This window comes from Cuculus canorus, chromosome Z (genome assembly GCF_017976375.1).
Source record: "Cuculus canorus isolate bCucCan1 chromosome Z, bCucCan1.pri, whole genome shotgun sequence".
Taxonomy (NCBI): domain Eukaryota; kingdom Metazoa; phylum Chordata; class Aves; order Cuculiformes; family Cuculidae; genus Cuculus; species Cuculus canorus.
Window position 1 is genome coordinate 48,822,254 of NC_071441.1, and position 72,089 is coordinate 48,894,342.

Here is a 72,089-nt window from a genome sequence, read left to right on the forward strand (position 1 = left end):
CTTTCTGTTCATGGAGGTTACATAATCAAAGTTTCACATACACCATTAGCCATTGGCCAAACATGTGTAGTATCATTATTGAAGGAGACTTAAATAATAGATTGATAGACTTCTAGAAATGTACTGAGATGAAACACTGGTGTTGATTGTATCACAAGAGAAGACTAGATTTTAATTTTTTCATCTTTTTTTCCTATTTTTAAAATATCTTTCTATGTTGATATCTGTAGCCTCTGTCATGTACAATAATGCATGTAAGTGTACTTTCTGTTCTCTCAGGTACAATGTCAGGCCCTCCCACACCCATGTGGCTAACAAGCTGCCATGATTACTTTATAACCAATAGAGTTAGTGTGAGTCTAGCAAGTTTCTAAGGGTCGATCACACTGGAGTGTCATACTCAAATTACTTTTGTCAGTAGGTGTGCTACAGTGTCCCAAGTGGTCACAATGAATGTAGCAGCTTATGACTGAAAAAATTATCTGTCTGTAGATTAACTACCAGAAGCTGAGAACATTTTCTTCTTGTAAAAAGTCTTTTAAAGATATATTTCTTTATTTCTTTCAACCTTATTCCTCCCGTCAGTTTTCTTCTGTAATTAGAACCTCATCCGCAGATGTGTTTATAAAAGGTACTTGCAGAACAAACCTAAAGATATTATTTGATTCATGTTCATTTTGACAGGCCTTATTTAATTCCTTTTCACTCAAGCACTCTGTTCATTTCAGAAATCTGAGTGGAGGCTACAGGTTTTTGGCTACATTTTAAAAAGGTAGTCCATTTCTTCTCTAGGATATAATTATTCTTTAAAATATAGGAAAAAGACCTGAGTAATGAAATGTTTCCCAAAACTGATGACTTGCTGGAAAAGAAAGTGCCCAATGCAGCAGTAAGTAATCCTTGAATTTAGTATATCAAACTTGCTAAATGAAGAATGGGGAACAGAGTTCTTCCAGCACTGTAGGCAATAACGAATACTTAGGTGGCTTAAAAGGGACTTAATTCTACTGCCGTGGATGACACTGATGAGATTTAAAATAGTGTGCTGATGTGCCCATCCCTGTTTTCACAGAAAAATCTTAAAAATCAAAGACAGAGAAGCTTTGCATGGCTCAGTGCAGCTAGTTATCTAACTTTCTGTGTTTTACTAGGACACTTAAAGAGAGCCAGAGCCAGGAGGTCACATTTTCTTTTGGTTTGAAGAGGAAATAACTGATATTTGCACCCTCCTAACACTTGTAGGTATTTGATGTTAGAAATGAAAGCCTGACTTCACTTCAAAACTTTATTACCAAATCCTAAAGTTACATTGATGAGACCTGGACAAGCTGGAGAAGTGAGCCTGTGTGAACCTCATGAAGTTTGACAAGGCCAAGTGCAAGATCCTGCAGTGGGGCTGGGGCAATCCGTGGTTTCAATACAGGATGGAGGATGACATTATTGAGACCAACCCTGCGAAGAAGGACTTGGGGGTGCTGATTGATGAGCAGCTCGACATGAGCTGTCAATGTGTGCTTGTAGCCCAGAAAGCCAGCCATATTCTGGGCTGCATTAAAAGAAGCATGATCAGCAGGTCGAAGGAGGTGCTTTTCCCTCTCTACTTCACTCTTGTGAGAACCCACCTGGAGTATTGTGTCCAGTTCTGGAATCCCCAACATAAGAAGAATATGAATCTGTTCAACAGTTCCAGAGAAGAGCCATGAAGATGATCAGAGGGTTGGAGCATCTCTGCTATGAGGAAAGGCTGAGAGAGTTGGGCTTGTTCAGCTTGAAGAAAAAGCTCTGAGGAGACTTTATATTGACCTTCCAGTACCTGAAAGGGGTGTACAAGAAAGCTGGGGAGGGCAGCTTTCTTTTTTTACAGGGGCATGTAGTGATAGGATGAGGAGGAATGGCTATATATTGAAAGGGGGAAGATTTATACTGGACACTCAGAACAAATTCTTCATGATAAGGATGGTGAGGCACTGGTGCAGGATGCTCAGTGAAGTTGTGGTTGTCCCATCCCTGGAAGGGTTCAAGGCCAGGCTGTATGGAGCCTTCGAGCCTGTTCTAGTGGGAGCCGTCCCTGACCATGGCAGGACAGTTGGAACTAGATGATCTTTAAGGTCCCTTCCAATCAAAATCATTCTATGATTCTATTTGCTATGATTGTCATGGCCAGGCCTAAATTTTCTGCTCTTTTACCCAGTATGAAGACTACTACTAAATAGTCTTAAGAAAAAGATGTGAATTAAGGGGATTTTGTGAGATCCTGTTGAGTAGTGAAAATCAGCTGTGAGTTAAAAGTATCCTGCTTTCAAAAGAGACTTTCAATAACTGCCACTCCTCTTCTGTGAATGCTTTATTTATGCATTCATTTTGCAAAGTATTCAACAACTAAGTTTAATTTCATTTTTGTCAACAGAATGTAATTTCACTCAGATCATTCTGTCAACAAAAAGGCAACAGCATATAATCTTTTCATCCACTGAACTAAATTGTAGATTCATTTTGTGTCTGTGGATCAAATACTGGATGTTTACTAACTGAAAGCGTGATATCTCCTCCACTCTGAATAAACTATGGTTAAATGCTGGGAATTTTAAATGCAACTAGGTTCTATAAAGCACCTTTGCCTTACCACTTCAGCCAAAATCAGGTCACTGCTGACACACCTCTAGCTTTGGCTCTCTGTAACTGTCTGTGGGATTTGGGCAACTTCAATACAGCAAATTTGCTTTTTTCCTATAAACATTTCCTGCAAACAAGAGAGTAGATGTGCTCATAATCTTTTCATATATAACCTTATTTTTTACTGCTCTGTACATTCCTTCCTGAATATATGAGGAGTTAACTAAAGACAACAAACCCCTGGGTTTTCATTTCTCATGTTGCCTGTTTTGGCAGAAGTACCTGTCACAGTGTCTATTTTTAGGTGTGATTTTAAAACTGAACACATATTTTGAGTGTCTGTTACCAATTTAATTCTTTCATTATTGCTCTGTTATAACATTACATTTCTTGTTCAGGATGTGTACTGGAGTGACCATAAGAAGAAAATCCATGCAAAATTGTTACTACTCAGTTTTATGTCAGGTTATAATACTGTTCTGTTGAAGAGATGGCCATGTTGAGTTACTTGTGAGGGTGTTTCCATCTCCTTCACACTGATTCAATGGTAGAGGCAAAACAAATTCACGGCTATTTGTGAAAAAGACTGAAACTGAAGATGCAGGATGACCTTGAACTTGGAGTGTTTTACTGGAGATCAGGAGATGCAAGTTTTCTTTCTGAATTTTCCATAGCAAGCCTTATGACCTCAAGCAGCTCTTTTTAGTGTGCCTCCAGTTTGCAATATTCTGTGAAACACCTGGAGATCTATGCAGTAACTGCTACTTCTCATCACATGAATGCAGCGGAATGCTTTCTTGCAGCCTAGAAAAAATGCTTTTAACAAAATAGCAGTGTGACATTAAAGGGACTGCAGAGGTTCTGACAGAGATGATGAGGATGCCCAGATATGGTAAAGACAAAATGCTCTATGAAATGACACATTTTTTGGTGAGAAATATATGTATATTTGTGATATTATGTTGGCTTTTATTTTTCTCACCTGTTGTTATTATACAACAGAACTAGGATTTTGGTTAACATGGTGTTTGAGTTACAATGCTACAATAAGTTGCAAGCTAAAGAATAAGTGATAAAATATGTTTGGGTTTTTTTTTTTGCACCCTATGCAAAACAGTACCTGTTAATCATTTTGAACCTTTTTTTAAACAAGTAGGAAGAACCAGTGCCATGAAATATCATTTTACTGAGAGAATTAATGGTTTAATGGAAAGTGAATGATTGCAGTGGTAATTAATTATTTGTATCCGATGGCAGATACTGCACCATTAAGAAAAAATAACATTACAAAAAAGTGTTTCTTCCTTTAAAGTAGATAATTTGTTTTTACTATAGGCTGTTCTCATTTTTGTTAACTTTCGTGGTAGGTAATAGTTCTGTCTTTGGCCCTACATATTTTTTTAAAACTCTATTTTCCCACTCTGGGTGTATGCTTGATATGTAAAATTTCCTTTCATACTGCATTAATAAAAAGTGCTTTCTGCTACCCAATATCAGTTAATTTACTTCCTCCAATAAAGGATTAATCATGAAAAGTGGCATGAAGTTGCATTGTGCCAAAAAGTACCCCTGACATTCTAACCACTACAGGAAAAAAAGAAACTCACATACTCTTCATCAGACAGCTGTTGTTCACATATAGTGAAGACATCTGCACTGTCAGTACTGTTACCCCAGCATTCAGGCAGCTACAATAATCATGTTGCTCCATAGTGTACAAGGTACTATGTTTTCTAGTATAGATAACAGCTAGAAGTATTTGCAAGACTGCAAAGCATATTTTGCCTCCATGAATTCTTGACATTTATGGTGTAGAATAGAAATTGGCAGAACCCTAGGCTGCAGAAAGTGACTTTATATTTTGTCTGTTTAAATTACTGTTTTCTAACTTATAGCTATTATGTATGTTTTTATATGCATATTTATATATGTACAAATATACATATGCTAATTGCAGAGAAAAGATTTTGCTGAGTGCAACTGCTCCTGGTTTCCACTGACTTATGCTAACATCTCAAGATATATGAGGTCCAACACACAAAAAATCCCAAGACTGTACCCGTAACTCTTTTCATATGACTAATCAAGAAAATCAGCTATAATCACCTTCAAAATAATTCACTTCTGAGCTGACACAAGGTTGGAATGTTCAAAGCAATTCTGCAGTTCATTTTCTGAAAGGCTGTTAAGGATCTCCATCATTTTTGCTTTCATGTCTTCTACTGACAAAAAGTGGATTCCTCTGAGCACTGACTTGATCTTTGGGAAAAGGGAGCCACGTCTGGTAAATAGGGTGGGTGGTCAAGCACAGTGATGTTCTTATTAGCTAAAACCTGGTTCACAGACAAAGCATTGCATTGTGGGCTGGTGTGCACACTGACGTTTTGCTACTGAGGGTAAGAAAATGTCTATATTTGAACACGCATCCACTCATATTGCACAAAGCTATCGAGTTGAGCCTTGTCTTACTATGACAAGTTAGAATATGTTCTATAACCATTGTGCTAAAGACACTTCACAAGTCTCAAGCACTAATTTCTTCCTCTTTTGCTCCTTTTTTTTTTCCTTCTCTGTTTGTGCAGCGTATAACAAGCAGGCTGTTTGTTTTTCTGCAAGCAGCTTTGACTTGGGTATCTGTGAAAGCAGTGGTTTTATTCCACAGTGTGACTCTATAGGGCCATAATTTTTCATAAGTATATAGGCATATGTTTCTGTTCTCATATCTGTTGTAGGAGGTGCCCTCTATTGAAATGACATCCATCTCTAAAAGCCTAAGCTGTAGATTAGACATTCAGGGCATCTGTCCAAATCAAAGACTACCATTTTGATAAAGCTGTACAAATAGTAAATAGTCCTCATGACGTAAAATTTATAAAAATATTATGACAGCTTTGAAAACATTTTGACAAGTAAGAAAGCTATTTAAAATAGAAGAGACAGCCTGATTTAATTAAAAATAGGACAGCCATCTATGGGAAGGGCTGTAGTCTTGTTGCTTTGCTTTGGTTTATAATAAAGAGATTTAATTTAGTTCAACCACGTTTCCTGTACTGGAATATTGGTCCAGTAGTGAAAGGACCAGAAATTAAGTTTGAAATTAAAAGAAGTGAAAATAGAAGTATTTTGTCTTGAAGTTCTGAGTGGGAAGAGGGTATTAACTGGAGTGTCTGACTCCCATCAACCAGTCCATCTCTCAGATTCATTCAGTGATTCAATATTATTGTTCCATGTAATTGGCATCTTTATATTTAATATCTATGAACATTGTCAAGCATCTTAGAAAAAGATAGTTATGAATTTTAGGTATAATCTGAGGACATACTTTGGTATTTCTGATTTCTCTCTTGTAATCCTACTTCCAGTTGCGTAACTATAGATTTAGTTGTCCTCTTGGCTACAAAAAGCTGTCAATATTTTTACCTTTTAAGCTTGTCTGATGTTAAGTGTGAATTCAGGTGAAAATGACAACACCGGACGTATTCTGTATGTATTTGTTATCTTCAAAGGAAAAAGTCTATGCGCAGACAACCCCTTCATGGGGAATACTGGGAGGTCCTAAACTTAAGATGCACTTTGGAAGTTGGAATATTTTCTGTATAAGAGTTACTTTGAATGGTTTCTCTGATCTTTTCCCTCTGTCTCCTCACTATAGCAGTAGATGTAGACATTAATTCATGTCAATCTGTGCAGTGTAGCATCCAAAGCAAAACTGACACTTTACAGATGCATCAGAAATATTATTTCAATGGTTATATAAGCATGAATTGTAATTTAAGATGTTTGTGCACAAATGCGTATTAAAATTATTTCAATCTAAGAATACATGAACCTGCTGAAGTGAAAACTCCAGTACAACCTCAAATATAGTGTTGCTACCTTGCCATAGACTGTAATGTGCATATATACAGATGTCTAATGATACAGTTGAAGCTGACAGTTATTATTACCTCAACCTTTTTTTTGGCAATTGAGTGAACTGCTTTATATATTTGACTCTGTCCTGACTAAGTCTGTTTTATGCTGCTCTTAAAACCGTAAGATGCATTTGACAGGGCACCAGGTATTGCTTTTTCCCTTTCCACCTTCAGTTTTACTCAAAGAGTGTCTCATTTCCATTTCTAATTTAACATTGTATTTTAGCTCATTGTGATGGTATCTGCACTTGACAGATTTGTCAAAGTATTTGTCCTATTTCTGTCAACTATCAGATTCCGTTTCATTTTCTTGTTCTCCATATTACGTTTGTCTCACTGCCTGCTAGTCACCATATCTGTCTTACCAGAATGTAGTGACTTGAACTAAGATTTGTCTCATTCACTGGCACTGGTTTATTTGGAGTACATTTATGTTTCGGAGTGGTTTCACAACATAAGTTTTATATATATTTATCAGAATATTAATCCTTATCTTACTATTTCGCCTCTTAGTTTAGTTGGGATTTTGAGTTGTTTAGGGCTACCTTTACAATGGAATGGTAGAAAAATGAATATAAAAACCCCACAATAAAATAAATACCATAAAACAGCTGTTTACTAAGTAGTTTCCAGTAAACGGCCCCAGTGTACCGTTTTGGCATATGAAGCACTAGATAGCCAGAAATAGACTTATTGTATAGCAGTGGCACTTCTCTCTTCTTCTGAAACTAGCAATGCCATGTTGGCTATTTATTATCTCCCTGTTTGGTTTCTATTCTATGTCTTTAATTTTTATCTCTCTTTGACCTTTTCCTCCTCTAGTGACCCAGAAGTACAATTCACATTTCCACACTGGCTCCGGCAATGGCTGAGTTGCACATGCATCTCTAAGACAGGATGTTGTGCAAGGCCAGAGCAGCAGGGCAGCATAAGTGAATGTAAATGTAGAAGTTCTTGCTCTGGACTTTGTAAGTCCAATGAATGAGCTGTGCAGTAATGTGATCTGTTACTTGTGGGAAGCCAGTATGGTTTTTTCATTATTGCTTAGATTTAGAGGAAGCTTCCCTTCAGATATAAAACTAAAATAGGTTGGCAGATGTATTGCTTATTTTTTAAAGGACGTTTTAAAACATACTACCTGGAAGTAATTTTGCAAGGAAGAAATCTCAATTTTCCACACCCAATTAGAAGATATTTTATTATAGGGGATCTAACAAAAAGCATCAGTGAAAGTCAAATGTACGTAGACTACTATCTAGAAAAAGGAAGTGAGTACCTTCTTTTAGTGTGATGGCATAAGACATCCAGTAGGCAGAAGAGTCAGAACAAAACATGTTAATGGGAAATAGGTAATTTCTAATTATTTCTGTCATGGATAGAAGTTTGAGTGTGAACAGGATGTGGGGGTGAAATGCAAAATGAGGACATGAACTATATATTGCATTAGTGGTGCAAATAGGGGCTGGTGCTCTCTTCAGACAGACTGATTTTTTCCTCACTCAGAGGGAAATTCACACCTCAAAGAAATATTCCAAACACTTGTTAGGAGGCTGTTTCTTAGACTTCTGTATTTTAAAACATATCGTAATCTTGACCATGTTTTGTAAAATCAGGCGTTCTGTAAAATCTTGTAGAAACATTTTGTACTAACGAAGGTCACAATGCCCTTGAAGGACCATGAATGGTGTAGTAAGAGGAAACAATGGATAGCAACAGTGAGATATGGCTGTATGCCCAGAAGCTGAGAGGGAAATGTGAGCTAGAAAAGTAGAAATCATGATAACTTAGGGGAAAAGCTTGTAAAATATGCAAAACTAATTAACCAAGTAAGCATTTGATCTAGTCGTGTGGACAGTAACAACTAACCAATAGTAATATAAACTTATACAAGCGAACAGTTGTTTGTAACCAATCAAATGATGCCAAGTTATAGATGCAACATAACATTGTGTATATAAGAAGCTCGCTAAGAGCAATAAAGGTCTTCAATCCAAGATATCGGAGTCCGTGTCATTAATCTCCTCAAAATCTAGATTCCATTGTTTTCATTTTTGTTCTTAACACCTCTGTGCTTTTAATTGAATACTATCAGTTAAATTGCTCAGAGATAAATGAGAAGTATAATGGATCAGGACTTAAAATGAGGTAATTTCAAGGTATCAGATAAAGCTAGTAGTTAGAATTCAACTAATTACCAATTGTAGTTTGCTTCTGACTGATAAATAATCATTGTTCTACCATAAAAATTGTAATATAAGTGCCTAGCTATCTATACATGTTTCTTTCTCTTAATGATCGCATTAACAGGACTGTCTTGATCCAGAAAGGAGGCCTGGGTGAAAAGCAAATTGGATCTACTCCTCTGTTCCTTAAAAATATACCTGTAGACTGTGGTTCTTAGTTTCTGACAGACTTTGTAGAACTGCATTTGATACATGCTAGTGTGTGAGCATGCCCTTCAGCACATGAAATTACTGTTGCCGTCAAATGTAGCTCACTCTGTTTTATGTGCATGTGCTTCTACACCTCATTCCTTGCCTGAGAGAAAAGGTATTTTTGAAATTCAGTTAGCTAAGAAGATATGAAAGAAACCTTAATACTCACTATTAAATAGGAATTAACCTTTACAATCACAGTAAGTGCTTATGTGTGGCTTAGATTTAAAGAATAACCAGCTAACGTGGTTTTAAAGATGTTAGCCTCTTTAGTGTCAGAAACATCACCTCCATGAATTCTGTGAGTTATGTCTCAGGAGTTATGAGCCTTTGAATATGTACTCAATCAGAAGCCAAATAAAAATTTTAGTATTATTATTTTTAGCCCTCATGCTTGAGAAATATAATATTGCACATTAAACAGAATAAAACTGAAATACAAATACTTCTGCAGTCTGAGTATGAAGAAAATATGATTATTTGTGGTCTTTTGGATCAAACTGAAGGAGCTGGCAGCACAAGCTAGATGTTAAGAGGTACATTGTATTATGTTGAACATGTTTCATTCCTCAGTTTCTATAGGCACCGATTTTCCTTGTCACGTTCTAATTTTGGCAGATCCTTAAGGAGATACAAGCTACACAAGTTCTCGACCTTGCTCAGAACAATTTTCCAAGCCACAGGAACTTCCCTGATAAAAGGAGTATATTTTGAAAGTTAGTTGTGCTTGGTTTGAATCAACATTTCAACTTTAAAAATGTGCCTGATGGCACATAAGATTTATGAGAAGTATTTTTTAATCTCTACCCTGTAAGATACCCATGGTTATTTTAGTTTGGTATTATTCAGTCTTAGCTGACAAATTACCTAATAGAATATCTGCTGAAAATGAAAATAAAAGGACTCTGAATAGATTAAGCTTTGTTTGCTTTTGCCTGGGTAAATAAAGTTTTTGTGTAACCACTAACATTAAATCTTTTGACATGTTTCTGTTCATCAAAAGGAAATTATTTGAAAAATATATTTAGCCACAGCATCACAGAATGTATCTATTGTATTTCATTGGTTATATTTGGTTTTCTTTGCTGCTGTTCCATATGAAAATTTATTAAACAGAGAAAGGTTGTTTCAATAAACTCATACACAAATTACGGGTTACATTTTTAAGATATGTGCATATATACATTCAAGAAACAATAAAGCTGAACCTGAAGAGAGATGTAGGATGGAATAAACTTTAGATATTACAAGTAAATAGCAGCAATTACTAAAGGGATATAGCCCTTCACATGTGGATCAGTTTTCCACAACACCATTGTCTTGGTGGCAAAATGGATATATGTGTTTTTTTGGCTGGTGTCCTGTGGACAACCATTATTATCCTGTCATTTAGAATAGCAAAGATTACAAACAATGTCTGAAAATACCAGCAGAGTCTCTCTGATTTTTACCCATGATTTCTCCAAAGGTTTCCTGCCATCTACTTAAATATGCAAACAGCTGGCCTCTGAACATGATCTGTCACTTGCAGCATTATGCAGGCTTTCCATCTAAACTAAATATCATTTGGGACCTGAGCACTAGTCAACAAGGAGAAGAATGTGTAAGCAGGCATAATGCCAATGGAAGATAAAGGCATGAGTGGAGCGTGCCAAAAGACCATTACATGGTCAGTGACCATCAAGCATTACTAGTGAAAATCAAAGTCCAAACTGGAAACATCCAGTTTGATGTCCAGATTCAGATTTAGTTGCTACACAGACAGTCCAACACATGTAAGCCTGCATGTAACAGGATATGTAAAAATATGGAGAGGGACACAAATTAATTTACAACATTTTGATAATACTCTATTCTCCATGGCACTGATATGACCTCAACTACCAGTGAATTTGCTTAGGAATAGAATATAATAATAATAATAATAATAATAATAATAATAATACATTATTATTTATTATTATCATTTTGTTTCTTTTAAGGTAAATTGATTTCAGGAAACAGAAAGAAAGAAATCCATAGATTTGCCTGTTTGCCACAGCATGGCAACAAACTTTTCTATATGTCACTGACATGTATGGAACACAGTGTACAAGTCTGTGGTATAGTGGCTTGTAGATATTTGTGATAAATATCAGTAAGTGAATTACTCAGGAAGAAAAAAAAATGAAGCTGTCTTTTCCCCAAGGATACATATTTTGTCCCTTCAAAAAAAAATCATGTTCTTGATCTCCTTGCTTTTTTTTATTTTACTGCAGGGAATCTATCAATTCTTCTGAGAATTAATGGTATCGAGGGGAGTGGTCATTTCATTCTTTTCTTATGACCCTAAAATTAATCCACTTCTAATCCATCAGCCAGTGGTCACAGTTTCAGGCTGGTTGTTCTCGTGGCAATAGAAAGAGTCTCATTTAAATTGATTGATAAACTGGGAAACTTTGATAAAAAATGGCCTGCTTTTATTAATCTTTCTACTTAATAATGAGCTGTCCTATTTTTTTTCTCGATTCATCCACTCCCTTCTTCCCCCAGCATTCCTTGATATATATTGCATTATAATATGACTGTGGTTGAGGGCTGTTTTTAGTTTCATGGCTTCTCTTTTCTGAAAAAAATAAGTTTTTCCGGTGTGCTAGAAATTTTTTTCTCTGCATTTTATGTACTGTCATTCTACTATATTTTGGTGTGGCTGTGCAAAAATCATATGAATATCTGCAGTGAATCAGATCAGTGATTTACCTGTGCTGGTACAGTCTCCTTCTCAGAGGCAGAAACAACGGAAGAATGTGTGAGAAACACCTCTTCCTGCAACGACCTTTGAAACATAAGGACTATTGTTACTGCAATAAAATAACCTTTCTGTTTTTCAGATTTTCCAGTACTTTGGCGTTTTCATAATATGTATAAATTTATAATAATTTATTTTTAATTCTCCTAAGCTTTTGGTCTCAATAATAGTTTGAGAGAATTAAAAAGTTACTGTATCACTGTGTTCAAAATGAGGGTTTGTTTTTCTGCTCATTCTTGCCTTTTCTTTTTTTTGGCTAGAACTCAAGAGGTAGCAAATAAACATATCTGTATAATTTCTTTATACCAAATTCTTGTTTTTATAGTTTTGGCCTAGAGTTTCTTACTGATTGCCTCTCTGAGAAGTTCTTTTAATATTTTCATATTTCCAAAAGTTTTTCTCCCTCTCTAGCCTAGAGTTGTTTAGTCCATGGATAGTTGCTGCAGTTCAGCCATTATGGTTTATTAGAAGTAGGCTCCATCTGCTACTTCTTTGCCCTCATTCCTCCATACACCATCAGACCTACTCCAGCAAGATACTGCATACATCTTTGTGTATTATTTACTACTTGTTCTGCTGGCTAGGAAGATGTTTAGACAGATGTCCGGTAAACTATGACTGTCTAACTATTCTTCCTTCGGCTTCAGGAAGGCCCAAAAAAATTACACATAGTCACTGCTCAGCTCCATGCTATTTTCACTTTCTTTGTGTGCACATGTGCATGTGTATATGCATGTGTGTCAAGTGGAGAATAAGAGCATGACATAGAGCTGAGTTACTTTGCAGCTGAGTTCCCATTGCTGAACTGAATTTCACTGCCAGGGAACTTGAACCATCAATCCAGATGAAATAATAACATTGATTTATATAGTGAGATTGTAATTTGTTACACAGTTCATAAACAACATTATATTTCATTTACTTTCTTAGAACTTCAACTGTCAGTTGGGGTCAAGGACACAAGAGATTTAATTTATGTTACATACCTCATTAAACTTAAGAGACTTAATGAAGTCAGGTACCAGGAGGTGCAACAAGGTTGTAAATTGTGTGTCTTAAATTTGTAGGAAGTTTGGGTGTCTTAGATCTTTTGAATAGAGTAGAAAAGTGCAAAGTTTCATTTTCTAGCAGCATTAAAAAAACAGCTTGTATACCTGCACCTTTTAAAAGACAATGAATAGATTCATCTGAGTATGCTTATACTCTGACATGAAGATTCACAGATTTCACTTTACTTCTGTACATAATAGTGTAATTTTCCCCAACATATTTGAGATCAGAGCTCTGTGGTAAACTTCTTCTGTGAGAAGGGGAACAGAAAAGGTAGGAGAGGTGGTGGGGTAGCTCTCTATTTTAGAGAGTGCTTTGATACTCTCAAGTTCGGTTATGGTGTTGGCAGGTTTGAGTGCCTGTGGGTAAAAATCAGAGGAGCCCACAAGAAGGCAGATATTGTGATGGGAGTCTGTTGTAAACCACCCAGCCAAGAAGAAGAAGCTGACAAGCTCTTCTATAAAAAAACGGGAGAAGTCTCAAGATCACTAGCTGTTGTCCTTGTGGGAGACTTTAATCTTCCAGATGTCTGCTGGAGTACAATACAGCAGAAAGGAAGCAGTCTAGAAGGTTCCTGGAGTGTGTGGATGACAAGATCCTCACACAACTGCTGAAAGATCTGACAAGGGAAGGCGCCCTCCTGGACCTGCTGTTGGTGAACAGAGAAGGCCTTGTCAGGAATGTGATGGTTGGAGGACACCTGGGGCAAAACAATCATGACATGGTACAATTCTCAGTTCTAGGTGAGGTGAAGAGGGAAGTTAGCAGAACAGCCACACTGAACTTCCAGAGGGCAGACTTTGGACTGTTCACAAGGCTGGTTGATAAAGTCTCATGGGAGACAGTCCTTAAGGGCAAGGGAGCCCAAGAGGGCTGGATGCTCTTCACAAAGGAAATGCTAGTAGCACAGGAGCAAACCATCCCCATGTGCTGGAAAATGAGCTGATGGGGGAAAAAAACATCCTAGTTGAGCAGGGAGATATGGATGGACATCAAAAAGAAGAGGAATGTCTATGAACTTTGGAAGAAGGGACAGACGTCTTGGGTGGACTACAGGGAGGAAGTGAGATCATGCAGAGGAAAAATCAACTAGAGCTCAGATTGGCCAAGTCGGTGCAAGATAACAAAAAATCTTTCTATAAATACATTAATAGTAAAAGGAGGGCCAGGAACAATATTCAGTCCTTATTGGATGCAAAGAGAATAACTGTGACAAAGTATGAGGACAGCGCTGATGTACGTAATGCCTCCTTTGCCTCAGTCTTTAATAGTAAGGAAAGTTGTTCACTGTATGTATATACCCAGGTGCTAGAGGAGCAAAACAAAACTCCCATGATCCAAGAGGAAGTGGTTAGAGACTTGCTTGCCCAATTAGACTCTCACAAGACTATAGGGCTGGATGGGATCCATCCAAGAGTATTGAGGGAGCTGGTGGATGTGCTTGCCAAACACCTTTCCATCATCTTCCAGCAGACGTGGATGACTGGGGAAGTTTCACTTGACGGGAGGGTGTCTGATGCTATACCTATCTACTGGAAGCATCGGAGGGAAAATCCAGGGAACCACAGGCCTGTCGGTCTGACCTCAGTGCTGGATAAAGTCGTGGAACAGGTGATTTTGAGTGCTATCATAAAGCACATGCAAGAGAACCAGGTGATCAGGCCCAGTCAATTTGAATACTGAAAATTTTTATCAAGGTATATAATTCCCTTTTTTCTTCTAAATTCATCAGTGTGAATGTTACACAGTCATGAATACTTTTATATTCCTCTTACAGTCACATTATATAGCTCTTCTATCGCAACACACTTACTACAGAGTAACTTCTTGACTCCTCAAAGATGACAAGGGAAAGAAAACTAATATAAACAACAAGTTATTGCAGGTGAATGCTGCAAATTGAATATTGCACCTGCAGTGGCATACTGGAGCCTAGTAATTAGCAAAACCTGTTGGGACCATATTGTGATACAGATATTTGATGCTTACTGTTATTTATGAAAGCTGTAAATGAAGGGAAGGATAATGGCCAGAAAGGTGGATTGCATCCAAAGTCACTGAACTTGGCCCTCCAGTACATGAATGAAAGAATGAAATTTAAAATGTACGTGCTGGAAACTGGATGCATCAGGATGCTATCAATGTTAAGGGAGATGGATGAGAGTTTGAAAGTGCAGTGGGTGCAGCTATTATTCAAGTTCACAGAAACATCATTGGTACTTTGTTGAGTGAAGATAAAAGTATGACAATTTATAAGGAATATAGACCCCAAAGTAGCAGGTTTCCTGAGCTCATGAGAGGCTACAGGTGGAGGCCCAGTGTACAAGCGTATATGAGCAGATGTGGCTTAAACAGAAGCAGAAACTTTCAACTATTCAGCCTTGTTGTATGAACAGAAATTCTGTTATGTTACATGTATAGTAACAGAAAATCAAATTTAAGGTTAAATGAGGAAAATAAAAATGATCTCCCAGTAAACACTTGTCACAAAACTGAGGCCTGCTATCTCCAGTAGGTAGTATCTTTTCTTCATTTCATCTGATTACAACTTTCTGGTACTATCTGGAAATTTCAGTGTATCTTCAGATTTTTTTCTTCACTGTTTAGATAGCCAGCTGTTCTGAATAACTATAGTTAGTATAATTATTGGTATAATTTTTGCAAGGGACAGACTTTTTGAAACTAAATTCTCTAAAATATATTGTTTGTATACATTAACACCTAATGCATTTGAAATTATACTCCTAAAAACTTCACACTGACAATGAAAAATATATATTTTTCATATTTGACTAAGGTAGCCTTAACTTAAAATTTCCTTATTGTTTGTGACTTTAATTCTAATTTCAGCTACCTGCCTTTTAGACTGCTCTGTCCTGGTGGAAGCATAGTACAGTCTCTGAAATTTCTTGTGTATCTCAGAAGAACAAGTGAGTGTAAAATAACATGGGTGGTGAACGTTGGATTGTTGAACTTAAAGGAAATCTTTATCTACTCTTTGTCCAAGAGTCAAAATAATTGGTAAAAATTAAAGTCAAAATTGGCATTTTTGTGTTTGCATCTGGAAGAAATATATTCAGCTCAAACGCATAGGAGAAAATCATAAAAGAAGGTGAAGAAAAAAGACTCAAGTAAGACAGCTATAATTTTTCTGAGATTAAATATTTTTATAAGTGAAAGTACTACAGTCTGAAAAGAAACCCAAACAAATTATTTGGCAAATGTTTGATAGTGTAATAATTGATGACTAGTTATGGGAAACACTGTTTACTTTAAATGGATACTTTAGCAAGTTTAAAGTAAGGCAGAAAAAACAGGAAAGCTGTCTTGAATACAGAATATATTTGAGTGCAAACTTCTGATGTCAATGTATCTTCTAACACTACGCTGAACTCAAGATTTCCTGCCCTCAAATGGAAGTAGCAGAGCACAGCGAAGAAGGCAGGTTTATTTATTTCTCACAGGAAATTCTCCAAAACTTTTATGTGAGAAACAATGTAATCTGAATTTGAAAGTTCACTTGCTTTTCTTTTTCACCAATTTATTCCTAAAATTTTCAAATACAAATATTTTTAATTGCAGTCAGTGTTAAAGACATTCTTTTTGCATTTGATTTACTAGTGTAATCAGATGTTTTTTATTTAAATTTGTTTATTCAAATACCATCCTCTGCTACCAGGCAGAAAACTACAAAATATGAAAAACAGAAGCTAAGATCTTAATCAAACGCTTGGAATTTAGTGACATAGAACTCCATGGAAGTAAGGAAAACTTTCCTTTCTTCTCTGCTATAAGTGCATCTATTGCTCCAATCCCTCCAAATAAAGCAGACTTTAGACAATATCATTTTCAGTTCAATGGCCCCCAGAAGCCAAAGGACCATCTGCCTTATTATTAAATTCTCTGATGATATCTCTTCTTCTGTTCCTTTATTTTTACCTGTCTCTCATCATTATGCTCCATATTTGTGGAACATTTTTATTATTTAGCATCTCTGGCTTCCAACTCGCATATACTCTTTTCTTAAACATATTAATATAGGCGTCACTTATTTTTTCCGTATCTCTGAGCATTGCCAGGGAAAAGGTTGCTGATGTGGTGTAAAGGGTCTTCTGACGATTCCCCATCTACAGGGCTGTGTTTGATTTGCTTAAGGGCTGATTCCTGAAGAAATGCTTCATAGGGGTTCTGTTCAAGTACATGGAGGACAGAAAGGTGATTAATGGCAGCCAGCATGGCTTCACCAGAGGCAAATCCTGTATGACCAACTTCGTGGCTTTCTATGATGGGGTAACCACAGCAGTGGACATGGGTAAACCAATGGATATGATCTATCTAGACTTCTGTAAAGCCTTTGAAATGGTCCCCCACAACATCTTTCTCTCTAAATTGGAGAGATATGGATTTGATAGGTGAAGAGTAAGGTGGGTAACAAACTGATTGGATGGTCGTATTCAAAGAGTAGTGGTCAATAGCTCAAAGTCCAGATGGAGATCCGTGACAAGTGGTGTCCCTCAAGGGTCCATACTGGGACCAGTGCTGTTCAATATCTTTATCATTGATATAGACAGTGAGACTGAGTGCACCCTCAGCAAAGTTTGCTGATGACACCAAGCTGAGTGGTGTAGTTGCCACACTGGAAGGACGGGACAGATCGGAGAAGTGGGCTTGTGAGAGTCTCATGAGGTTCATTCAACAAGGCCAAGTGTAAGGCCCTGCTCCTGGTTCGGGGCGATCCCTGTTTTCAGTACACAATGGGAGATAATGTGATTGAGAGCAGCCCTGCAGGGAGACACTTGGGGGTGCTGGTCGATGAGAAGCTTGACATGAGCTGGTGATGTGCGCTCACAGCCCAGAAGGCCAAACGTCTGTATCAAAAGAAGCATGGCCAGCAGGTCAAGGGAAATGATTCTGCCCCTCTATTCCTCTCCTATGAGACCTCATTCAGAATAGTGTGTCCAGTTCTGGAATCCTCAGTGTAAGGTGGATGTGGAGCTGTTGGAACAGGTCCAAAGGAGGACTACAAAGATGATTGGAGAGCTGGAGCACCTTCCTTATGAGGGCTTGTTCATCCTGCAGAAAAGAAGGTTCAGAGGAGATCTTATAGCGACCTTCCAGTACTTGAAAGGGGCCTTAAGGAAAGCTGGAGAGGGGCTATTGTGGGGATAGGACCGGGGGAATGGGTATAAACTGGAGAGGGGCAGATTTAGACTAGACATTAGGAAGAATTTCTTCACTATGAGAGTGGTAAGACACTGGAATAGGTTGGCCAGGGAGGTTGTGGCTGCCCCATCCCTGGAGATGTTCAAGGCCAGGCTGGATGGGGCCTTGGGCAGCCTGATTGAGTGGGACGTCCCTGCCTTTTGGCAGGGGGGGTAGGAACAAGATGATCTTTAAGATCCCTTCCAACACTAACTATCCTATGATTCTATTCATTGATTTAAGGTTTTTTTTGTCCTGGAATTTGTCTCAGAAGAGCTGAGGAGGGAGTTCCCAGACCTTGTTTTTTGTCTTCATTCTCCCATTAGAAATATTTTCTCATTTGCTTCATTAGTTCCACTTTCAGGCAATGGAGCAATGGAAGTTGTGGGTGAGCAGCTGACAGGAAAAAAGTACAAGGGGTTACTGAGCAGTTTGGGGCAGTCTTGTCTCATTGAAGCTGTGGGAATGTTAACTTTAATTGACATTTATTTTAATATAGAATCATAGAATCACTAGATTGGAAGTGACCCACTGGGTCATCGAGTCCAAACATTCCTAACAGTCCCTAAACCATAACCCTCAGCACCTCATCCACCTGTCCCTTAAACACCTCCAGGGAAGGTGACTCAACCCCCTTCCTGGGCAGCCTGTTCCAGTGTCCAATGACCCTTTCCGTGACAAATTTCTTCCTGATGTCCAGCCTGAACCTCCCCTGGAGCAGCTTGAGGACATTCCCTCTTGTCCTGTCCCCTGTCACTTGGGAGAAGAGGCCAGCTCCCTCCTCTCCACAACCTCCTCTCAGGTAGCTGTAGAGAGTAATAAGGTCTCCCCTCAGCCTCCTCTTCTCCAGGCTAAACAACCCCAGCTCTCTCAGCCCCTCCTCATAAGACTTGTTTTCCAGCCCCTTCACCAGCTTCGTTGCTCTTCTCTGGACACACTTCAGAGCCTCAACAGCCTTCTTGTGGTGAGGGGCTCAGAACTGAATACAGTACTCAAGGTGTGGTCTCACCAGTGACGAGTACAGAGGGAGAATAACCTCCCTGGACCTGCTGGTCACGCCGTTTCTGATACAAGCTAAGATGCCATTGACCTTGGCCACCTGGGCACACTGCTGGCTCATGTTCAGTCGGCTGTCAACCATTACCCCCAGGTCCTTCTCCTCTAGGTGGCTTTCTAGCCAGACTTCTCCTGGTCTGTAGCACCGCATAGGGTTGTTATGCCCCAAGTGCAAGACCTGGCATTTGGCTCTATAATATGAAAGCAAAGGTAAGAATAATAGTGATTTTTTCCCAGGAGACAAGAAAAAAGAAACATCTTTCCTCACATATTATTCTTCCTGAAGGGAAATCCTAATGATGTAGAAATGAACTCTATGCCTTCAAAGGCTGTTCAGTTGTTTGTGGGTGTACATAGGTGAAGCAGGATAAAAGAGATTGGAGACTGTATCTACAGAACAGGAAGGAGAGGAGGAGGTAGGAAGATAGATATGTGACGTTGATGTCTTAGTGTGAAGAAGCTCACAATGCAGAATTAGTAAGGAAAAATGTAAGGGAAAAATGTGAAGCAAAATGATTATTTGGAGCAGAACAAAGAATTACCTTAAATTAGCTGCTTTTGCCATATAATGTACAAAATTTGATTTGCATAAGCTAAGGGATGATGCCACAAAATTAATAGCCTTTCATAAGTTTAAGTAAAGGTATGATTATCTGAAATATCACTTATGATATCCAAAAGTAAAGCAACTTCTCTGCCTTGAATAGAGTAGGTACTTCTTAGCTGTGACCATAAATGAAATGTTATTAATAACTTTTTGTTTACCTACAGACAGTATATAACAGATTCTCTGTATCATCAAGTTCTTGTCTGATAATTGGACTTGAAGTCTTCATCTGATAGTTTTATCTAACTGATTTTCAGATCTGACTCCTATTACCTGTTGCTGAAGCTTAGTTGAATTTGTTTTTCTGACTGATTTTTTCAAGGCTTTGCTTCCAGTTTGTTGTGTCTTAATTTTCCACCGTTTGTCTTGTCTGGACTTCACAAAGCCTCCTCTTGTGGAAACAGAAGGTCCTCTAACTCTCACCTGCCTGTGCTAATTTCCTTTCAGAAATAAGCATTTGATTTATCATTTTCAAACCTCTATAAATACCAGTGTAGATTTTTCAAACAGGTGAACATATAACCTGTATGGAATATAAATATTCATATATTCATCTCTACCAAAAAATTAATGCTATTCAGCATGGTCACAGTAAATATTGTTACATCAAATTCTCAAAAAGCTAAAGCAAATCAGCTAAAGCTTGTACAGATATCTGTATGTGAGAGGAAGGTATCCATAATTTCTTTTATATTTCTATTACTCTTGTTTATTTCTTAGGTGACTAGTTTGAACTTTTTTCACTGAATCATGCCGTCACAAAGGCTAGAAGACACCCATATAGATCATCTTGTCCAACTTCCCTGGTCATGCAGAATCAGCTAGAGATCAGGGCTCTGTCCAGCTGGGTTTTTTGAACATCTCCAAAGGTGGAAACTCTTCAGCATTTGGATAACTTCCTCCAGTGCATGACCACCATAAGATTTTTCTTATGTTTAAATGTTTAATTTTCCTGTATGTCAATATACTTCTATTGCCTCTTATCCTGGTATTGAGCATCACATTGACTCTATCTTCTTTATTCCCCGCATTAAGTATTTAAACACATAGACAAGATCTGCCCCGAGGGTTTTCTTCTCCAGGCAGCAGTGTCCCAGCTCTCTCAGTCTCTCCTAGCATGAGAGATGCTCCAGTTCCTTCATCATCTTTGCAGACGTTCACTGGAGCAGTTTCAGTAGGTACATGTCCCCCTTGCACCAGGGAGTCCAGAATTAGACACAATACTCCTGATGTGTCTCACCATGGCTAAACAAGGGGAAAGGATTGCCTCTCAACCTGCTTGCAGTATTCCTTCTAGGAGTCGCCACTCCCCCAGTCTGGGAAGAAGTCAGAGGCTGGGGGAGGTTTTAAAGTTTTGTTCTTATTTCTTAGTATCCTAATTCTGACTTGATTAACAAGAAATTAAATTAATTTTTCCAAATTTGTTTTACCCATGACCCTAATTGCTGAGAGATCTCCCTGTCCTTATCTCAATCCAGGACTGAGTGTTTCATGGTATTTTATCACCCTGCCCAGTTGAGGAGCAGTGACTAGTGGTAGAGAAGCTTGGTGGGCATCTGGCATCCAGTCAAGGTGAAACCACCACATCATTACGAACTGTTGATTCTTACTGAACATCTGTCGTGAAAAACATCAAAGAACAGAGGAGAAACTCATATTATTTATGTGCCACTTTCTGGGTGAGTGGCAGCGGACCAACTAAAGTTCCAAAGAATTGAATGGAGAACTTGAGATGGTAAATTGAATTAAATGGTCCATCTGTGTTCATAACAGCAGCATTTGGCAGAATCACTTTTAAAGAGAAATCCATATTAGACAATAAAAATGAATCATAGAATCATTAAGGTTGGAGAAAACCTCTAAGATCATCAAGTCCAAGTGTATTGTGAATAGTTCTTAATTTATTTTTTAAAAAAATATAGATATGATTATAGAATTGGAGATACATAGACATTAAAGCTATTATTTATTAGTGATATGATGTCTTAGGTATAATATGCATGGCACTTCTCATTGGTCCGTTAACTGCACCACTGGCAGAGAGGCAGCAAGGACAAGACAGACAAATTGCAGAACATAAACAACACCGTTGTGCTGTCGCCCAGAGATTGTTAACCATGCTGCACTTGGATCTTTTGGTGTAGCAGTATAGCATTTACAAATATGGTTTATATGTTGGCACAAAAAAAAATGTGCTTAGGCAGTAGGATAGGAGATGTTATGAACAGCATTAGAAGAGTAGATCCTGGAAGCAGAGATATTGGCTTCTGTGTAAGAGGGGATGTTCAGGGCCAGATAGTTGGATAAATCATGGTGTTGGGGAAAGTGTGGAGGTGTGCAGATTTTGACACTGAGGTACATAGGCAGCCAGAATAACTTTCTGTTAATATCTTTAGGCTTGATCCTGATGCTCTCAGCTTTATATAAGACTTTTAAAAGTAGGATATGGATCATCAGAGCAAGGGCTGAGACCAAAATGCCACACACAACATATTACAACTGCCACAAGGATGGAAAGGAGAATTATAGTCGTAGGAGACTCTTTACTGAGAGGGACAGAGGGTCCAATATGTAGAGCAGACCCTACTAACAGAGAAGTCTGCTGCCTTTCAGGTGCCCGCGTAAGGGACGTTTCCAGGAAACTTCCCAACCTGGTGACGCCTTTAGACTACTATCCATTACTGCTGCTCCATGTGGTTAGGGGATGAAGCTACAGTATGAAGCCCAAGGGGGATTTAAAGATATTTTAGGGCCTTTCGATGGCTAGTGAGGGAATCTGAGGCCCAAGTGATTTTTAATTCCCTCCTTCAGTTATGGGTGATGACATTGTAAGGCTCAGATGGGTCCAGTCTATTAATACATGGCTCTGTGACTGGTGTCACCACAACAACTTTGGGTTTTTCAACAATGATATGGCCTACACAGCACTAGGATTACTAGTATTGGACAGGAGTCACCTTTGTCGAAGCGGGGAGGAGGGTCTTTGTCCAGGAGCTTGCAGGGCTTGTGGATAGGGCTTTAAACTATATGTGACGGGGGAGGGTGATAATATCAAACTAGCCTGTGACAAGCAGTGGGAGGAGAGACAATGGTTGGAGCAAAGGGGTACTGATATGGGCTGCGGTCCTGAGGGATAGGGGACAGGTGAGGAGTATAGTCAGGACTCTAAATTTCAGGAAAGCAGACTTCCATCTCTTCAAGGTGTCACTCAGTAAGACCCCTTGGGATATGATCCTCAGGGATAAGGGAGCAGGACAGAGCTGGCAAATATTTAAGAATGCTTTCCATGAGGAGCAAGACCACTCAGTCCCCGTATGTAGGAAATCAGGCAGGGAAGGGAATTGACCAGCATGGCTGAATCGAGACCTGTTGGTCAGACTCAAGAACAAGAGGGAACTGCACAGGCAGTACAAGAAGGGACAGGGAACCTGGGAAGTGTACAGGGGCATTGCCCAGTCGTGTAGGGATGAGGTCAGGAAGGCCAAGGCGCAGCTGGAGCTGAACTTGGCAAGGGAAGGAAAGAATAACAATAAGGACTTCTACAGGTACGTCAAACAGAAGAGGAACATTAAAGAGAAGTTTACAAAGAAGAGACTTTACAAAGGCTTGTAGTATTAGTACTAAGGGCAATGAGTATAAACTGGAGAGGAGCAGATTTAGACTAGAGATAAGGAAGAATTTCTTCATGATGAGAGTGGCGAAGCACTGGAACAGGTTGCTCAGGGAAGCTGTGGATGCCCCATCACTGGAATTGTTCAACACCACATTGGAGAGGGCTTTGGGCAGCCTGATCTAGTGGGAGATGTCCCTGCCCATGGCAGGGGGATTAGAACTGGATGATCTTTAAGGTCCCTTCCAACTCAAATGATTCTATGATTAGATATCATTAAGTGTTGTGTAAAGGAGAATTGGAATAAGGAATAAAATGTAATATCTTATTTGCCAATTATTTGAGTTGTAAGGGATACTAAGGTTCTGGGAAAGAGTGAAGCAGAGGAAGAGGAGGGATTTGTGAAGAAAATAATTAGCCATGAATTATAAAAATATATTATTTATCATTTATAAAATAGGTCCTTTTATAATATCTTCTTGATTTAATGAACATTTGAAAGCCAATTGGCTTATTTTCCTGCTGCTGCACTGCACATAGGTGGACTGCTTTTGTGCTCACAGATTGTAATTCCTCATAGCAATAATACTGGAAGTTGAATTGTTTAAAATGAGGGAATCTTCTTTCTCCTTATGTTACCGGTGATGGAAAGAGTACTAATTACGGTTTTTCAATCTTTCTGCTTTCACATTCACAGAATATTCTTAGTTCTGCTTAGTCTCAGATTATATAAAGATATTTATTGAGAATAGGTCAACAAATCAGTCAAGGGTCAAAAGCTAAGTACCTTAGTTTTCACTGTCTTCTAGGAAGGCAAAACTTTGCTGAGAAGTACCTTAGGAGTATAAAACAAAATTAAGGTTTTTTTGAGCTAAACCAGTATTCAAAATAAAATCTCTCCCTTTCAGTCATTTCTTTTTTAATTTGCCATTTAAAAGGAACTGTATTACAATACAAAAATAGAAATACGATGCATTTACCAAAAGAATGGAGTGTTGTTTTTCCCTGCTCCCAGAGAAATAAAAGCGATCTCATCCACACTGACAGCACTGTGACAGTTCATGTCATTTATTTGCAGGGTGGAAGCTTTCCTTGTTTCATACATTCTCTGTGGAAATACAGCAAGTGCTAATTTTATCTTTACTGCACCTTACTGCTGAAGCATACTCATCTCCCAGAAGCAGAGATGGGGTTACTCACTGTTTATGATGACAGTTGCCTTTTAAAGAAGCAGAGAATGAAGCATCTGAGGAATGCGTATGTCCTGCCAGGAACACAGCAGGAAAAATGTCTTCCATTTGAGATAAGATGTACTGACAGCACAGTAGGAACAGCTGAAATCAACTGTGCATTTGGAGTTTTCATACTGACCTGGATCACTGAAACCAACTTGAGTATAATTTGACAAACCCTTGCTTTTTCGCAGACTAGAAAAGGAAAGATTTTGCATAGGTATTAACTGGGCATTTATCAATATTTTTGCCACAAAGAACAATTGCAATATTTTATTTAAAAAAAGTTAATAAATGTTTCCAGTGTAATTTCTTGTGCATTTTATTAATAGAAAAGAAGAAAATCATGATGTAGGTGAGGGGAGAAATGAATCAGTTGTTTGCAAGCTTTTGCTCTCTGTCTTGGTTGCAACCCAGCCAGGAATTCGACCAATGAGCTGGCAGCAGAGCTGTGGTGGGCAGCCAAGTCCTGAGGAATGAGGTAAAAGACGAGGAGAGCTAATTGGTGTCAATGGCCATCAATGCATATTTAAAGACTAAATGTTCAACCAGAAAATTTTATGCTCATAAACTAAGTGCTAGATGTCATAGGTGCAGCCATTTCTACTTGCAAAAAAAAAAAATGAATTAAAGAACTCAAACTTCTAGAGAAAAATCAGTCCTACATAACAAAATAGTTTTGTAGCAATTTATGATTCCCACCTGTGATTCTGATTTCCACCAATTTTATGTATTTCCTTAAACACATTAGAAAACAGGAAAAAACAATGAGGTCTTATGATGCTTGTTGTCTGATAAGATTTGACGCTCTCAGTAGTTTGCAACCTGCTTTTAAAAAGTGTTGACCTCCAAATCCAGAGCCAGTTGCTGGCTAAGTTAATGTAGCATTCATTGTCTTTGTCTGATGTGAAACTCTAAACACTTTCCAACCCTTGTCTTTTTCCTCAAGCTCTACAACTTACAGACTGGTACAACAGCAATATTTGGTAGTAGGAAACAACATTCTTCTAACTTTTGATGTTAAAGGGTTCACATGTCTAATATCTAGAAAGGAGGTTGTCTATTTATGAAATGGCTTAGAGATGATAATTTATGGTGTTTGCAGCTCATGGAAGGTATTAGAGTCAAGTCCATGATAGTTAATGGGTAGTACTTCTGATTAATTTTTTTAGAGGAGGAGAGACTGTTTAAAATAGTTGCATTTCTATGTAAGTTTAAGAATAGGAATAGGGTTAAAATAAAACTTAAAATAAAACTGAACACTAGTTTCAAGACTGTTTTTGTTGTCTCAGAGACAGAATGTGAATTTACTCCTAGGTTAAAAGTAGCTTAACAACACTGAAATATAGTTATAGCTGAAAGGGATGAATTTGAGTTTAAATTTGGTAGCAAGTGGTAAAGAAGAATTACAGCTATTGGTTCACATGAAAAATGTGAACCTTGCACAAGGAAGGGTGAGATAGTTTCACATGCATGATGACTTCTTTAATAGGATCGATAGCTGGTAAAACACACTGACTGTAGCAGTGAAAGCTAATTTTGGAAAAAATATAAAGAATAGACAGTTGAGAAATGGAAAACTCTGGAGAGTACTTAGCTGAGAAAAAGTGTCCCAGATGAATGTCCTCCTTCAGGAAGGGGGCAGTTTTCTTCAGTGTAGTAGGAGGAACTGATGCAGACAATTTTTGTCATGCTTTTCCCTTCATACTTTTACTTCGGTCCTGCTTAAACTACCTGTTGCCTATTCCTGCTCGTGATGCCGTTAGCACTGGCTGGAGCAGGCTAATTAAACATCAATATTCTGTGTTTATTGACTGTTCAATCTCTATGCAAATGAAATATTGGACAGTATCTTTCAAGTGTTTCCGTGACATCTGCTTTGTTGTGCTCTACATTTGATTTAATATAAACTAAAATACGCAAAGAAAGAAATGGGGAAAAAGAAGTATTTCTTATGCAAGTGACAAACTTGTCATAAGATTTATTTCAGATGCAAGCCCATGACAGCATTTGCACTAGGAAAACAGCATGGCAACACATGGGAAAAATGGCACAGAGGCTCTGGAATAACATTGCCGTAGAAGCTTGATAAATGAGCCACAAACAGTTGGCTATTAACACACCTGTATCTAAGGCACTAAGGCATTTCTGATGTTGTGTAACATAACCATATAATCTCTAAGGAGCAGCAGGAAGAAATGCTTATTTGGAAATGAGCTGTTAATTTTAGGTCATCTTGTTTATGGAAACTCATGTGTAAACTAGAATACAGCATTAATCTACAAAACTGATAAATGAAATGAAATGAAGAAAAATGAAAGAAGTGAAAACTTGCCATCTTAGAAAAGAGGTGAGTCCATAGAACAGGAAGACTTAAACAAATATCTACAGCTACTGAAGTGCCAGATTCTTGTATTATTCTATTTTTACCATTTTTTTGTCACTTGAGAAAAAAGTGCCAGATTCTGGCCTCAAGGGAATTTAAAACAATCAAGTATAATGAAGCCACTGGTAGTTGTATGGCAGAGAAACTAATACCAAAAGGAGAAACGTAAAGTAAAGGAATGAAAGATAAGCTTTCAAGAAAAAGTTAAAATAAGGAAAGAAAAGTAAGATTGTAAGAACAGTGAAATTCGCAGGTACAATAAAGATTAAAAAGAGGATTGCACATTTTACACTTTAAACTATGCTTTCTAGGGACTTATTCATGTTATTTCTAGAGAAAGGCAAAATGGAAGACAAATTTGCGTGGTTGACTTTAGATATGGTTGTTCCTTGCTACCTTATGTGGAGCAGTCACCATGTGCAAAATGTGACTTGCTGCTGGCAAAGACCTAATTTGTGCTGCTAGCGGTTTTGCCCATCTTGGGGCGTATTTCTGCTCATTATGGTAGCTGAGTGAGTCAATTTCACATTCATATAATTAGAAACAATGTTTTAATCCTTTGCACAATTGTAATTTTATAGCAATTCTGAAAATAAAATTAACTTCTTAACAATTTACTCATATGCGTCTGTGATTACTGGAGATCATTGTTTATTTGGCAGATTGTTCCTTTCACCGGGTTGCCAGTAAACTGTAGTATTCAGTACTTTAATTTTTTCAGTATGATCAATTTTTGCCTTATGTTATTTCATTATTGGTTGGATTCTAATAATGTGGACATTTACATGAACAGTAGTAATTATCATCTAGTAAACAGACTGTGAATATTTGTGATTCTTTCTAAGATAGAAGACATGAGATTTATTTCAGGTGTTGTTTTTCTTTAGCAATGCTTTAGGGATTAAAAACCACTTTTAGGTGTTTATAGGTGGACCAGAATACATCAAGATGGCTAAACTGAAAATGTATAGAGGAAAAATTGTAAATATGCTCCACAGAAGTTGTGGACCCTTTTTTTTTTTTTTTTTTTTTTTTATTTTTATTTTTGTTTTTGTGTTTTTTTTTATTTTGGTCTCCAAGGTTATCTACTTATGAATAATACAGACTAAGCCTGGGTTGCTGGGACAGAAAATAAGCTTCTGCCAGGAAATCCATGAAAATGGAATGTTTTGACTTGTATTTGTATTTTTTTTCCGTCATTATAATGCTTTAATTTATCTTCATATGGCATCTTCTTATCTCCTGTGGGAGTGTTGTAGTTGGGTTTTCTTTGGTGGCTGTACCTCCTGACTTACTTTATGTGTTTTAGGGCAGAATTGCACAACAAAATCTTTGTTAGTTTTGCATTATTTAGTATGGGAAATCTCTGGAGGACAGGAGAGAGGGACATGGTTCTGGCTTCATATTCTGCTGCTCTGATTAAAAGATTGTTGTCATGGCTTACTTTTTGAATGAGAACAGAATTAACAGGCTTTCTCCAAGGACTACAGAGAAACAAGAGGCACAAAGACGCTAGTAGTTTCTCTCCTTTCACTTTCTTGCTGCAAACAGTGTTGCGTGTATAGGTCTATTTATACAAAACAGTGTCAGTGTCCTGATTCCTTCTGGGGAACCGCTGATTTCCTGGTCTTGGCAGGAGAGAGGTAATTTTCACAGGAAGATTGGAAAGAACACAGCTTGGGTAGCTGATCCAAATTGGCCAAGGGGATATTCGATTCCATGATGTCATGTTCAGGATATATAAGGGGAATATCTAGATGGAGGTTGGGATTCACAGGGAGTTGGCAGCTTGCAGCAGTTAGCGATTTTGGTTTTTTTTTTCCAAGATGGGGCTTCATGCAGCCTGGGTGCTAAGCTACAGAGCATGACTGAGGACTCCAGATCAGTAGCATGCCCAGCCATCATTTCCCAGGCAGTGAGTGATTTGCATTGTGTCATCTGTTTTGTATATTGCTTTACTGATATTACTACTGTTGTGTTTCCTCTTCTGCTCTATTAAACTGTTTTTATCTCAAAATTCATGAATTTTATATTTCTTTTTGCTTCCCCTCCCCATCTCACTCTAAGGGGAGGGATGTGGGGTTGGGGACAGAGGTGAGCAAGTGGCTGCCCTGTTTTTTTTTTTTGTTGCCTGCTTGGGGATAAACTATGATGCTATGCAGTTCTTTATTTCATGACAGAACCCTGTGGGGTCCTTTGTTGCTGGCTGATGAGTTAAACTGCAACAGGCAGTCATCTGCCTTTCAATCATAGTTTATTGTTGCAGGACAGTGGAGTTTGTCTTTTAAACAAGTTTTTATCTGGTGGGTGTGGAATAAGTGTTGAAAGCAATGGGGAGGTCTTCTCAACATAGTGTCAAACTCAGTGTATTTTCCCCTACATGTTAAAGAAAATTTATCAGTTACCCAAGCCTATTAAAAATCAGCAAACCTCACATGAATAATTTCCTTTATTATTGCTTTTAAATTGACCTACTGTTCCTATCCTTTTGAGAAAATTGTATTTTTTCAGTTTCCTTTTCAGATACAGAATCACTTTTCATGACAGTACAAGGAGCACACCTTAAATGTTATTCTTACTGTGGTCACTATGTTTTGTAGACAGCTCATGTTCATTTGTCTGTTGAACATGTATAGCTATCAACAAAAATAAAAAAATGAAAAGGTTTCTCAACTAGTTATCTGTGTAACGTCTTGATAGCTCATGTAGATGGTTTCGGAATTTCTGCTAGTCAAATATGAAATGAGAAGATCATAAATCACGGTAAAGTGGATGATAGTGTTCATAGTTTCAATAAAATGCTTTGACATGATAGTTTGAATTTGTGTAATAATTGCATTCCCTTTGTCACCTCTGTTTTTCTCTCCTTCTCTGTTACTGCTTAGGTGACCACAAGAAAATTGTTGACGGGTTTTTGACATTGGCATTCATCGACAAGGTGAGGCTAGAGTCAGTGGCATGGAGAAAGCCCACCACCTCACCAGAATACTTAGTGTCAGCCTGTAAACCAAAGACTTTTTCTTAATCCAGTGTAGAGTATGTGCTTCCCTCATAATATTTTGAAATGCATCCCACTTTATTGAATCCATTTTTATTAATGTACAGATATGTAACTATTGTTTGCTTCTCAACAGGGGTGCGTTAGATGGTAGGGAGCATGGGTTAGGTCAGATCACAAACAAAGCAAAGTTTAACACACCATTTAAAGTGCAGAGTGAATGCGATATACTGGAAGTGGGGTATTTTTAATTGGCTTTTGCTACTGTTTCTCCATTATTCTCAATTAATCCCAAATTTGTCACTATAGTACAGCTGTAGTGATTAACATGGGTCTGGGATCACGAGAGTGCAGAAAATAAGATACAATCACTTCTGCCTAAATCCTCCCCCCTTTTTATTTTTTTAATGGAAATAGAAGTAAGATCTGATCTTTCTTATTCCCCATGCCTGTTTTTTCCAGTTTTCAGGTGTTGTCCATTCCTTCTGATGGCTTCTTCTTCTGGGATTCCTAGTCTTTTTGTAAGTCCTTACAAAGAAGCCTTCTTAATTTGTTTTTATTCAAATTAAGCTCTTCAATTTCTTTCACTCTGCTCAGTTCTCATAAGAAACATTGACAATAAAAGCAGCCGATTTCTTTATTCTATGCCTGTGTATCTGATGCTACAGCACACAACAAAAGAGGAAGAAAATTCAGTTTCGTATATCTGCATTAGCAAATTTCTGAAAATGTCCATTTTCAATTTCTAACAAACAGCGTAGATCTTACAACGTAGAGCTGCAATTATCTATTTCAACTGTTAACACTCTCAGTGAAACAGAATTTCAGTAAGATAGGACTATGTTTTCTGTGGAAGGAGATTGAGTAGAAATGGATACCCAGAACAAAGAGATAAATCATAACAGTTTGGTACCACTAGCATGTGAATGAAAAGAATATCTCATACATTTAAAGGTAGTTTTCTCACTATAAGCAATATCAATCAAGTTAATGTATGATAAATTTCAAAAACGGCTTAAAATATTTTAAACTGCAAAGTTATCGGAACGCAAAATAACCCAAAATCCAAACCAAAAAAAGAAACAATGCAATTGCAAAGTAAAACAGTCACTGAAAAATGATAAAGTGACAGAACTAATACTCCAAATTTAATTTACTGACATACTGTCTGACAAAAAAACCTAAGACTGGGCCTTTAACTTCTTTTATTTGACAAATTAAGAAAATCAGCTATGATAAAAATAATTCCTTTATGAGTCAACAAACAGCTGTACATGATGCTGCTGACATTCAGTGCGATTCTGCAGTTCATTTTCTAAGAGGCTAAGGATCTCCCCAGGTTTTGCTTTCAGATCTTCTACTAACTCCAAATGGATTCCTTTGAGCACTGACTTGATCTTTGGGAAGCGAGAGCCGGTTCTGGCAAACAAGGTGTGTGCTCAAGCACTATGATATTGTTATTACTTAAAAACTGCTTCACAACAAAGCATTGTGGTTTGATGCACACCAACATTTTCTTACCGAGGGTAAGAAAACATCTATATTTGAACAGGGTCACTTGTACTGTGTGAAGCAACTGAGTTGAGTCTCATCTCACCGTGACAAGTTAGAACATGTTCTATAACCCTCTCTTTGTCTTTCCCCCCCTAACTCTTTGTTCCTGATCTATAGGGTTAGTCTAGTTTTTTTTGTGTGTTGGACCTCATATATCCAGACCTGCCACACAGACTTAACATGTTCAGGTATCATTCTGCAGCTGTTCTAATAAGCTGACAAGACTTGCTATGAAATGTGAGGAATGCAGTGTGAAACTCATTATGTATGAAAATATGGCATGCTTACGAGGTATAATCCTGAACAGTGCATTGAAGTCTAATTCAGAAAATAGTTGGCTTTACTTCCGTTCCTCAACTTTCTGTCACAATATAATTGCTCTCAGCTTGTTCAAATTATTGAAATAATGGCTTAATGAGTCATCATTCATTCCCTCTACCTTTTTTTGTCTACTGAACTACCAAAGATTTTGGGTACCCTCTTCAAAGTCAGAGCCAAAAGTTATTTCTATAAATAATACCGGTGGCTGCATGCTAACATAACACATCTTTCTTTGGATCACACGTTGTGCTGAAATTCCATGTATGAATTACAGTGGTATTATGAATTCCACTGGAGCAACTGAAGAAATAGCTCTTAATGACCGTGTAGCAGTAGATTAACCAATAGACAATACCTGTTAAGTTGCCAAAGATTTTGGGAAGTTCAATTCAGAAATTAAAATAAAAATAAAATAAAATTAATATTAATTTAATTATTTAATATTAATTTATTTATTAATATTAAAATGCAATTGAAATTAAATTAAAATAGCTGCTGTTCCTAGGTTTGTGCTTTCATTTTAACCTTAATCCCATGGAAGATGCTTCTTGATACAAAGGATACAAATACATAATATTCCAGCTCCCTCCTGGCTAGAATATATAGCACCAAGAATGCAGAAAGACTAGTATAAGACTTGCTGTGACCAAAGCAATCCTTAACAGACTACTTCAAATTATCATTCTTGATTTTCTTGGAGCAAAATGCCTGGAACTAAAATTGTCACATATCTGGACTTCATACAACCTTTCCAAGAGATTCTGTCCTCATCCTGAGAGGTATAGGCACTTCATAATTCATCACAAAGCACTGAAATATGATGTTCTGGTTCAGTTTGTTATAAGCATTCATAGCTATGCTTCCACTGGCTATTTTTTGACACAGCATGGAAAAAAATTTGGAGGTGGAGAAAAAAATTCTATACGTCTCCATGAAGAACAAGCAGGGGATGCACTTAGAGGTGGAACAATCTATCAAAGTTTATTGTAGAGATTAGTTATAACAGTGAATGTTTTAGATGATCTGTAGTTTTAGCATAAAGACATGAGGACACGGTCTGAATGACTTGCTGTGGTGGACCAAAATCAACTCTTGTAGAGAGTACCACTATTAATGAGAAGGGAATAAACTTTTTGTAATATAGACTCTGGTCTCCAAGATCAGAATGAAGAAGTGTGCAAACTTTACTCATTTAACTTGCTCCAGATATTTCTTCAAAAACTATTATGATAGTTCCAGACTTTTATCTCTCTATTCTCATTGTGCTCTCAGAAAGACTTCATGTTTTAGTAATGAAATTATTAATGGAAGTTATGATCTGTGGAGTATGACCCAGCATTGTTACGGGATGTTCAGATATTAACATTACATTTTATGACGTACTTAACCTTTGAACTATCTTTTTTAAGTTTTGTGTAACTTAGCAAATATTTGATTTAGTTGATGTTCTTCTCTGAGGCAAAATTTAGGTCGTAATGTTGGATACATGAATATATTTGTGTAGACACAGGAAAATACTGTAATTTTCCATAAAAATAATATAAAAAATAAATTCTTTTGCTAAGAAATTCTTTGCCCTGTCTGGCAAGAGTCTTGAAAGCTGTCAAGGATATTGCATTGGTCTGATAGGTGGACAGTTTTTTTTTTTTTTTTTAATTTTTATGTTTTTCTCTGCCTGAAAATCCTTCATGTCATTGTAATTTGGCCAAACTCCATACTGTAGGAAAAAATGAAAAAATCTATGAATTCCTGTTTGATTCATGAAGCCTTTAATTTTACAGCACTCCACTCAACTTTGTGAAAGATGATCTGTTCTGTACACACTTCAGCCTCAGGCTTTTAGGTCTGAGTAAAACTTTTGTTATGTTTTCTTCTTGCAGCAAGTGACTGGAGCAGTCAAAGGTACTGAAGCAGAGATCAGTCAAATGATCTTCTCTCTACTTTCCAGACTCCTGTTGTCAGAGTTCCTGTAAAGGATACCAGGATGAAGGAAGGCAAATAACTGATGAGCCCTTGGAAAGAGCTTTGCAAGTGCAGATACTGAGGTGAAAAGCTCAGTGACAGGGAAAGAATGAAATTACAGTGTAGCACTGAGTGAAAGTGAGAACCAGGATTGGGATGAGAGAGGCACGGAGCTGAGCTGGAGATAGTAACTGACACAACAGACAGCAGGTGATGGAGGAAGAAAGGTGTGTAATTGCTACCTTGTGTCCCCAGAGATCCAAGAATAGAATCTGTGATTGAACACCCTGTCAAATAGCTGTTATTCCCATTATTCAGATAAGATTAAATGACTTCCAAATTTGAAAGAAAACAAAAATCGTTAGTATTGGTAGGATGAGAAATTGCATTTTATGACTCCTACATTTTTTTGCATTTACATACGTTTTCCAGTATCTGCCCCGCCTAGATGTTAAAAGTTTAATCTGTCATTTTTAAGGTCAGACTCAAGTGATTAAAGTTCCTGAATTTTATTGAGTGACTGTAGCAAACACCAGGAATTGTAATTGTGGATATTAGAATTCAATTTTCATTATCATAGGAAGGTAAGACCTATAAATGCCATTTAAATCTACAAAGTGTGTAGGAAATAAATATTGTTAAATCGGCATATGACATTCACTGATCTTCGGATGAGACCTTCTGAGCTTAATAAATGTCACTCTAGCTGAATTGCATATTGCTGACTCTTTTTCTCCTGAGTCTCGTGCTCTTGATTATGGGAATGCTATTCTTGAGCAGGAATAGAACAGCTTAGGTAACAGCTTAGATGTAGAAAGAAGTTGAAGTTGAAACTCCAATTCGGTGTATGAAAAACAACATACGTGCTGTAGAAGAAAATCTCAAAAGGTCCTTTCCACAACTCCACTATTCTGGAATGCCATAACACTGCATCCTTTTGAAAATCACTTTCCCAACATGTGTACATATACAAGACTACCTTCTGCTATTTAATCATTTGTTTCTTACCAGACTGAAGACTAGCACTTTCTTAGTTTTGAATTAATATCAGTTTTACAACTTTTTTGAGAGAGGAGGACAAAGCAAGGGTCAAGCAGCACATGGTACTCAGTTGTCAGACTGCGTAGCTATATATCTGTTCTTTGCCATGAGTAAAGATGTATACTGCATAATCTCCTGATTCCATTTGTCACCAGTACTGACTTATTTTCCTACCTTATTTCATAGATTCTTCCCAACAGAATTATATCATAATTTCTTCCCACCACATAATGTTGGATCGTTATGGCTAAACATTGGGATTATGTAATTATTTCATGGTATATTTTCTGTTTGGTTCTAGATTTTAAAGGAATAACTTCAGCAGTGATTTAGTGACAATTTTCATACTTATTAGCTATTGCCAGAAGGCATGCTTGTCTCTACCTGGCCTAGTCGTCCCTTTGCTAAAAGGCAATAAAAAATGTTTCTATAAATACATAAGTAAAAAAAATGGGCTAAGGAGAATCCCCATCCTGTATTGGATGTGGGGAGAAACATCATGATAAAGGATAAGGATGAGGAAAATACTGAAGTACTTTATACCTTCTTTACCTCAGTTTTTAATAATAAGACCAATTGTTCTCAAGGTACCCAGCCTACTGAGCTGAAAGACAGGGGTGAGGAGCAGAATGAAGCACCCATAGGGCAAGAATAAATGGTTAGCAACCTACCAACCACTTAGACACACAGAAATCTACGTGGCTGGATGGGATCCACCCAAAGGTACTGAGGGAGCTCACAGACAAAGACTTTGGTGTCTAGGCAGACAAAGCCTCAAAATGGATTGCTTAATTAGGAGCTCAATGACAATAACATGCTTAACTGAAAAGATTACTTGATTTGGAAGACAATATGAACGTTCTCACACAAGAAAGTCTTATGAAGTAGAACTAAATAAACTATCCTTCTATTCATATTTTATCAGAAAGAAACTAGTCCTTCTGTTACAAAGTGCTACTATGCACTCCTTTGTTAATGTGAGCTTTCTATTTGTCTTGAGTTATCAGTTGTCCTTATCACCTAGAGCTGAATTGAAATATTATCTATTTCCCCTCACTTTTTTGTACATGGGAGATTAATAATAAACAGTAAATCTTATTGCATATTTAGTGTATGTGGCATTTAGCATTATATATTACAATCCCAAATACTAATCAAAAGGTAAACTCTGTAAAGCAAACGAAGATAAAAATTTCATGAAGTTTGAGAGAGAGCAAATGCTTACTGCAGATTGCTCAGAAAAATCTCTTTCAAGGGCCTGTTCACAGATTGAGGATTCACTTTTTGGTACAATTTACATTCTTAGGCCTATAAATGTTTTATGACCTTCCTTTATGAGCACTCACAGGCACTAAGAGCCAGAAGGAGGTAATGTAAAATTGATCTGTATATTAAAACTGCTGAGCCAAGCAGATGTCTCAGAATTACAGTGATTGTGTATTGGTGATTCAGCTGGCCTTTGTGGAAATATTATTTGCCAAAAAATCTCTCTCTTTTAGCTTTTGTGGTTTTCAGTACTTTGCATCAGAGCTATATGGGGAAACCCAGTCTTTTTAGAATGATGTTTGCCAGTTTCCAGTTAGGATCAAGGAAACATCATTAACAAGCAGTGAGTTAGATGTAAGGTCATGACTTTCTTTTGTTCAATTCTTGTAAACTGATCCACTTCCAAGCATCGCAGTAGCATTAATGGGATAAATAGAGATGTATAGTAGGTAAAAACTGCTCTAACAGAGTTGAGCCTGTTTATGTTGGTTTAGAACTTGGCCTCATTTGTTGTATGCAATTGTTATTATTATGCGGAAGAAAGTTATCATTCTTAAATTTTTAAAAACTTTCAAGTTTGAGGTAACTTTATATTACTTTCCAGTGAAAACTCCACAAAACCATAGCATGTCTTGCTTAAGATTTGAAAAAAACCCTGGAGCTAGCAGTAGTAAATCCATGATTGTTCACTTATCTGATTTTTCTATCTTCTAAATGCCCAACACTAGGGAAATTACACAATTAATTAGAATTGATGCCTTATATTTTTGCTAAGGAATTTTCAATTACAAATGTCATATGTAAGACCCATATGTGCAAAACACACTTTATTATGTATGAAGTTACAAATACATCCCTGTAATTCTACATATAATATTATTATATAACTTCTAAGAACAACATTAACCAACAGGTTTTTTACAGTCCTGAATTTTTCTATTTGAGTTTAATCATGATTTCTCTGCTGTGAAGACTGAAAAGTGTTAAACTTTATTTTTTTTTAAATCCACTATATGTAGATACAAATCTTTTCCCTAAAAATAAAAAGAAAAGTGCTGGGGGAAGGAAGCTTTTGCAGCATTTTGTGTTATCTTGAGCATCTTCTCAGTCACAAAAATCTTTGTGTAGAAGAATGACACAGCTAGGTAGAACATAGTCAAAGCCACAAACTGTAACAAAATTCTGAGTTACATATTAAAGGATTATAGGTTTGCTAATCAAAAAGAGTTCACTGCAGTTTCAAATCAGAATCTTATGAAAAGGTTAACTTCACTGTGGATAAATTTCTAATCTTACTATCCCTGAAAGGCAGTAATGTAAATTAAATTCCAAATGTCATTTTCACAGAATATATTTGTTGTGACAAGAATTCCTAAAAAATTATCTTGTTTGTATGTTTTTATGGAAACAAAATGATTCTACTTTTGAAAGCTGTGTTGAGGATTTTAAGTAAATTTGACATCCTTACATTTCATTGTGGTTTGAAACAAGCTTTCACCTGAGTAGGGTCTGGATTCAGAGTTCAAAGGCCAGTCTCATTTTTACTTGATTATTCATCAGTTTGTCCTTTAATATGATTCTGCAAAACAGTACTTGGACAAAAATGAAATCATTTAGTTTTCACAAGTTAAGCCGGAGTCACTTTACAAAGCCAAGTCAGAGGATGGACAAGAAAACTGTTCAGCAGTGCATAGAAGAACATGAGGACAGGGTGGAATTAACAAAATGAGGTAGAAGGTGGTAATCTATTAATACAAGTCAGGAACAAATGGGTCACTTTTCATGTTTACTTCAGTGCTCATTCATGGTCTCACTGTAAGACTATGTTAGTAAACAGTGACTTCTAGAGAGTATTTTTTTCTTAGAGTTTTTGATATTTATGTACTTAAAATGAAGAGGTAAGTTTCCTTATTTAATGCACTGAGCATAGGCTGGGAAGAAGAATGGTATATAGAGAAAGACAAAAGTTCAAAACAAAAGCTCTTTGGCAGCTTTGGGTGAAGAAGAAGAAAAAGAAATGCATGTTATATCCCTAAGATTTGTACATGAGATGTGTCAACTTTTAAAATCCCACCTAAGTTCCATCACACTTCTAAGGCAATCAAATCTAGATATAATATTGTCCAAACTAATTCCTGGATGTTGTCACCAGTATGATTCCTTCATTTCAGATGATAAACACTTTCTATTTTTCTCATTAATCTTTTTTTAGGAAAGGACCTAGGACTCAACTTAAACCGGCTCCTGAAATACTGATTTGTCTGCAAGGTCTATCTGTTTCTCTTGCTTCTGATTTTTATTTACTTATTTATTTTTTTACAAGTAGTTGAATTTTTTCTGTATGAAAACTTAACTTTTTTAACTTTTGACTGGGTTTAGACTGTGCTATACAAAAATGTTTCGTTCACACATGTGACGAATAACGAAGATGGAAAATCAGTTTTGAGGGATAAATTTCAGACTTCAATATAAACTATATATTTCTAAGTAGACAGTTTTCTTACATCTTAATACAAATACTATATGGAAAGGGCTTCAGAATATTGTACTCAAGTTTTGCCCACTTTCCTATGATTTTCTCATTATCCTCATTAAACTCTCAGATTTTGAGGAAGTTCAGGCTTAAATGCAGTTTTCAGGCAATTTTCAGCATGTTATTGAAGTTGTTCTTTGCCCTCTCGTTAAGACCCTGGCTTCTTCCTGAAGAACCAATGTACATTAAACTATCTCCTTTGCTTGTAGAAATTTTCATCTGAAGCTTAAATGCATGCTTTACTTTTTACTCATCTTTTAATCCTTGGCAGTGGCAGATAATACAGAGCAGCAGAAGTTGAGAGGGCAGTTCTGTAGAGAAAGTACAGCTTAATTATGCAGCAGTTTGAGAACAACTATTTTCTTACTGAAACAGCTCCTTACGTTGGGGGAAAAAGGTGGTTAATATTTATCAGCTGTAAAATATCAAGGTTAGGGGACATGAATGATATTTGCACATATCTATGCATATTGGTACTCCTATGAAGGCTTCAAAAAACCTGCCAAGGCGAAAAATTTTAAGGGCATCTGATGGTAAAATATATTGATACATCTCTGAGCAACTTCCAATGAAAATTTGAGAAACGTTGGAACATTTGGGTTAAGATTCAGAATCAAGATGCCCAATATTAATTAGAAAGGAGGTAATTACATAGAGCTTTCAATCAAAGCAAGCCCTTTGATTTTTCTTCTCTGTGACAATAGCATAATCTTCTTTTGCACCAATAATGGATTCAAGGTAAGAAGTTAAGTATCACATGTTAATATATCATTCAATTTCAAGGTCTTTTCTTCCTATATCATCCTGTTTACACAGCTTTTATGAAGTGTAAGTGCTATTTTTTCTTTGGTAAATTATATAATAAATGTATTTCAGCAGATAAGAAAGCATTTGACATCTAAGTATTCTTTCACGGAGAACAAATTGCTAGAACTGTATTGATTTTTATGTACTCTAGTTGCTTTTTAATGTAAAAGAGCATGCAGATATATTTTATTCATAGAAATTTAAGAAATTTTATCCAAGAAAATCACAGTCTTGTGAATAATTATAAACAGAAGGCTAATATACCCTTGTCAGTACTTTTACTTGCATGAGCAAAACCTACTGATGTCTTTGGATTATGCTACATTATTTATAAATATTAGAGTTTGCAAGCTAAAGTCGTGTATCCTGAAAACTTTGCTGGTTGTTCAGAAACAGACCTTCTGTGTATTAGGAAAACAAGCAAACAAAAAAAGATGTTTCTTATCTTTTATAAATATTATTCTGCATGGAACAGAACAGAATAGAATAGATGATCTAAACTATTTATGAGACCCAATAGTTCTTATTTCAGTCTCCAAGAACTACTGAGCACAAAGGAACCTATGATTAGAATTAGAGTCATTGGGTTGGAAGGGATACAGAAAGACTAAAGGTCATTGTAAAACATTTCTTCCTTACGTCTAGAAGGAATCTACCCTCTTTTCATTTAAAACCATTACTCCTTGTCCTGTCACAAGAGGTCCTGCTAAAAAGTTTGTTCCCACCATTCTTGTAGGTCCTTCTTCTGTGTTGAAAGGCCATAAAAAGTTTTTTACAGAGCCTTCTGTTCTGCAGGCTGAGTAACCCCAACTCTCTCAGCCTTTCTTTATAGAAGAGTTGTTCCATTGCTTTGATCATTTTTGTGGTCCTCCTCTGGAGCTGCTCAGACAGGGCAATGACTTTCCTGCGCTGAGAACTCCAGAGCTGGAGGCAGTACTCTGAGGTGTGTCTCAAAAGAGTGGAGTAGAGGGGCAGAATTACCTTTAGAAAGTCTTTTCTCTTATATATGAAAGCATCAGAAACTAGAATGAGGAGCAAACTCATTCCACAGAAAGTTCTCTGAATGCAGCTCATCAGAACCTCTAGAAATAAGAGGAGTGTTTTTTCCTTTAGCTATATAGAGCTTTGGTCTCTAAATTAGGCAACTAAATTAGATGCCTATTGATAGTGAGAATACATATATTATTGGCCTAAACAAAACTGATTTTAGCCTTTTTTATTCCATGAATGTCCAAATGTATTTGCATGCCATAAATTAAAATTTATTTCAGGGACTTTGTTCATTTATCTGTTTTGAAATCTATATGTTGACCAGGGTCTCTTTAAAACAATGAGAAAAATTTCCTACTGTCTGAAAAGTAAAATGTGTTTTACTTTTTAACATTGGTTTAGAAAGATTTTATCTACTGACAAATATTTCAATATTTTACATTTATTCTCTGAAATAATTTGAGGATTAAACTCCCCCTAAGACTTTCCCTTGTGTCTACAGTATACAAATTCTGAAGCTACTTTGTTTAAAAAAGAAAGCTGGGTCTCCATGTCAGCTAACATACTTTAAAAATGCTTATCTAGTACTTTTTTTCTGCACAGATAATGGTAACTGAGAGTTATGAAATGAGTGTCGTAAGTTATAAAGGAAATAAAATGTTAAAATATTTTGAGGAGTATATCTTAGATCTTTAACATACCAGTTTTCCAAAAAATGATCAAGTTGATCTTTAACTAATTTTGTATATATCCATTGCTGTGGGGAATATGCCAGGTTGTTAAAGTGTCAACTGAAGGACCAACTGTGCAGTCACTCAAGAGAAGTGCAAGAAATCATTTGAAATCTAATTAGAGTTGTATTAAATAACTTTCTGATTTGGTATTTTGAATTTCAAAGTTCTTAGTTCTTGATGGCTCCTTATGTCAGGTTGTTGATTTTCTTAACTTCTTTGTCCCTTAAAACACACAGTTAATAGTGCACAAAGGCCTTAGAATATCCCCACTGATTCCCCAAAGTTTATGTCATGTTTTCTGGCAATGAAACTTCTTTTTTCTTATGACGGAAAGAATGCCGAATTTTAATTATGTTTGTGTATTTATTAATGGTAAAATCACTGTAGAACGGTTCAAGGATGACCAGCTGGAGGGGAGGTAGAATTATCAGCACTTCTATAGGAAGGCAACAAATGAGAATATTCTCTAAATGACATTTCTTTTCCTGCATGAGTTTTTACATTAGATAGTCTAAGAAAATCGAGATGGAAAAATCTATAGTGAAAGTGTTTTTTTGTGGAAGGCCAAAACTGTGCTCTTGAACAGCATAATTAATAATTCCTTAGTGCTTTGAGAAGATCACTGGCAAGGCCAGGCTAAAATATACTTGTTCTGGGGTTTGACAATAAGCATCACCTCTCTGTGGACTATTGTGGAAAAAGGGTCAGGGAAGATGGACTGTTCCCTCTTCTTACTCCCCACACCCATCTGCACTTTGCCACGCCCTCCCTCCAGCCTTACTGTTTATCAAGCCATGGTGTGAGCCTCCTAATTTCACTAATGTTACTAATCTGATCTAAACTATATTTGCTTAGTTATTACTTTATTGTTTTGTATCTTATCAGCAACCCTTTGCCTCCTGGTTCGCACACCTGCATTCAAAGAAGTGTCAGAAATATTGCTGGAAAGAAGGAAATGAAGGGAACTGTAAGGGAAGATGGAAACTTACTGTCAAACTCATCCTTCAATATTTTTCATAATTTAGAAGAGCAAAGAAAGTATGTTGTGGGGTTTTTTTTCTTTATTGTTTAGGTCTCCCAAAAAAACCATGAAGAGAAAGCTCCATAGCCAAGTGTCCCAAAGCAAGGTAGCCTGTTTCTAAAGATAGGTAAGATCACAAATATACTTTCTTATTTCTAGTCAAAATTTTATCTGTGTTATCACTTGACTCACTCTTCCAATTGTTTTGCTATATCTATACCAAGATTCCCTGTTGATTCACTATCTTAAATACCACTTTCCTGAGACACTACAGAGCTCATAGGAAAATTTTCAGAACACAGAGGTTCATCTGTTGTGCAGTACACATGCACGTGGACAATATGAAATAACAAAGTGGGGCTGGAGGCAAAAGGTCAGCAAAATACTTAGAGACCAGATTAAACTCTTCAAAAAAAGAAGTCTTTAAGAGATCTTGCCTTAGGATAACTGTAACATCACAAACTTAAAGACTGACTGAAACTTTTGAAATATGCTCTGTGTGTGTCATGGACTAGACTCGGAAAAATATGGTGACCTGGTAGATTAGGGATTAGGTGCAAGCACTGTTGGAAATACATTCTCTTGTTGGAGTTACATAAATACATTTTCCAGTAATAAAAACATGCATTAGTCTTTCATACCCCTATATTTAACTCATCAGGTCCTGACAGGGCAGTTACAGCTGTGCTGAAAATAGAACAGGGCCTGAAAAATGGAATCAGGTGCCTAGGTGTTGCCTAGGAAGTTTACCTCATTAAGGTCGACAGGAAGGTGTTGCCATCCATCTGTGTTGAAATAACCGAAAAGGTGGTGAACTTAATGAGTGGTACATCAAGTGTCTGGTTGGAATGGAGATTTTTCTCCTCTTAGTATCATGTATGGTTCTGTGTTTTGGATCTGTGACTTGGCCCTGGTTTATAAAGACAAATCATGAAGATAACACATTAGTCTTTTGGCTATAGATAAGCAGTGTTTGCACAGCATCAAGGATTTGTATTTTTCCCACTTTTCCTGCACAACTTCCCTCCACAACTAGACTGAGAGTGAACAAAATCTGAACTGAGGTGGTCAAATCAGGTTCTACATATTGACCATATTCTATGCCATATTCATATTCATCATCATCATATTCAGCAACAGAAAATGAAAGGGATTTCATCTTCCAAGGAAATAATTTTCTGACTGGGCATCAGTCAGCTTGTGAGAGGTGTTTAGTGTTTGCCTTTTTATCACTTTTTCCTTTCTCATTCACTTATTTAGCTGCCTCTAACTTGACCTATGAGTTTTCTCACTTTTGCCCTTCTGATTCTCTTCCTGTTCCCATGAGAGTAGAAAGTGAGCAGGTACCTGCGTTGTGGTTTGCTACTGGCTGGGGTCAACCCGCAACATTGTGCAAGGATCTTATTAATCTGACTTGCAGCATAATCATGTCATCACTTGAGCATCTATGTCCTCTTTCACCTCAGCACTCCTGTTTCATTCTCACTGTTGTTTGTGCTCTGTATTTATATAGAGGAAATGAATGAAATAATTCAGGGACCATTCCCTATTTAAAGATCATTTCACAAAGAAGAAGAGAGGCCACAGCCAAATTCTGTCTGTAGTTATATTTGCATAAGTTTGAATTATTTTTATTGATTCTCATTTATTTGAAAGTTAATATTAATTGACTTTGTTAACAGTGGCACAACAAAGTTTGGATCATGTAAGTCTGTTTTGGGAGAGCTGGTGGGGAAGGATACATTCAAAGAAGAGCCTCTTGGTCTGAGTACACTGGCAAGTATCAAGATGAGTGTTTCTTAATAGCAGGATCTGACTTTGATTAAACAGCCAAGCAGTTCATTACATATTGAAGTGAGGTTTCTAGAACCTATAGAACCTGAAATGAAAAATAACACAGAAAGAAGATGTTTATCATTAACCACTTGATGATGACATATTTTAGAAAATATTGACCCACATGTGTTTGCATCTTGCTAGAGTAAAAAGAGATATCTGTTGGTTACTAATTATTTTTCAGTCAACAAACAATGTTTAAACTTTGTCCAATATAAGTGACTGCTTAAATAACACCACTTAGAGGAGTTTCTAAAGAGCCTTTTGGATCATTCCTGAAACCTGTAAAGAACAGACAACAAAAGACAACACACAATCTTCAGTTGGTTTGTACTGTAGTAGGCAGCCTTAAGTAAGACTGGGGTTTGGTTATAAAAATCTGCATACTTCTAATATATAAACACAGGTAGTACTTAGAACTTCTAAACAGGTGCTTCAGGCATACAGCTGTTCTTTTATTACAATTAAGTTTGATCACGTATGGAATTGTGATGGACTTCCTCAAGCTCTTTACACTGGGACATGAGTGGACTTAATGTAGTCCACTTGAAAGAGCAGGTCCTTGTAGAAATGTAATAGTTCTCTGTATGTGCCTGAAGAGGGAACTGAGTTCTGGGTCACTTTTCTGTTGTACTTTGTGGAAAGTTCAGTGCTGTTAAGTTAGTTTAGCATATGACTTTCTTAAGCCTCCGAGAATTTCTTGATTCCTCCTCTCTGCTATGGCCCTGCCTACATATACTGTCTCTCTTCCTCGTTTGGATCAGAGTAGAGGCAGTAATAGTAACCATATACTAAGGCAAGTTAAATCAGCCTGGTCTAACCCCTAGCAGGGAAGAAGGATCTCCAGGACTGTGTTGAGATTTCTTATTCAGCTCTGGAATGGTGGTTTTAGCTTGTGGTGTGTGATTCTGCAGGGTAGTACAAATCTAATTCAGTCTGGATAGACTTTCAGCACATAAAACTGGAAAAATATTATGGATATGATATTCACAAAAAAAAAAAAAAAAAATCAGTGGAATTCTTTCAAAGAAGTCCAAATGGCATTGCTTGGAAAAGTGAGTTCTCTCTATTCTTTAATAACCTGGCTTCACTGCCAAGGCTATTTTCAAGGGGTTGGAGACAGCAGAACAAACATTGCAACAGTAACGCTAAAAATCAAGAGAGTGGTCCATAGCTCGAACTTATGGTGTTGACATGATGTTTTGGACAGAATTCAGAATTTGTCCTTCTCACTGTTACATGTAGGAGGTGATGTCAAGACACTGCTAAGAAGAACTGAACTTTTCCAGATTTTATCCTTTCAAAAGCCTGTTCAGGAGATGATTGAGTTCTCTGTGCATAATGTCTTGTAACACCACCACCAATTGACTGCATTACCCGGTACATGCTATCTGTTAACTAAAATCTATGTGAGATTATCCCTGTAAGATTTTAGTTCATTTGAGACAACCAGAAATAAAGTATTTATGTGTCTAAAATATTTATCAAAGTCAGTGTGTTCATGTTGCATAGTAGTTTAATGGTCTTTTACTGAATTGTTGTGAAGTTTTTTTCTTTTGGCTTTTAGTTTGATGGTGAAAAATAACATCAGAGTTCTAAGAAAGACATATATTTCTTTTTATCAATGTCCTTCCAATTCCCTCTCAGTAGGATTTCTGGAAAGCCCACTAAAGTAGACTTGTTTCTGTATTCAAAAAATAAGGTAACTTTAACTCCTTTGAATATCATCATCATCATCATCATCATCATCATCATCATCATCATCATCATCATCATCATCATCATCACCATTATTAAAGTTCCATTAAAAAAATACTTCACGGTCTATGATGTACTGTGTATTTTAAGAATTATATTAATTATACAACTTTTATTATTAACAATGAAACTTGCTTTAATATGAACATCTCCTAACTTAATAACTACACAAGTAGCTGAGATACGTCTTTTTATGAGATTTAAAATGATGGAGACGTTGGATGTCTCATGTTATTGTGCTAGGAATAGAGCTCCAGATATGGTTGTTACAGGCTTTATTGTTACAAATGGAAAGAAATGTGATTGCTAAGTTTGAGGACCAGATCCTACCAACCTTATTTAAATTAAATCTTGCTCTACAAAACAAACCACTGAAACTTGTGAGATAAAATCTGAAGAAAGCTTTCACTCAGTGCAAGTAAAGGGGCACAACCCAGCTTTAGAAATGGAAAACTAAACAGGAGCTCTGTATGGTGAAGAGCCATACACTTTTGTTAAAAACATATGAGAGATATCTGTCATTTTCTTTTCTTGTTGCATTTGGGGGATGTATAATAGGCATTGTATAAATTTATGCTTTCAAATGTGAATTATATTGCTTCTTTTTAGCAAAATCTGTCATGACTATTATTATTTTATTCATCTGCGTAAAGAGTAGATATTAGCTATTCTTTATCCTACCATAACTTACTCAGCAATGAGCTATTTGGGTCTGAACTAAGAGCAGAAGTCATGCCCTTGTGCGATTATGGACATTTGATCGATAATCATGACATTTATAAATTTTATGAATTGTAGAATATTGAAAAAATACTTTTATGATTTGCCCTTTACAAAATTAAAGATTTAAAAATTAATCTGATTGATAATCACACAACTGCAGTGAGGTATTTTCAGTTATCATTTCACCTAGTAAAGGCCAATAGTTCTCCCTGACCTGTTCCCCTTCAATATTGAGAAACTAGATTTAATATTTTGATAGTGACTTGTGATGAAAAGGTAAATCTTGTCAAGAACATCCAAATGTAGTTGTTTCAGGAATAGCCTCAAAAGCTGGCCAACCTTTGGAGGAAAATATATGAGTATTTACATGAGGAACAAGAATGGATTTGCCTCTCAGCAAAGATCTCTACAGTGTTTTCAAAAAATACGCATGACAACAAATGTCCTTGGATGAGCTTGTATGGTAGCATTTTTCCAGTTATCCAGGCTGCCTGTGACACAAAACATGACCTTAGCTGAAAGCCCTCCATCTCAGCATCAGTTTCAAGACTTAATGCTCACTTCTGGCAGATTCTTCTTTGCTACACTTTTTACATATTGTAGGTCCTTTGTCTTCTTCTCATTGATGTTTAGTGCAGTAATTTGCCATGTGGATTGCAACTGAAGGAGAAAGAGAGAACAAGATGACTGTCCTCCTTAATTGCTCGTGTTGATCCTCAGACTGGAGATATTTTGGGGTCACTGAATTGTTCCCTCTGAAAAGCTGAATGTGGAAATGTAATTATCCTTTCCTGGTTTCTCTTTGTTATTTTCTCATTAATTTTATGAAGGAAATTCTTGCTAATTTGTTTGTGCTCTTATCAATGCAAACTGCTGAGTAATGTGAATGAGACAAATAAAGAAAAAGGAAAAAATAAAAAAAGCGTGCACTATAATTGATTTACTTTCTCCTGCAGCCAGGGAAGGACATTCCCACCTGGATATGCATACTTTTGTGTTCTGTACTGGTGCAGATAGGAAAAGTACAGAAGTACTACAAATAATGATCCCCGCAGAAATAAAGGTATTTTATTTAAAATTCACCACTTTGTTTTCTGAAAAAGTAAAGACCTTTAATATTCCTTCCACAGTATGTGTGTATATTGTTAACTCTACTACTTGAAAAATCTTTCACTTTTAACTTTGTTTTTGCCAGCACCAGCTGTTTTGATAAAAAGTTCAAGAAGAAAATTGAAAGTTCTACTTTATAGCTTTTCCTAAAATACAGAGCAAAAACTCAATAGTACTTGTGTGAGTATTTTCTTAAGTTTAATTCAGCCATCCATTATTTGTTTTCTCATATTAATATTACAGAGGCTAAGTTTCCATAAGTGAATGTTTTACATGATGCTACTGTTCAGGGAGAGCTAATTTTCAAGTATGCAATGATTACTGTGTATTGTGAGGAAGAATTTATTAACAAGCCCATTAAAATTAATTAAAAAAAATCTATACTGAACTTTTATTTTTGAAGATAACAGCTGTAAGTAATTTCACTCTAAATTCAGAGGACAACAATTATATCCTGAGGTTCCAGTCAAAATTTATTAATACAGTTATTTATAATGCTTACCACCCTTACTAAATTGCTAAGGGAAAGATCCAATGAAGAAGGGATACAGCAGCTGAATGTCTGAGATTTCTCCTGACAGGACACAGAATATTATTTTTTTGAAAACATCTCTACTGAGTAGCAATGTTGACAATAATCTTAGCATTTTATAATGAGGTGACCTTTGTTCTATGCTATTGTTCTACTGCAGAAAATTGTATACTGACAAAAATAAAACAGTCCAGCAGATTAAGTAGTTTAAGATAGGCAAGACATAGAAAGTAATGTGAAAATATAGAAGTAATAAAACTGTCCACTTCATTTTTCTGTATCTTAGTTCTTTACAGTAGAAGAAAAGCCTCCTCAGAATTTATTAGCACAATGTTTGCTGCTTTTTTTACTATTTCTACAACTTTTAACTTTGATGTGTCTACTACATATGAAAGTTTAGTATTTCACTCAGGTCAGATTTGCATTACTTAATATGCTCATGTTCAGACAGGTAAGAAGATCTCAACTGAAATAATTACTTTTTATTCTTAACTGATTTTGTAGAGTTTTTAATTAAAGATTTCAAAAGCCTCACAGATGTTAATTTGCTCCCAGAACTCATCCTGTAACAAAAGAAGTTTTGTAATCACCCAGAAGGTTTTGTACTTCGTACACTAAACAGCCTTTCATACACTAGGGGAAGTGGGAATCTAAGGACATTCCATATCAGCTTATACAAATAGTAGGAGCCATCTCCCATGTCTGTTTATATTCCTGCAGATGGTCTAAAGAGACTTACAGCCCCACCTAAATTTATATGGAGAAATACTTTGTCTTTCACCTTCTAGTTTTGAGACTGCAGAGATCAGCAGATCTCAGTCTCATAATTTAGAAACATTAGGATTGCTGTCAGCCTCCATGTGTCATGGCTGCAAATCAAAACAAATTTTTGAATGAAGTGTAGAAAACTGGAGTGTCTTGCTGATCTTTATGTATTTAAGATTTTCAGAGGCAAGTTGGATTATTCCACTATCTAGATTGCATTAAGGAATACAGGTAATTCTGAGACCTTTAATCTGCATTTCCAGACAATATTGCCCTCCTTACTATTTGATACTTTTAAATACATGACAATAGAAATATAATAAATCTTTCAACAGCCCACAAAGTGTGTTTCAAACACAGGTGTGCTCATTCATGGACAGAAGATTGAAAAGAAATGTGTAGAAAAGTGGAGTCGTATAGCAATAACCCTCCTTATTCTTTCTCACTTTTTCTAACTCTATTGAACCGATTGCATGACTTGCTTAACTAGTTTGCTAACGTAAAAATCTGGTGGTTGTTTCTGTGGAGATGATAGTGAATATTGATACTCCTCCTTCATCATTATTAACCTCTCTTTACTGCTTATCCGCTGGCAGTGATGCAGCAAATATTTTGGAAAATTGTTTTAAGAAGTTTCCAAAAAATTAGGCTGTTGACTCTAGGAGAACTGAAAAGCTAACCTCATGCCAAGAGAGATGTTAGGATTTTCCTGTGCAGGGCTACTTCTGAACAAAATTAGTGCCAAATGCTAAATTAATCTGCCCAGAAAAAAAAAAGCCAGTACTATTTTTGCATATGTGGGGAAAAAAACCAAATAAACCTTTAAAGGTTTATATTTTTATCATCTGTCTTTGTTCTCTTAAGTAGAAACAGAGTGCAAATTAGTACAACACAACATAGCGTTCCGTTGAACGCTAAGACTTCTGTTGAAATAGCCAGGTGCTTTATTCACATATTAGGTCTCCGGTTGTCTTAAGGGGTGTACCTGGAGGTGTGGTCCTTTGGATTTGTTCAAATCCAGTAAATAGCAATGAAAATCTGTGAAAACACCAGAAAGTGCTTCTTTGCAGATTTCCATTTTGTTGATTCCCCCCCCCATCCCAATATCTTGTTGATTTAGTGCTTATCACATAAATAAACACATGGTGGCATAACAAGTTTTTGAAAAGTTCAAATTTGTATTTGAAAAAATAATCTTAGGAAAATCTTTTGTGTTCTGCAATAGAGATTCTGTCCTAGATGCCAGCTTTTTTCTGTGTCTTTGCATAAATTTTAGATTGAGAGTATCTGTTGTATCCATCATGCAAATCTTATTAAGCCTTAGAAGAAAGATAACCTAATTACAATTTTCTGCTGCTGTCACATAAAACCTTCAGATAGATTTAATTTTATTTCGTATTTGCATTCTGCAAGTCTTTTTACTCAAAAACACTGTATGACTTAACGGAAAAGATCACTGCATTTCAGAAATATCCAATCATGTTTATGTTCCTGATTCCTCCATACTACAACTCTCTAAGGCTTTGCACCAAGATAATGCAAAATGGACAGTGTAGGTTTAATACCTTTCACAAAAATGATACTTTAGAAGTTACCAAACCCACAGTTTTCCCTTTCTGAGGCAGAAGAGTGCCAGCAGGACTCTCCATACACAAATGTGTGCATATGTATGTATGCATGTATTTTACTGTGAATTTCTTTTCCTTTCCCTCGCTGGAGCCTTTGTTTTCAGTATTTTTCTTTTTCTAATTTGATGGACAGGAATCTTTAAGAAAGGATTAGAATCTTACTTTGGGAGGGATTTAAATCCTGCCTAGAGCAGTGCTGCAATCTCTTTTCAGAATCTGATGACCCTGAGACAAGGTAGTACTAGACATGTGTCCTTGCAGCTAATGACACAATGGTGAACGTACAATCTTGGTTTATTGTAGGCTCTCAAGTTCAGAACCATATAGAAAAGGTCACAAGAAGGCTACCAAATGATACTACTTGGATAGAGTTGGTGCCTACGGGCTATAAAATAAGAACAACCTCCAAACCTGGGAGGTTTAACATAGAGGTAGAGTGGTATAGATGCAGGCTTAAATTGATGATGCACAAGTGTAAATTGATAAAGGGAGTTTGATGTGCCATACTATTGAAATTTATCTGAATTCAATATTGCTGAACATTCTTAAAGATCAGATGAATTATTCATGAAGCATATGGATTATTTGTCCCAAGCAAACAATTGTGACATTTCTGTCTGTCACTTAGTATGACAAGGTTAGCATGTTTTATTCAAAAGTTTTAAACAGTAAAATGATTTGTATGCATTACTCTTTCATTGGACTGTTAGGGAAAATAGTACACAATACAGTTCTTCTATGATGCAAAGTCAGAATTTGTATAAAATAAATAAATAAATGAACTGACAAAACAGGATTATTTCTAACATCTTTAAGATTCATACTGAAGTTATTTTAATATCTGGAGAGCGACTCCCTAAATATTTAAGAAAGATGAAGGAAAAGGAAACAAGGCAGCGATCTCCTCCTTTCAAAATACGGAATCGTGAGCAGCAAGGTAAAGAAACAAGATATCTTGGTAAGACATTATACAGTTTTATATAAAAGAAGTATCTGCTAGAACATAAAATGAAATGGATGTAATGGAAAAAGAATTTTCCGCTTTAGGTGAAACTGAAAACATGGGGGAGAGAATCCTCCTCCCTTAAGGCTTAGTGATGCATGGATGTTTGGGGATCAAAGTCTGCTCTCTTGGTTCAGAGGTCCTTTATCTTTCTGGAACTGTCTTTGGATCATCTTTCCTTACTATCACCTGTTAAACCTTGTGCCAACTGGAAAATGAAATTTATAATTCAGTGAGCCAGAGAGCAGGATGGGAACAACTTCCTATGCTTCTGTGAAGAATTTTGTAGAGAAATGGGAAAAGTTGGTTCAGTGTCTGGTCTGGATGGTAGAGGGGGGTTCTGCTTTTCCCAGGTGCTAGATCAACAGCTACTTGTGTGACAAATTCTTGGCACTGAGGTGGAAAAAATGGCCAAGAAGAAAATCATTGGAACCATCTATTTCCAGGCTTGCTACTCAAGTATACTGAAAACAGGAATGCAACAGCGCAGGTGAGGCTGCTTCAGAGCTACAAGTCTGCTTTCTAGTCTAAGGCAGGGTACTTTCTGTCCTCTAAAAGGCATCTGGAAGATGTTTTTGTCCAAACACTCTTAAGATTTTTACCCCTTTCTGAATGTTGTTGTCTATAAGAAGGTCTCAAGTGTACAAGCATCTTGACATTCCAGTTATTGCTAGTGTTTTACAAGGAGAACATGTTGTCCAGCAATAACACGGATGAAACCTGATGACAGAGTATGTGTATATTTATGGCAGCCAAGAAAATAGGAAGAGTATCACAAAATTTAAATAATGAGCCATATAATCTAATTTAGGATTTACTTGTGTAGTATCTTGTCTTTGACAGTGATTAGTTCCAGACCTATTAGTACTTGTTGATCACATAAATCCTCAATCCTTTTTTAACCTCAACAATATTCTGTTTTAGAAAACTTCAAGGGGGAACTGTGCATTGTGTGTGAAAACAGACTTTTCTTATCTTTTCTTATGATAATGCTCTTCATTTGCCTGAAATTCTGAAGACTTCGTTAATCATGTTAAAATTAGGCTAATATATTAAAAATAATACTTGCTTTTGAATGTCAGATGAATTGGCAAATGATCATTTGTATTTATGAATAGAAGTTGCAGGTGCACTTTGGCAACTTTTGCATGAAAAATAACTTCACACAGTGTTCATGAAGGAGACTAGGTCAAGACTGTGGTAGATCAAACACTGTTCGTAGCTGAACTTTGAGAAAACAAATAAATATACTTATATGAAAGGTGGACTAACACGAGGGCTAGGAAATTGTGGCGTAGTAAGGAATAGAAAGGTGGATATGAGCAGAAGACAGAGGGAAGTCTGTTGTTGCAGCTATAGCCCTGTGCTCCAGACAATACCAGATATCACATTTAAGCTCAGCTGTCTCCTTCATTGTAGATTTTCTGGCCATCAACGAATATTGATCCAAAGTGCACAGTAGCTATTAGTCTCAAAAGCATGGTCTGTATTTTTCTTGAAGGGGGCTATATTAACCAAATATTAATTAAAAAATATTGACAATTTTTTGACATTTAGTAGAAGAATAGATATATACAATATAGAACACAGGCTTCGTAGAGCAGGATTTCGAAGTGTACTGTGCTGATTTGAAATCTGAAGTGGCAAAAAATGCTAGATTTATTCAAGGCTATTTTTTTACTCTAGATCTTTCATCATAATTTCTAAATATATTTTAATTATATTCACTTTACTGTACACCTTATTAATATGATAGTTATAAAACTACTGGCGGTACCTATAAAGTATGTCACCTGCTTTTCTTACAATTTTAGTTTCCTGTTCTTTATCCTCTAGTTCTTAAAATGCTGCCATGTTTGTTATGATTTGGGCTGTGTCTTAACCAAGAACTGAGTAACATCTCGATAATACATCATCTCATAGTGCATTGAATAGCATAAACAAAACAAGTAAGAATACTTCTGCATGCTTTTGAATTAAGAAACATAAATTCGATTTCAAAGAATATTTATTAAAATTGTCTGTGGACAATTCAGAGTTCATTAAATTGCAGTTTACTTGCTTACCACCTGGTTACATTTCAATTTCTCACTCAGCTGTCATAGTATTATTTGCATTGTTTCAAACAATAACAGTTTTTCTTTAATGAATACAACTAATTTCACTACATGTAATGCTTTGGTGCATTTTAGTTGCCCTCATTTGCTCTAAAAGCAAGCTGTAAATGACAAAATGATAAATATGCTTTATACTTGTTTTTGTTGTCCTCTGTGGGTCTCAGCTGAGATATTTCTGGATTCACAGACTGGAACTCTTTGAAATACTACTGTCTTGCATGCTTTGAGCATAAACCTGTTCTATGCTACATCCTTCTGAAGTTTAAATCGGTCCTTTATTTTATCCAGAAGCATGCCAAATTTTAGAAATAGTTATTTCAAAGATCATGTTTTTCTAAGTATGTGTATCTCCATTTACCTGATGCAGTAAGTTGCTTTAAAAAAACTTTGTGTTTCTGGATTGATATATTAATAAATGGGCATATTTTTCAAAAAGTGCTTGGTACTGGCTACTTAAAAACTTATAGTTTGATGCCACTTCCTACTCAGGAGCTCTGAATGTAACTACATAATGTTGTGTATTTGTATGCAACTGTACAGTATTGAGTTTTTTATCTCAAACCTCTCAATATCCTGTTTTCACTGGAAATGGAGCTGATGAAATGAATCCCTAATTGAAAAAGCAGGAAAAGGAAAGGGTTGTGCAGTTTATCAGTGTAACTGCAGCTCATGTTATTTGGATATTTGCTTTTAGTCTGGAGAATGTGTCCCGAATTTCCTTTAACTTTCCTTATAAACTTGCAGTTTAAGCTACAGCCAGATTCTGCATGCCTTAATCCTGAGAATGGATTTTCTGAGGTCCTTTTGTGTCTCACGCTGCCACATAACAAAAAAATTTTGTTTTCCTGAACAATAAGCTGTTTGCCTGATGTGGTATATAACTTGTTTAGCTATTATTATAATTATTTGTCTATGATACGGAAGATATAGTGGCCCACCTGACTCTTAATTGAATGCATTAAGCTTCTTGTTATATTATGCACCCACAGTTAATGGCTATAATTGATTAGAGCCTCATCTGGATTCAGAAGATTAAGTAATGCAAATTTTTTTACAGTTCCTTAATAGAGCCTGCTTAACTAGACAATCAGAAGATTTCAAGGCTTACTCTGTTTGGAGTTGCACAAAAGTAGTGACTATGGCCTTGAGTGGTATTAAGTCTTACGCACATGGAAAATAACTGCCATTTTAATTTGTAAATATTGCCATTGCCAACATCACATGTTTCATGGCAGTCATGCTGACTTGCCAACAAAGCACATAGACAAATACTCTTTATGAGAATTAATTTCTTCTTAAATTGATATGGATTTATTTAATCTCAGTTTATTTTGTGTATTATAATCTGCTGAATTGTGTGGTGCAATTTTCACAACTCATTAGACCAGACAGAAAGATATACTGAATCGTTGGACTTGTCCAACAGGTATGAGGACAGGCTTTCTATTCCCTGGGACCTGGACTGGTAGGAGTGAGGGGCTGGCAGAATCCTCACAGTCCTGGTGTGGGAGCTGTGCGCAGCCCTGCTCTGCACAGTCAGAGCCCCGGAAGCAATGCTGAAAGGAGTAAGAGCAGTGCTGGGGAAAAGTCCTGGATCCTGTCTGTCTGTGAGACGAGCAGGGCTGGGAAGACTGAATATTAGAAAGCTTTTACCCCCTGAGAATGCAAAGTCAGTGGAACTGACCACTGGGGAGGTGGTGTTGTGTCCCTCTTTGGAAGGTTTCTGACCTCCACTGGATAAAACCCTGAGCAACTTGGCTTAGGCAAGCGGTCAGACTGGAATCCTCCCAAGGTCCTTGATGGTCTGAAATGTCCTGGGATCAATCCTACAGTCTTCAGATTAATTTAAAAAAAAAAAATTGAATCAATTTCTGTATTATTTTTTAATTATAGGAAAAGAAAGTGCTCCTCTGCTGCTGAGTCAAATTTGTATTATCTTACATAGGGAAGAAACATTTCATGGGAGGATCTAATTGCAAATTCCATTACAATTATGAATTAAGATGTCCTTGTTTCCTGCCAAGTATGAAAATGATTTTTTTTTTGCTTTTTATTCTGATGTATTTAGAAAGCTTTTTACAAGATACAGAGATAAAAATTGCTTTCAAAATGTGCTTTGTATATTTTCTTTTCAGATTTTATTGTGAAATACCACTTTTTGTTGATCCAAGAGCTACAATTTCTCTGCAAGAATAGTATTAAGACTTTTACATTCAAAGAAGGAAGACTTACAGATGTTTGTGTATGTAGAATCATTGCATACAGATATTCCAGAGGGCTGATTTTTAAACCCATTTTCTTTTCTGCATCTGTTCTCTTATTTGAGGATGCTTGCAGTTCTACTTTTCTGATAAATAGCACTTGGTGGCTCAGAGATTAATTCATGTAGATTATAAAGTATTCGTTATTAATTTACTAACCACAACAATAATATTCCGTTCTCTCTGTGTGTGTACACTGCACTTTTGCACTGTCTTTTGCACATTTTTATCTTGACTTTTTTTTCTAATTACAAGAGAACAGTTACGTATCCCTGGTGTAAATCGATAAAAGAAAGCTGCATCCTGGTCCATCTCTAGTGTGTGCATCACATTCCCCCTTTGGTGATCACTTCAGCTGGGGAGATTAGATTTTAAGGGCCCCAGTATTCACTGTTTATGCTCTCTCATCACTGATTAATTTATTATGATTATGCAAGGAAGGTGGAACAGACTGATAATCAAGAATAGCTTTGTCTGTGATGGAAAAGGATTTTATTATTTGGCTTTAAATGTAAATGGAGCAATTCCTACTTAAATTCAGTAGAACTGTCTCATCTTTTACAGAGCTTTGCTAGTTTCAACTTTTCTAGAACAAGGTGCAATAACTAAATTCCTTTCAGTACCACCTTTTAGCTGAATGTTACATAAAGCAATTGACAGGATCAAGTCCTAGCATTTTTCTAATGTCCTACTCTAGTATTCTATGAGATTTATCCAAAACCTTTGCTACAGCTGTTTAAGTATGTAGAGCTGTTAAAAGGAACAATACTTTGAGATGAATTTCGAGATATCAAAACTAGTTTTCATTACGGGATATAAAAAAGGAACTTCTATATGAAGAAAAAGGGAATATACCAGAAAGCACATGTCATGGTCATGCAGAAAATTGGTTAAAAAATTCACATGAGATCAGTGCTAAGCAAACTTTGAATGCAAAAGAGAGGGTGCTTAATGCCGAACTGCTTATGTTTCAGGTATAATTTCAAATATCAGATGCTGACAGCTTTAGACTTTTTCACAACCTCTTCGAGAAATATTCAAACTAAAAAATAATTAGAATTATATTTTATTTTTTTTAAATTAAATTGAACAGAATTTTCAGATGTAGAATTTACAAGAAATATTTTCTTAGCTGTAAAAATTTGTGTTGCAAGTTTCACATCTTCATTTTTTTTTCTGTTAGGCTTTTATTCTCCTTTGTATAATAAGATATTCAAGAGCCTTTTACAAGATTTTCTCTCACTCTTATGCACATACTAAATTTATTTGTTATTTTCCTGTGCTTGATTTTTTGACATCTTGGCAGACATTTAATATAGTGTTACTTATGAAGTTCATGAGTGTTGTGACTACGACTTTGGATAGGGAGAACAAAACCCCAGCCAGCATACACCAGCTGTATTTCAGAAACCAAGGGGAGGAAGTGAAGTAGTATAAATGGGAAAATAATTAGATCCTGATTTTATTAAGAATTTCTGGATACTACCCGTATCTTTTGCTGTGTAGACATATGAATAAAATGGTAGAGATTATAAAGGGATCGTTCATAAGCACTTGTCAGTGCATTTGTCATCCAGTAATCCTATTTATTATTAAAAGGATGCATAAATTTAATAGAGGACATGAAAATTATTTTTCGTGGACCAAGGAGAATACTCATCTGTTTCTCTGTACCCCATATTTATGGCAAAGACAATTTTTAAATGGTTGCAGATCCAATGTAAGAAGTTCATCAAGGTCACAGAAAAATGTGAAAGAAATGAGATAGAGGGAAAGAGGATGTGAGGGGACTAAATAAAAGAACACAAGCATCAAGAAGATGAAATATAACAATGAATGAAATAATCAGCACAGAACAGGAGGAGAACTGTTCTGAGCCTTTGAAGAGAGAGTGATTTGCTCTCAAAGCAGCCATTTTCTTAGAACCAGACTGTGTAGCTTTATGTTTGTTGAACAAACATCATCCCCTCAACCCCCTACCTACCCCAATTTACGAGAATTGCTTTGTTGAAGCTGGCCAAATAAGCACATGTTGTTCCCCGAGCTGGTCGTCTAATAGAAGTTAATGACACTGAAGTATCACTCTTAGAAGTGGGGAGGTGAAAATCATTAGATTTTCACCCATCCAGCTAAATTCTGCTCTTGCACTCCCCATTACAATTTCACTGGAGCCATAAACAGAACTGATTGACTTGCTACATAATTTGCTGGTTTTTGCCTAATATATTCGAAGGGGAAGTCATATCCCATTATTTTTAGAGAAGGGTTGCTTAAAGGAGTTATTAGAGGCTTGAAGGCTTCCTCCCAGACATGTAATGCTTAATTCACTCCCCACAGAGATCACTAGAAAAAATCCTCTTGTCTTCAGTGGGTTCTGCAACAGATAGCAAGGCACGGTACACATAGCTCCTTTTGCCTCCCAGAGATGGCATTGCGGAAAATGCACCTTCAATACCGCAGCAACATTTTATTGTTTCACAGTCAGCATAAGTCCAATTAAAGCTATTGGCACGAGCTACAAATTATGTGTACTGTGAACAATACTGGCAGAAATATACAAGAAAAACATTGTATCAGCCAATGCAAACAGACTGTCTTGCTGTAAAGGCTACCATTCAGAGAGCACTGTAGGCTGTATCATTGGTTCAATCATGCTCCTTTCTCTTTCCCTCTTCCAATAAGAAATACATTAACAATCTTTACAGATTTTTAACGTTTTCTCTTTTCTCTTGCATTTTACTGTGGAATAAATCCTGAACGCTGATAATACAGTATGGGTTTCCGTAGTAAGCCACAATTCAAGAGCTATTTCTACTTCATCCACTGAATTTAACTACTTTTTTAAGTTATCAAGGAGAGGTAAAACAATACAGTCCTCAGACAGATTAGAAACTACTGAGGGATGTGAAGAGCAAGGAGAGGCTTCCTCTCAACAGGAAAGCTAAGGCTGACATGATCCTACTGCTGAGCAAGCAACAACATGACCAAAGGTGTCAAAAAGCCGAAGTCTTCAACGAATTTTTTGGCCCAAATTTAAGTTGTAAAGTGTGTCTTCAGGCTTTCAGGGCTCTGTGAACACTCTGGGCTTCTGGATGTTGTGGCAACTGTCCCATCACACCCGGCAGGGAAATCCAGTGGGCAGCTGGGGCAGCCCTAGTCCTGGATGACTCCCTGGGAGGGGACAGGACCTGTATAAGAAACATGTGTCTTGGAAAGGTTTGAGCCACATGGAAAACTTTTCTTGCATATCAGTGTAGCCACACCTATGTTGGGTTTTGCTCATGATTTAGTAGATCCCATTCTTTATTATAAGAAATACTTTTCATCACAGGTAAAATTTTAAACATCTTATGTCTGGACTACCTCCATAGCTACTAATTATAAAAAAAAAGACTAATTGTTGAGAAAAGTGAAGAGTGAACTCAAACCAAGTCAATTTGCTGCCACTTAATATGTAGGACAGAAATGTAAAAAAATATAATTACGGCAATTTTACATGAAATCCGTATATAAGTCCATACAAAAGTCATATATACTACGTACATATATGTATTTAATATATTATTTACATAAAATATATATACAATATATACATGTATATACATATCTATAATATATATTTAATATTTATATATTTAATGCAAAAAGTCATATATATTATATGTATATTTTTTATATAATCCATATAAAAGTCATATATACAATGATTTATACAAAGCACGACTGCACATGCTCCTCTTTGCTGGGTTCTTCTGTATATCAGTGGGAAAAAATTCAGTAAACAACTACATTATTTTGAAAAATATGGCTATCCAACATCTCCTTTCAACTCCCTTTCTCCCGGTAGCATTTCAATTAAACAAAATAAAAATCTTAAACTTTGTGATAATAAGCAACTGCCCTCTTCTTTTATTCTTTTTACAAACGGAGAAAATATAGACAAGAAAAATTAATTTCCTTATTTGTGAACCTTAAAAAAGTTCCAGCCTACACAAGGTGTTTTATTTCCTTGCATTAGGAGTAGATAGATTAATCACATTAAAAATGCACAGTATTATACTTACATGGGTATCACACAATGATTTCCTCTCACTGGACAATTGCATGTGAGGATGACTGATTTTTTACTTAGCCGTGTGCAGTTAAGAGTGATTCTCCTATTCAGCATGATTCACATCTATTTCTGCTGTGTAGGTACAGTTCTTAGAGGTGCTGTGACAACGTTCCGAAATAGTTGTTTAAATATTTGGACAAAGGCTTGTAAACAGTGTGTGGACACCACACAGCTTTTCACTGAAGTTTACTTGTTTCCCTGTGAGTGAAAGAATTATCTAAATCGTCTCGAAGTTACTAAATGATGGAAGACAAACTGCTTCTGTGAGTAGATATATTTGTGACCTCTGCTATCTTAACGGACCTGTTTACGCAATAATTCCTGGTATTCAGAAAGTGAAAGGGGAAGAAAAGTGACAATGGCCCATATTTAGGTTACATTTTCAGAAAGCCACTTGGTGTTCCCTGTATTTATTTATAGTTTTATATTCAACGTTATAATTTCTGTTCTTATGCCTGAGGGAATGCCTGCAGTAGTCACACCTGGGGCAAGGGCTGATTGACCTTCACACTTAGTGAAAAGATAGAAACACAGGGAAATTGCTGCAGGAGCAATAGCGTTGCAGAAGCTGTGCATCTGCCAGTAGGTATGGGGAGTCTATTCGTTACATATGCAGAAATGTTAAAAGAGACTTTGAGAAACAGGGAAATAGTAAAAATGAATTATTTTTCTGAAGAGTTACCCAAGGCTTAGTTCATTCAGCATTTATGTGCAGGCATTGTTTATAGTGTATCAAACTGCATAAACTTGTATAAAAACTTTTGGTTGTGGTATGTAGTCTGTGATAATCATCTGATTAAAATGATTTTTGTTTTTTCTCCCATTCAGTCTCACTGAAATTAAAATATTGACAGGAACATGTTCTGTGGGACACACAAGTTAGCAGAAGAGCTGATGCTACATAAAATTTTTGATTAAAATTGGAACTTTATGCAGTAACACGCACATAATCCTGAAGTTAATAATTTCTTACATAAATATGGATATAAAGTTTTTAAATTCTCCAGTATTTTTGATTCCTGGAAACAAAAACTCTGTTTGACTTTGTTTTATTAATGTGTAACATATAACTTGCAAGAACATACAAGCTAGTTACTGACTATTTTTTTCATTCTCACCGTGGGTTTCTTTTGCTGGGAAGACATGAATACTCTGGCATCTTGCATTAGAATAACTTTCGGAACTGGGGGGATTAATAATGTCTCTTTCTGCTCCAATTTAGGGAACTGTTAAGGACATCCAAGCCTTTTCATCTCAAAATAGTTGGTTTAAATCTACAGTGAGACAACGATGACTGAAAGTCACATATGATGTCTGTTCTGTGGCAGAAAGATGTAGGCTCAGAAAGATGCATTCATGTCATAAAAACTGTCATCTCAGTTTACTGTAATTGAGATTAGGTTTTCTGGGTTTTATTTTATTTTATTTTATTTTATTTTATTTTATTTTATTTTATTTTATTTTATTTTATTTTATTTTATTTTATTTTATTTTAAATAGGAGAGGGGGCAAGACAACTGCATAGCCAGTAAGATGTGTCATGCCATGTTTCTTATTTTCTGCTCTGATGAAGCAGAGAGCGCTTATGATCACTAGTGATGCATTGCAGTGAAGTATAGGGCAGCTTGCATGGCTAATCACTGTTGCTGCTGTGCAGTGCAATTTTGGCACTTGCATTTATTATTAAGGCCTGGACATAGAACCAGTACAAACATTGAAGCTGTATCGATTTACAGCAACTGAGAAGCTGATAAAATTATTAAACCTTTCTTGCCTTTATAACAATAGCAACTCGCAGATGCACCACTTTCTGTTGTTTCTCAGGGAAAACTGAGCTGATGTTTGCACAAGTGTGCTGGACATACCCAAGCAGGATGAATATTATGTGATTTTGAGCTGGCTCACAGAAATGCATATTGAAGGGCCTAAAAAGCTGCAAATTCAGGGGAGACACTTAGGTAGGACACATGAAAAAAGCTTCCCAGCACATGCCAATTGTTTATTTCCTGAATACTGGGCTCAGTGCCCAGAAATACTGGCAGCTCTAACACCTGCCTTTTTTTCATGTCAAGGCTGCAGAGCTTCCAGTTCTGAGGAGGCTGGGTATACACATGAGTTCTACCCATGAGATTTCAGCTAGGGGTGAACCTAGAACTCAAGCTTTCATGGCCTCCCAAATCTCTCAGACAGAGGAATTCACCTCCTGTCACTGACTGCCTTTCTGCCTGCTCTGCCTGTCTTCCAGAAAAGATATTTATAGCTAGAGTTTCCCTCTTTCTCCTAAAGTCCAGCTCAGGGTGGTACAAATTTGGAGTTCATTAATTAACAAATATTTATTTGGATCACTTTGATATAATGTATAAAATTTATCAGTGGACATAGGTGTAACTATATACAATTATACTGGTCTTCGTATTCACCACACACTCTCAGTACAGTGAGTGAAGATATGGGAAACAGTTATTTTTTATATAAATTCTGCAAAAAAATATGCAAATAACATCAATTGGTTCTGGCTTCCCTTCAAATGTTTGATTTATATGAAAGAAATATAAGTAATCTGGAATTATTTCACAAGGCATTATTTATTGTTTATTTTTTAAAAAATATCATTTGTAATATTTCCTTACTTTTTATTTATTACATTTAATTAATTTTATTAATTACATTTATTTATTTATCACATTGTACTGACAAATTGTTTTTGATAAATTTTAGAATTTCTCCTCTTTAGGTATAAAAAAAATCTCTGATTAATTTCCTGAAGGGGAAAACACATTGCAGTGAGTAGTACACAGAAGAGAAAAAAATGAAGAGTTAGTATTAGAAAATATAGATTAGAGACTCAGCTCAGGTGGCCTTCCCATGTGATAGTACTCAGCTCAAATAATCTTGCTGTATGGAACTGTCACTAAAGGTGAAAATTTCTGCTTTTACTCTTGTGTAGTAAGTTGTCCTGGTCAGGAGCCTACTTTCTTGTAAATTAATATGTCAGTTATGACAGATCAGGTGTTCTTCTTAATTACAATAGAAAGTACCGTGATGAAACTATAAATGTTTGTTCTTGCATTTTGAGCTAATATTTTTACCACAAAAGCACTTGTCGTCCAAAGCAAGGTGGACATGCATTTGAATTCGCTTATGCAGCTGTGGGTTTGTTTGAAGACTGGGTAGCTAAGCACAGAAATAGCGATGGATGTATCTTGCTGTTCACTGCTGTGATAGCTGAATGTGCAGCTTATGAGCAGTCTTTAGACCTTGTGGACTAAACTCATGTAGCTTAGCTGTGTATTTGTTGGTGAATGTAAAAGTTACTTTGATACGTACACAGTGCAGCGTTTTGAGAGGCAGAGCTGTGCAATGGCATGGCCGCAGGTTAAATCAGGTCTAGGTTCAGATCAGGAGCAGAAAACAGGGCTAGTGGCAGTCCAAGGGAGACTTGGCAAGGCTCATAGATGCTCTCAGGGCCCTGGCCCTCACTGTGTTATCTCAAGCTAATTCTCTGTAACATATCAGAGTGAGAAAACACTCACTTGAATCTATTAAAATGTCAACTGACTCTGTCATCCAGGAGTGATGATGCAAAGAAAGACAAATGAAATTTTCATTGATTTCTTTATTTCTTTCAGAAGTGAAAAGTGAACAAATTGCAATTTACTTGATAACAGAAGGAAAAGGAAATATCTGTAAAAAAAAGACAGGCAAAATATAATAATAATAATAATGATTCAATTATTTCCTTCAATAAATAAATACCAAAAATTATATTCATTGGCTAAGCTCATATTCCTCAATAGCAAGGAAAATAAAGTCTTTTTTAAGGAAATATTATGACTGAGACAAAAGCAGCAAGTTGTATCTGTGCATAAGAGCACTACTGTTTTTTTGACTAGGTATGTGATTCTTTCTACACATTTGGCAAATCTCCCTCTCCGAAGTCTTGATGACGTCACCTCTCTCCGTCTTTCTTTTACAGACTTGAATTATGTTTTACTGAAAACAGCCATTAGTCCTAGAATAGGATCACTTTCTTACTAAGGAGCGGAGAAATATATATGTCAAAGTCCAACAGGGTTCTCCAAAAGTAAACATAAGCATCCAGCAGCAAGAGAGTTTGGAACAAAATATCAAACATTCTACCCAGGTAGACAGACTAGCCCAAGTTACTTTCTTAAGTCCACAGTATAAGCAACTGATGTGATGGGTTGGAGCGTTAAGTATTACATTCTGTGCATAAATCAGAAGTTTCCTAATGATAACAGGCTTTCATTGTCATTTACATGTATTTAAATAAAAATATTCTAAAAGTAAGAAGAACCTGAAATCTTAAAGGACATAATCCATCATATACATAATTCTGTGTGGCCAGTCTGTAAGCACCCTCCTGCCTATCTGAAGCAGACACTCATGCTCATAAAAAAAAAAAATATATATATATATATATATATATAATGCTATTATTAAGCATTTCTGAATTCTGGAAGTCTTAGGACACCAGAAAATCATAAGTTTTGGGGTTCCTTGCTGCTTGTGAGCTGCCTGTCTGAAGAAAAAATCCAGGAGCATGCATTCAATACCATATTCAATTTTGAGTTGAAATGCTACCGCTAGGAATGAAAGGAAGTCATTCACCTTCCTAGAGAGATGTTTATCATGAAAGTTGATATGTTGTTCTAGACAGAGCAACAGGAAGAACCTCAGTAGACACATCAGAGAACTGGAAAGTGCTTACAATTCATAGGCAATTGTCACTACAGCCAGATTATTAAGCTGAATAAAAATTGGGTTTTTTGCCAGTTCCTAGCCCTACTGGTCGTTGCCATTAGCAGAGAAAAATATTCCAAACAATGTTTCTTCCTACTGTTGCCAAGAGTGAAGTGAGCTGTTCACCAAAGACTTTTAAAACTCAAAAGCTTTTTTAGATGTCATATCAGAGCAAAGCTGCTGATCAATGTTAGGTACACCTTGGCCATTTGTGGCTTGCCAGTTAACATGTTTGCTAGCATTTAGTATCCTTTCATACCCTTTCATATCCTTTTTAATGTGTTTTTTTTTTTCTTCTAGCTTGTTTCCAAATTGACTTCAGCTAATCCCTGTACTAAATACACAGCCTGGAAATGCACTGTTCACCCAAACAAAATATAAAATACAAAAGTAGTTTTTCCACTTTCTAAGTTAACTTTCAACCTAAGCTGAACACAGTTCGAGAAACCTAAATGCAGAAAATTTACAAAAAAGTAAATTCAGTTCTGCTCTTCAAGATTCTTATGGCAACCACAACTTCTTGTTTCATTCTTAAAAAAATAAATTATATTTCTTAGGGTCCAGAGGCCATAACAGAAGATTATTGAATTTATAACAAAAGATAATTTTTAGTTATTAATATTACATTTGTTTAAAACAAGTTGGTTAAACTATAAATTGTGAGAGACAGATGTTGTTCAGATTTGAGTTCTGAAATAACAAATGAACCCACTCAGTATTTCAAGGATCATCATGTCAAAGTATAATTCTTGCATGTTTAGGAAAGCTGCTATGGAAAGAGGCATAAGGAAAAAAGAAGGATTAAAGCAGTAGAAGAACTTATTCTTATCTTTGACAAAATAAAATATTTGGGCTCTAGAGAACTCTAACATGTAACAGAAAGCAAATGATCAATGCCAGTTTTTGCTGTCATGTGACAGACCATTAAGAAAGTTGTTTGGCTCTTGCCTTGATCACAACTCATATGACTGACGGACTTTCAATCACCACCTAGAAATCAGATGGCTTGATGTAATAATTAACTGTACAGGTTCTGGGAATAAACTCCCAGCTTTAAGATCAGTGAAAGGAGAGTCCCTTATTTATAAGAAAAACCAACAAGATATTCTATAGATTGAAGCATAAAGGGAAACTTTAAAAAAAAACAAAACAATAATTTCATATAACTGTCATGTAATTTGAGACAAAAAAATGGTGTATAACAGAATACTCTCTTTTCCTGATCTTTTCCTATTACATCCACGTATATACTGTTTTCTACACAGTGATTTTATTCTCCTTGTCTTCAAAATGTTTACTTGTTGGGGTTCTGCAAACAGTGTATGATCGTGTCGTTCAGAAGTGATACTAAGGATTTTTTCTTAAATATATACTGTCAGTGCACATCTAGAATTCAAGTTATGTCAGTGACTCAGCAAGATTATCAGGATGCTGCAAACCAGTATACCTTACAAACATATTATTTTATCCTTTATGAGGATTGTGGCCTTTCTTATGCTTGCTGTGATGTGTGTATTGACAGATACCATACCTGGTTAATTATATAGAGTGTTCTCTCCTAGAGAAGATAAGGCTTTGGGGACACCCAAAGCAGCCTTCCAATACCTAAAGGGAGTCTACAGGAAAGCTGGAAAGGGGCTTTATTAGGGAGTATAGTGATAGGATGAGGGGTAATGACTTTAATTTGAAAGAAGGTAAATTAAATTAGATACTAGGAAGAAGTTTTTTACTGTGAGGGTGGTGAGGCATTGCTACAGGATATCCAGAAAAGTAATGTAATCCCCATTCCTGGAGGTGCTCATGGGCAGGCTGGATGAGAATTTGAGCAATCTGGTCTAGTGGAAGGTGTCCCTGTCCATGGCAGGGATGTAGGAACTGGATGATGTTTAAGGTCCCTTCCAACCCAAATAATTCTGTGATTCTATTATATTCTTCCTCCAAAATGTTTCATTTCAGTTTATTGATTTGTTTGGACATTATGAGAAACGATTTTTCTAGTTACTAATTTACTCCGATAGTAGAGCCAGACATATCCTTGATTTTCTGTACTTTGCCAAGTACCAGTGAACAAATCTTTTTCTCAGAAAATGTTGGTAGCTGGAATGAACTCAAGCAAATTAGAAGCTGGCAACCCTGACTGGACAGATTACTTTTATTAGTGTGGCTAGATAGGGCGTTCTGTATCACCCAAGAATGCTGGGGAAGAAAGGATATCTTTCTTGTCGACTATTAATGACTGATAAACCAGAAGAAAGGATGTATCAGAGACCTCATCTTCACTTGCTGATTCAGGAAAATTTAATAATCTTTAGTGTGCAATATAACCTTAAATTGCAAATTATGTTGCTTCTACCAAGTTTTTATTCTGGCTAGGTAGCATTCTGTATAAACTGCAAAACCCCCTCCTTGCCTTCCATCAGGACTCCTGTTGGAAAAGCTATGTAACATGTATTGATAGCTTTGGTAAACTTGAAACCAAATGGAATCACAAAATCCTTGCCTCTTTTTGCCAATAATGTAACTCTGACTTGATTTGCAGTGTATGTAGCTTTTTGCAGATATACACTCCTCCAGTGGAAAGCATTCTGTTATAAGAAAATCCCTATAATCTTTTACGAGAATTAGGAAAGGAACTATTATGGAGTTGCAATTTGAGTACAATCCAATGTGTTGAAAGCATGATTGAAATATTTAAATTAATATTTGCAAATAATTACAAATTCCTACTTAAAATTTTCAGTATTCCTACTTAATTCAATAGATTCTATGAGTAATGCATTTATAAAAACAAAACTGTGTTTTTGTTCCGAGTTAAACATGAAAACAGTAATTCTGAAAAAAGCAAACAAGCAACAACCCCTTCGCCATAAAACCAAAATGAAAATGCTAATCTAAGCATATGCATTGTGACCAATGCAATACATGTGTTAAAACACACTTTCATGTTATTTTCTTAGCTATACTTTATTCTCTGACAGTAGATTTAAGTAGATTTTAAACAGAAAAGTTTTCTGATTTTGCTAAGATGAAACAGTTGTATTCTTTAAAAGTCAAATATTTCAAAATTGTTTTGTATTCCTTATCTCACAGGAGTTCAGTCCACACATTGGACTTCATTCTTTGTATATCGAGGAATCAATGTCTCATGTTCTGGAATGCATACGGTCCCAAATATGGAAAAAGATGACCAATGTCATCAAAATATATACAAGTAGAATCTTTACTGCGAACAGTTAGGTGTTATTTTAGAGAGATTTGGGCTGAATACATCTTAAGTGCTTTACCTGTGTTGTTAATATGGTTTAGTGTATTAAAAAAGCAGTAGGATATAACTTACAGAAATGGGGATTTGGCCAGGAAAATTCATTCCACCTTCCTGTGAATGAAATAACTCATAGCAGTAAATGTGTTCGTAGTTGTGGTTATAAGATGACTTGATAAGGCTTTTGCCATACAGTCTGCCAGTCTTATCTGTTATTTCATGTTTTTTAATTACCAAATGCATGTCATTATTTTATGTGCTGACCTGCCGTGGATCTTGTGAACAAAATTATGAATTTCTCAACATGTAATTTCCTTCCAAGTAATTTTGTTATGATAGCATTTAATAAATATGTGACTGCTATGTTAAAAAATCCCTTCCAGGACCTGTGAATTCCGGGGCATATTATGTTTTTCTTCCCCAGCATACTATTCTTTCTGAAAATTACAAATGGTCATGAGTGTGATAGACACAGCCTAAAATAAATGGTGTGAAGGGCTTTGGCTGTTTTCCTTACAATCTGTTAGTCAATATTGGGATGCTCCACAAGCTGATGGTCGGGATCTGTAATGAATGCTAGACTCACAGGGCTGCCTCTGCATGAGGGACACCTCTCCCAGAGAAGTTGAACAACTACCACCTTCCATTTGCAGGAACTGTATTGCAGGACCAAGGAAGAGGTGAATTTCACAAAAGCATGAAAGGAAGTTATTTCAACAAACTATCAGAATTTATTAAAAGCTTTTCTTCAAAACCTGTGAAGATGAAAAATATGAATAACCCCATGAGAAAGGACAGGCATAGTGAAGTCTGCATGCTGCTACATAGCAAACTTTCAACACATTGGAAATGGGCACTAATAACAAATGGACACAGGGAATAAAGCCCAAATCGTAGTGTGAATCTGCCCGGGGCAGACCACACTTTTCTCCAACAAGTGCCTGAGGGGTTTGTTTCTTTTGCTCTCTAGCTGAATTTGTAATATCATCTGTCCCATCAAGTCTGACTATCTTCTTTTCAAGTTGTTGTAGACAGTGGTTTAATCCTTCACACCCTTGTGCAGATAGAATTACTGTATTCTAGAAAAAAAACTAAATCTGTAACAACTACATAATGTATCTACAAGGGTGAAGGGCTGTTTAAAAAAAATGATTTTTGTAATACGTTTTGTATTCTGCATTTATTGCCTTTATGTTAAAATTAGAAACCTTGCACACATCATTGCCTAAGAAACTGAGAAAACGCATTTACCTAAGTGTTCATTTCACTGTATTCTTTGGGATTTTGGGGTTTTTTTTTGGTGTGCTTTTGTTTTTTTTTTTTTTTTTTTTTTTTTTATTTGAGCTGTCAGTTACAGCTCAAATGCAGTGCACCATTTCTGTTAGTTTACACACGAGCAGGTGGGAATAGGAAGATACAAATGGTAGCTTGAGTTACTGTTTTCGTACAATACAATATTCTGTTTTGTGTGAGACTCCGTTTGCTTATTAGTCTAGATCAAAGTTGTTGGTCATCTCTGATGAATAGGAGAAGGGTCTGGGTTTTCTATTTTTAAAAAGATGGAGGTATTCTTACACTGACCCTTGCCCTTGTTACTGAATACGGAAAACAAACTGCAACTTCAAAAAATATTACACATAGTTCATCTGACTTTTATTGTGTACTTTGTGTAACTTTTACTGCTTGTTAAGACTTATTTTCTTACATTTTAGTATCTTTCTGTTGTTTGCTGTTGCTCTTTCTCTTCATCTATTTTTAGTGTTTTGTGAAGATTAAAAGGATGAAAACAATGTATGGGTATATGTTTCTCTGTTTAGCCATAGACCAAATCTCTGTGAGCTAAACTCTTGCACAGTGAATACGTACATTTATGTTTCAACACACAGATCATCCTACAGGGGACAACTCAGGCCCTTACCTGCTTTGTGCTGGCTTCTTTTTTTTTTTTTTTTTAAACATGGAAATTTTTCCAGGCTTGAGGCAAAAATCAGTTCCTTATTATGTGAAATCTCTGGTATTTGAATCCTCAGTTTCTTAACTGAATCCACAGTATCTTAACTGTGAGATTAAGAAAAAATCTTAAATATTGTTTAATAAAGTTGTTGCGGACTCTCCTCCAAGGGAATATTTGTACTCAGTTGGAGAAGTACCTACATCAGTTTACCATTTAAGTTGTGTCTGTTCCCAAAGGCTGTGTAGATACTTGGTGAATATACCACCAAAGAAATACATGTGGGTTGACCTGAAAACTATAGTATGAAATTTTATCCAAGCATCAGATTTTGCAAGCAGATGAAAAGGGTTATGGTTCAAACAAAGACGTATTAGAAGAGCCCCAGGAAGCCACATTGATGATCCATCTGACTCAGTAGTCTCCCTCCAGTGGCAGTACATGTCTACTCTACAGGTTGTTCCGAAGACCTGTTATCAATGAATCAGGCTAATCCTTTTTTGAATTTCTTAATGCTATTGCTTTTTCAAATCTTTTGTGACACCATGTCGCAGAAGCTCTTTATCTGCTGGGTAAAAAAAACTTTCTTTTTTGTTTTCACAAAGATATTCTAATCATTTCAGTGTGCACCGGTGTTGCAGAATTTCCTGAGCAACAATGTTACATTCATCTGAACATCACAGTCACGTTTTTTCAACCTTAATTATATTTCTCTGCTGCCTTTTCCTCCTCAAATGGAGAAAGAAGACTAGCATTTTGATTATCTTCTTGTAAAGCAACCGGTCCCTTTTCCTTATAATTTCATTAGCTCTTCTTGCATAATTTTAAACTACACTACCTACACTCTGGAAATAGAGAGACCGGAACTCTGCATAGAGGTCAAGAAGTGAAAAAAGTGGATTAGTAGTTTTTTTTCACAATATTAATTTGAAATTTTGCCAGTGGAGAAGTCCACTGTAATTGTATAAGTAACATCTGTGACCCACCAGGACTTCCCTGGTCCTGCACTTGGGGCACAACAACCCTATGCAGCGCTACAGACTGGGGGAAGAATGGCTGGAGAGCTGCACAGAAGAGAAGGACCTGGGGGTGCTGGTTGACAGCCGACTGAACATGAGCCAGCAGTGTGCCCAGGTGGCCAAGAAGGCCAATGGCATCTTGGCTTGTATCAGAAATGGGGTCACCAGCAGGTCCAGGGAGGTTATTCTCCCTCTGTACTCGGCACTGGTGAGACCGCACCTCGAATACTGTGTTCAGTTCTGGGCCCCTCACCACAAGAAGGATGTTGAGGCTCTGGAGCGTGTCCAGAGAAGAGCAACAAAGCTGGTGAGGGGGCTGGAGAACAAGTCTTATGAGGAGCGGCTGAGAGAGCTGGGGTTGTTTAGCCTTGAGAAGAGGAGGCTGAGGGGAGACCTTATTACTCTCTACAACTACCTGAAAGGAGGTTGTGGAGAGGAGGGAGCTGGCCTCTTCTCCCAAGTGACAGGGGACAGGACTAGAGGGAATGGCCTGAAGCTCCGTCAGGGGAGGTTCAGGTTGGATATCAGAAAAAAATTCTTCACAGTAAGAGTCATTGGGTACTGGAACAGGCTGCCCAGGGAGGTGGTCGAGTCGCCTTCCCTGGAGGTGTTTAAGGAACGGGTGGATGAAGTACTTAGGGACATGGTTTAGGGAGTGTTAGGAACGGTTGGACTCGATGATCCAATGGGTCCTTTCCAACCTTGTGTGATTCTGTGATTCTGTGATTCTGTGATTCCCATGGTTAGATTTTCTCATTCACACTTCAAGAAACTGTGGAGTGCAAGTTCAAATATATTGTTAAATATACAGTTGGAGGTTTTGGTTTGTTGTTAATACTATTGAGCTTTCTTAGAAAAACAGCCTTTTTTAGATAATCCCTCTCTCTAGGCCCAACAGGCTCATGCAAGTATTATAATAGGTAAGGAGTTCTTCTAGTCCATAGGCATGCTAGGCAATGGCTGTTGGCCAGAGTCTTGCAGGTATGAGTAAGAAATAAATCACTTGGTTTTCTGCCTCCTAAAGTTATAAAATTTAAACCATGCTTGCATGCTAGGAAACAGTGAAGAAACAAGCATGTATCTGTTCTGTGCTTAAAAGGTTCTTATCTGTAACAGGTATAGTCTT